The following is a 72,089-nucleotide window of genomic DNA, read 5'->3' as shown; positions in this document are numbered from 1 at the left end:
ACCAAATCCTGACAAGTACTGTCTAATCAAATAGTTTTAGGACTGTCATATGTTGTCTGTGAACATACACCAGAATGACTTTTTTAGGACAACAAATAAAAAAGCTTAAATTACAATCAAACAGATAACTGCACATTCAAAACTTAAAAAGATCATTAATAAAAACAATGTGACGCCAAGTCAAATATATTTCAGTTAAAATGTGTTTAATTAGGGCTGAATGGTGGAGAACTGGTAGCATTGTCACCTTTCAGCAAGAAGGTTGCGGGTTTGATTCCCAGCCTGGAGTCCTTCTGCATGGATTTTTCATGTTCTCCTCTTCTATTGTCCAAAAAACATGTCTGTTAGGTGAACTGGCATCTCTCTTTAGTGGAAATAAGAGTTTGCCAAAGGTTTCAGCGGTCCAAACTGATTGTGTAACTGGAACTGGGGGAATGCTAACGCTAGCTTTGTCAGGTTTCTGTTTCTTTTATGTTTTTCTTTTGAGCATCCAGTTTTGCTTTGCTCCTTGTTTTCTAGTTTTAGTTGGTTAATTCTTAGTTTATTGAGTTCTTTGTTGTTGTTTTTTTCATTTACTGTCTTAGTCTTGGTTCTGTTAGATTTTCTCTTTAGTGTTCAGTCTTGCTTTACTCCTTGTTTTCTAGTGTTAGTGGTTTTATTTTTATTTTGTTATTTCCAGTCTTCCAGGTTTTTATTTGTTGCTCTCTGCTGCCCCCTTATGTTCTCCTTCTTCCCTAGCTCTTTCCCTCTCTTGTTCTGTGCACACCTGCTCCCAGTTTCCTCATTAGCCCTCTCTTTGTCTCAGTCTCCTTTAAAAGCCCTCTCTCTCTTCAGTTCATCTTTGCTGGGTCCTCGTCAAACACCGTCTAACCTCTTCAATCTTCCTCCAACTCGTCTCTCTGAGCCTTCCTCGTGATTACAGCAGTTCCTCTGATGTCTCCATTGTTTCTGGTTCGTTTTTACTTATTTTCATATTTTGAATTTTTTTGGACTCCTGGTTTCTTGTTTGTTTTGGACTTTGATTACATTTCGATTTTTGGATAACCTGCCTCTGTTTACAGTAACTCATTATTTAATCTACTATAAATTCACCTCTGCCTTCCTGCCTCAGCTTTTGGGTCCTCAACCCCCAAACAAATCCTAACACTCTTGGCTGTCTACATAATACAAAAGGGTTTGTTGCATATTTGCAACAACGGGCATTAAGGGTTTAAGAGGTTGGACTGAGGTCAAACAAGCGTTTAGCTAATTAAGAGCTATTGGAATGTGTTGGAACCAATTAGCAATGTAAATCCAAGGTAATGGAGACACCTTGTGTAATGATCTCAGCACTGATGCTGGGCTGATCACTCATTCCATTCACCTGCTCAGCTCCACCCATTCCACAATCTGCTCTCACCGGCTTCACCTGTTTCCTTCACTATTTAATCACCATCAGACCAGTCATCAGGGCCAGATTATTTCGTGCAAACCTGGTAAAAATAATCCAGCATCTCCTTTGAATTATTTGCTGCCTGTCGGTTTACTGACCTGTTCTGTCTGCTGGTAGCAATCCTGACTGATTCTGTTCTGACTCTGGATCCCTGAATCAGTCTGGCCCAGACTGCCTACTTTCCTCTCTCTGGATCACGAACCGGTAAAGCTTCGCACATCTGCCCGCCTGTCCGTCTGCAGCCTGTCTGCTCCACTCAGACTAAGTCTCGCTCTCCAAAAACACTCCTGAAAAAACTGTGTTCAAACATCACTGATCTGTCTTAGTTGTATTTGGCTTCTGTTCTTCAAACTTTGTTGATACTTATTTTTTTTTTTTACTTGTAGGATTAGTAGTAGATTGTTCCTGGGGAAAAGTTAAGGGTTAGCTTCTTCAGGTTTGGCTTGTGAAAGCAATGGAGATAGTAGCTAGCAGAAACCAGAAGATTCATTTTAAAGGAAAAGTCGCTCATATTCAGAATCCAAACTTCTGAAAGTTCTTTAAATCTGAAATGATTCCATCCTGTTCAATAAATGATCAGTGTTTTTAATTCAGAGTAATTTTCATGTGAATGTGCTTTACTGGAGGCATCCATGTTTGTCAAAGAACACTACTGCCACCTACTGGTTAGTGACGTCACGGTGCGGTATCGGCTGTTGATCAAGTCCCAGTGCTGTATCTGGTGTTTGTCACAACGCGCTATTATCCAAGTCATCTTGAAAACATTCTTCTTCCAAATGTTGGCTACATATTACGGGTTTTTTCTCTGGCCAGAAGTTCGATGGCGAATCCTCCCTCTTCAAGTTGGCGATCCAACGACCAACCCGTCCGTGGAGGATCAGGAATCAGAAAGGTGGAATAACTATTTTTTTCACTTTTACCCGATGTATTCCAGCATCCAGCTGCCATGCACGTGGGCATTGTCAGTTACACTATAGCTGTGGTGAATTTCAATGGTGAAGTCCTCTGGAAATCTTCAATAATTGTTGTTGATTGCAGATGTGTCTAGTAGTTCCCATTTATTTAGCTTGTAAAGCGGGGAGAATGGCGCTAGGCTTACCGCACCGTGACGTCACTGCTGGAAGATGGCAGGAGGGAGGGGTTACTATATTTGGGCAAAAATGGCCGCTCCCAGACTCAGTGATTGCAACGAAAATTGTTTTTTATTTTTTTACTGATTAACGCTAAATTCATTAAATCACTACAAATGTATTAGTTTTAGGTATAAATAATGATCCAATGATTATTCCTGCTGACTGGACTTCTCCTTTAAAGGACTCTTTGGTCGTTTGTTAGCAATTAAATGCAATGAGAATACCCAGTAACACAAACTTTAATGTATTTGTTTTTAAGTGACTTCTGATTCATTCTCTAAACTCAGAAAGAATTTTTGCAGAAAGCCTGTTTTGCAGAATCCAGTTCAAAGATTAGTCAAAAACAAGAAAGTTCTGTTTCTCTTTCGGCAGTCGATCGCCTAAATCTGACTCTCCTGGGTGAAAGAGTCCAGGAAAAAAGGCTGATGCTCCATGGACATTGCATGTTTCTCACTTCTGTTTCTGGGGGTATTTTACAAAAGGGGTTGTTGCTGTATAGTTACACTCATTAGTTAGCAAAGGAAACCAATATGACCATTGGTCCCCAATGTCTAAATAAATTTAAAGGCTTATGGCATAACACTTGGCTGCAGATTAAGGCTGGCTCTAATACTCGTTCCACAAGCTCAGCCTAAATCTGCATTGAAATTCCAGTGAAAGGCTCAAAAATGTCAAAAGGCGAAGACAGATTCAGGTCAGAATAGTTAACACTGCTCACTTTGTTTACCAGCTGAGCAGAAGCTCCTTATTGCCAGACGTGCAGAGGCCGAGGCTAAAGAAAAGTTCAACTTCTCAGTAATCCTGCGGAATAAAAGCCAGCTATAGTGGACATCAGAGTGCCACAAGCTGCACCTACAAGCTGCTAAGATGATCCCTGCTGTCCGCAGTAACTTTTGCAGAGGAGAAATGATCAAAACATCACACAGGGGTCGCCTCATTGATGCACCACTTTCATCCATTTCTGAGAATTTCCACAAATCTGATTCTGATCCAAAAACACTGATCTGTTTACAGCCTACACCATATTATTTTCATTCAAACAAAGTTTTATTTTTCTATACTTTAAAAAACACCATAAAAAACAGATGATTGTAAAACCAAACCAGCATGATGTAATTTTTACCATCGTTGTAATGCAATGCTGTTTAGGTTTGCTTATATTTGTGGAGATGCTTTCATTCTAGCTAAACAAACCAAGATGGATTAAGGCGTAGGTCTTCAACAGTGTCATGATTTTACTAAAGTTCAGACCCAAATGCAGAAGACCAAACAGGGAGACCAGGGGAAAGGTTTAACAGATTTTGCTCTGAACACTGCTCAACCGGAACTGAAAAGCAAGGGGAAGGCACAGTGGTTAGTTCAGGCTCAGTGGGAAATTTGATGAAGAGGATTTGGTTGCTGACTCACGTTTCCAGAGAAGTTTCAGAATCTTTGACTCCAGTCTGTATGCTGTTGTTCCAGTGTTTGTCTGATTCAGTGGAGGGTGGAACAGGGTTTATCCAAAAAGCGGTTAGGAGGTGAACGGAGAAAACTGACTGCCACTCAGATTTCCTGCGGTACTTAAACGGGTCGTAATGGAGATGAATCCCTTTCTCAGTGTGAAGTTCAAACGATCTCTTTGGGGAAAGTTGATCCAAACCTCCTGTTTGAACCCCAGCTCAGTTTGAAGCTCAGTTGATCCTGCCAGGGAGAGAAGGTCAGAAAAATCCAGTTAGCATGAAGCCTTCTTGCCGAGAGGCGAAAGACCAACAATGTTAAAACTCAGGTTTACAAGAACTCAGTTTGACTCAGCAAAATTCAGCTTGGCTAGAGTACCCAAAAACTGGCAAACACTCTGGCGTCAAGGTAGAGGCAATCAGCAGCTTAAGAACACTCCGTTAACGAGGAAATCATCAGCAGGTGTGTGAGGAGGCGGACCAGAACCAGGCGCCTCCTGGTGGAGGAAGGGAGACAAACACAGAACACAAACACACAGACAGGAGTCCTGACAAACAGGGGGTCCGTGACCCCTAGGGGGTCAACGGAGGTACTGCATGGGAGTCGCGAACGTTTTGGTTGATGAGACTTTTTTTTATTCCCCCTGCAATTTTATCCACTAATTGAAATGTCTTTAAATCCACATTAACATGAAATCAACACGCCGTTTCTAAATTCAAAGAACGTGAGTACGGACTCGTGTTCTCGCCAAGTAGGTTCTTGAGAAAAACACATGAAAGTCTGGACTTTTCTGTCATTTTGCTTTATTTAAAACTGAAAAAAATCTTTCTGTTACTATTTATACGTCTTCATCTCATTGAATGGACTAACATTTGGAGCTGCTTCCACAGAAGAGGCACTCTATTTCATTACTACTCTATAATAATATAGTACAGAGGGTGTTTGATTTATTTCTGAGGCCTGTGCAGAAAAATGGCCTTTAGAAATGAAAGGAAACAAATTATTGGAAAAGGCATGAGGAGCATTAAATATATCTTTTTTAGGACTAAATAACTATTCTGAATGTTATTAAAATACCTTTATAGAAGGAAAGTTTTTCATAAAAATCAACATATATCTTATGAACATGGCTAAATGGCTAAATTTATATACACATATATATATATATATATATATATATATATATATATATATATATATATATATATATATATATATATATATATATAATTAACTTGAGCAGATGTTTGACCAAGTAACTTCCAATTGAAGTTGTGTAAAATTTGACTATGAGTGTCAATGCTTTTATGTTAGTACTACTGTTGAGATAAGATAAGATTAACTTTATTGTCCAAAAAGAAATTAGATTACTTCTGATTAATTTGATTACTTTGTCCACTACTGGCCGTAGCCCTGCTGGTCTGTCCTGTGTCGTCACTGATCCTAATCTAGTCATGATGTCGACACCTCCACCATAGAAAAAGTCAGTTAATTTATCACATTTTGCTACAAGCTGCACCAAACTTTTCTCTTCCTACCAGAAAAGAAGAGCTGACATTTGAAGAGAAATGTAAAGTAACACAGAACCCTATTGCCATTAATTAACTCTTGAAAGCTGTTTGGCTTGAAGCCCAACAACCATAACTGTGTACTGAAAGCTCATAAATGATTCATGAGGTATAATGAGAGGGATAGTTGCTATGTAGGGGACGTTTCAATGAACACCGGACGTGGGGAAAACGGAGCCCAGAACAAGTCACCGAGTTGCAGAGCGAGCAGGTTTTAGTGAGTTGGATGTCAAAGAGAGCGTTCTTCCACTTTACACGGTTCACACGTTTCTCTAGAAACAGCCATGACCTCAGCTTTGGCTCACTTTAGTGAACCCGTGTCTAGTTCAGTGCTATCTGGGCTCCGGGATACATCGAGTTCTACCGTGACAAAAGGAGACGGGTTTGACTTTCAAACAATAGATTAAATGTCTTCCTTAGGTGCTTCAGGTTTGTCTCACCACCTCAGGCCTCTTTACTAACTAAGCTTCCTGTTTTCTCTAATCACCCAGTCTTTCTCCTCAATCAGTGTACTTGTGCGTCCTCGTGTCCTCGTGAAACGTCATCATCCTCAGCTCTAGTACTGTTCCAATTCATAAGAACAGCAGACCGCAAATGAATCCCAGGATGTTGTTCTGGCCCCTCCCTCTTTACCCAGCATGCATCAGAGCAGACCTGTCCGTTCTCCAGACTGACAGCTGTCCCAGCATGCACTGCGGCAACAGAGCTCAGAGTAAAGGTAAAAGTTCTCTTTTCTGTTGCTGTTGTTCAATAAAAGTACGTTTTAAGATCATTTGGGGCGAGAATATTATATTTTACGCTTCGCTATATGGAACATTTACCGATATAGTACTTAATTTTAAAAATGTTGGGAGGACCGTCTGCAGCAGTCAGGCTTAACGTTAGCCCATCTGCAGCAGCTAACGTTAGCCCGTCTGCAGCAGCAAGGCTTAACGTTAGCCCATCTGCAGCAGCCGTGGCTAACGTTAGCCCGTCTGCAGCAGCCAGGCTTAATGTTAGCCCATCTGCAGCAGCCGGGGCTAACGTTAGCCCGTCTGCAGCAGCCAAGCTTAACGTTAGCCTGTCTGCAGCAGCCTAGGCTAACGTTAGCCCGTCTGCAGCAGCCAGGCTTAACGTTAGCCCATCTGCAGCAGCCGGGGCTAACGTTAGTCTGTCTGCAGCAGCCAGGCTTAACGTTAGCCTGTCTGCAGCAGCCGGGGCTAATGTTAGCCCGTCTGCAGCAGCCACGGGCTAACGTTAGCCCGTCTGCAGCAGCCAGGCTTAACGTTAGCCCATCTGCAGCAGCCGGGGCTAACGTTAGTCTGTCTGCAGCAGCCAGGCTTAACGTTAGCCTGTCTGCAGCAGCCGGGGCTAATGTTAGCCCGTCTGCAGCAGCCACGGGCTAACGTTAGCCCGTCTGCAGCAGACAGGCTTAACGTTAGCCTGTCTGCAGCAGCCAGGCTTAACATTAGCCTGTCTGCAGCAGCCGGGGCTAATGTTAGTCCGTCTGCAGCAGCCAGCAGCTAACGTTAGCCCGTCTGCCATAGCCGGGGCTAACGTTAGCCCGTCTGCCATAGCCGGGGCTAACGTTAGCCCGTCTGCAGCAGCCCTCTCTCTGCATAGCCATAGGCAAGGTACTGCTTTCATCAATGTTTACATATTTATTAATATTTAAACAACAAATATCAAGTGTAAAATCCAGGAATGTGCTTCTCCTAGTTCCTAAAAATATAAACTTAATCAATCAGTAGTGTTTATTAGTGTCATCTGGTCATTCAGTTTTCACGGCCTTCTTTTCTTTCTAGCTCTATTGTGACTTTTGCCTGCTCTCTGTTTTACTCTTCTAAGCAGATCTTTCTATCAGTGTTCCTATTTTCCTTCACTCTCATTCTATATTCTATCAGTCTTCTTCCTCTCCTCTTATATCAATCTTACACTGATCAAAAACAGCGACATAAAACAATCAAAATCCCTTCCAAACACATATAATTTCACAATACACATTATGATTATTATGATTCTTCTTATTATTTTTGTTGTTATCTCACCTGCTTAAATACTAAAAAGGTTAATCACCACAATATTTGGAGCTACAAGCAGAAACAATCTAATAAATGCAGATTAAACAGGCGGTTATCTCTCCCTCCGTCATTCTCAGATCATGCAGATCTTGTCTCATTCAGTTTTCCTTTTACTGCCTCTTATTTTCTATAATGAGGAACTTTCATAAATCCAAACTGAGTGGTAGAAAAGTAGATCTAAGCCTGGAAATCTATGCTCAGAGATCGCAAAAATAAAACAACTTCTAACTCTGTTTACAATAACTAATTATCTGATGATATAAACTAAAGGTCACCGATCAGTTCTAAAAACATCTTTAGATGAACCCTTGTTGATCCTGGAGAACCACTGAACCAGATTAGCTCCTTATAAGGAGATTTCAATCGTTCTGGTTCATTTGATCTGAGTCTACTTCCTCCTTCAGCTGCAGCCAATGGTCTGACTGACTGTTTTAACCTAAGGAGTAAAAGTTATTGATGCCGTCTGATTTCGTAAAGCAGAGCAGGACTGAGGGTCTCATCAGGCAAAAGGTCAGTGAGCTGGACGGGACTTGGACAAAAGAAAGAGAAAGAAATGTCATTCAGTAGCAAATTAAATAATAAATACAATAATACATTATAATAATTAGATAATATGTCATTATCATCAGATACTGGCTGCTGATAATGACATAGCTAAGAATAAATAATATTATATCTCATAATAATGATATAGTATCTCATACTATTTCATCATGATGAGGCAGTTAATCCAAAATAATGAGAAACATTTCTTTAATATGAGATATGAACTGATAATACTGAGATATCTAATTTAGAATAATTGGATATTTAGAGAACCTAATACTATATATTAGTATAATTAGCATCTCATTATTTTGAAATATCTTCTCCTTATATTAACCTAACAATGTTGTTATTATCAGTTGGTAAATCATTGATGATGGTGAGATAGTATTTCTATAAAATAAAATAAATTAGTTTGGTTTGGTGTAAATGGGCTTCCATACAATTTTCCATTTTCAAGACAAAAACATTAAAATAAACAATTTGTAAAAATTTACAAAATATCAAATCCTGATCAGTTATAGCTCGATCAATTTTAATAATGTCCTTTTTGTTGTTATTCTGTTTAGGAGGAAGTAAGAAAAAAAAACAACCTTTTCCACAAGCGAAGGAAAAGAAAATAGAAATAAAAGCAGACCGAGGTGAGGGCTGCAAAGGCTGAATATACATCGTGAGTTAAGACATGAAAGTTGGAAAGGAAGATCAATATGTCTTAAAAAGTCTGGGAGCAGCAGCGGGCGGCGGGAGCATATCTAAATGGATGGCTGGGAGTCATCTGAGCCAGCTCTAAATATACTCTTTGTCAAAAAGAAAAGTTATAAGCTGAGTCCCAAAGGTGCAGAGAGCTCCTGCCTACCTCACCCGCCACACAGTCAGTCAATATTAATGTCCGACCTGAGCCGCTACTGATACGCTACAATGCTAAAATACCGCTGCCCTCCTGAATTCATCACATTATCTCACAAACACTGGTACATTTCACACTGCAAAATAATAAAATCTAAATCTTTTTCTTGAAATAAGTGTATTTTTCTTGAATTGAGGAGGTAAGTGAGACACTTTGCAAAAGAAACAAGACAATTTACATTTAAAATAAGAAAAAAACTATTGCTTTTTCTGCATATTATCTAATTATCTTATTTTAAGAGAAATCATTAACCTACTCTAATTAAGGTTAAATACACTTAATTTAAGAAGTTTTTACTTATTTCTGGATCCTTTTTCCAGTTTACAAAATACACTGCAAAAATGATCTAGAAATTAGTAAAAATTTCTTAAATTAAGTGTATTTACCCTTAATTTGAGTAGGTAAATGAGATAGTTTGCCAATTTTACTATTAAAATAAGATAATTAAAATGCACTTGAAATAAGACAATGCGATTGTGTTTTCTTATTTGAAGTGTAAATTATCTTGTTCCATTGGCAAAATGTCTCTTTTACCTCCTCAATCCAAGGACAAATGCACTTATTTAAAAAAAAATTTACTTATCTAGATTTCGATTTTTTCCAGTGTAGACCTGCACCAACTGATGAAATAAAATTACACAAGCCTGCTGATATAGGCTTTTTGTGTTCAACCCCTTTCAGGTTGTTACCCACAAATAAAACTCCTGCTTCTGGAAGTCACTGTATCTGTGACCTCATCAATGCAGCTGTCATGTTAGGAGCCTTCGTCAGAGGCGGGTTAGGGAAAGAGTTTTGCAGTGTGATGTTTGTTTCCCTGCAGGATGATTAAAGCTGGTTAGAGAAAACAGAAGGATGAATGGAGCCAAATTCAGAGCCTGCTGGAACAGACTTGTGACGGGGCGGAGCTTAAACGATGGACCTAAACCGGCAGAAGTTTATTTAAATTTTTTAGGTAAAAGCATCCTATTTATTCTTTAGAATGGCCTATTCAAAGTCTGGATTATGGAGAGAATTTCCCTCCATTATTGCTCAGAGCAAAGAATTTTCCATTTGTAAATGGAAATCTAAAAAAAAGAGCAATTCAGAAAGAAAACAGAAGAATTTTTCAGATTTGTTTCAGTTTTTAAATTCAGTTTTATCAAAATATATTTTTTCAAGCTTTATTTTTTCATTTTTTTTTGTATAGATTTCATATTTTTAAGTTTGTTTTTTTTTCAAGTTTTTTGAAAAAGTTGATCTTTGCATTATTTTTAAGTTGAATTTTAAATATCAAATTAAAATATTTGATATGAAATTTTAAAAGAAATGCGCTTTTTCTCCTCACTGCAGAGGAAAGCCCCGCCCCCAGGAGTGAAGAGAATGGGATTTTGAAACATAATTTGAAAAGAATTCAATCTATGAAACTTAACATGGAAACCTGCAACTTGACCAAAAAATAACAAATAATATGTGAAAAAAAATCACACGCTTAAAAGATAAAAAATGAGAAAATTACTAATAATTTTTTTTATTAAGAATTTTTCAAATTTTCATTTACAAAATTGGGTGTTTACTTGCCGCAATAATGGAACAAAATTCACTCCATACACCATGAAAACTTGCTTAGATTGTTATTTTTTCATGAATCTCAGATTTTTTTATTATTAATGAAGAAGGAGCTGGAATGGACGGACGGACGGACAGATGAACGGATGAATCAGAGAGAGAAAAAAATTCAGAATAAAGATTGAAAAAAAAATACAGTTTTAAAAAATGTTGTATATAAGAGAAAAAATAAAAACAGGAAAATAAAAAAGAAATACAATAGAAACAAAAATCCATTGAAAATCAAATTATTAATATATGAATCTATATTATGGCGAAAGAAATACAATAAATTTAACATATTAAATATTAAAAGTTTTTAAAAAGGTCAAATCTACGGAGCCCCTCTGATGACATGGACAAAAAAATTTTTTAATTGTGGCCACGAAGTAGTATTTTGCGGCCATGCAATAAGTATAACGTGCGCACGAAATACTTATTAATAATATCAATAAATCCGCCCCTGTTTTCAGGCTTATGTTAACTGTAATGACTTATCTTGGACAGGCTGCTATGTAAACGGGCGTTTAGTCCTTCGTTTAGCTATGCTGTGGTTGTTTACACTACGCCTTTTCCACCTCAAATGGCGTCTTAGCAACAAATGTCACGTGACTGGCGGAGACCGACTGGGTAAGCAAATCGAGCGTGCCTTAGACCTTAGAGAAGGCGCGCTCGATTTGCTTACCCAGTTGTCCAGGAATGATATTATTATTATTAATAAGTATTTCGTGCGCACGTTCTACTTATTGCGTGACCACGAAATACTACTTCGTGGCCACAATAACGTTTTTTTTTTGACCATGTCATCAGAGGGGCTCCGTACAAATCTGAGAAAATATCAAATTTATTTTAAAGCCCATTTTTGTTACAAATCTTTATTCAAGATTCCTTTTTTTTTTTCAATTTCTATTTTCAAAACATGCTCTTAGCCTGCAACAATAATAAAACCAAAAATAAAATACTGCGGATAAATTTATGACATGAAGTCCAGATAATAATCCACCTCTGGACGTGTAGAAACCTGCAGCCATTATAACACCAAGTTTTACCTCAGTGAGACTGAATCTAAAGGCACAGGGGATTATTCTCTGCTTTCAGTTCATTAATGCATTTCCTTTAATCTACTGTATCAAATAAACTCCTGATTATTATGAGAGAAAAAAACACCTAAGTTAATTTCTGTAACATTGCAGCAAAACATGAAGCATTTTAGGAGGTGTGAATATTTAGCCAGTCTCTGCATGCAGGAATAACCTGGAAAAGAAATCAGATTTATTTGATATACAGAGCAACTGGTTTACCTTTCAGACAGGTGACCTTTTTACCTGGGGTCCTGGCATGAAGGATGCAGCCTGCTGCTGCATGAATCCTGGCTAACCTTGCTGCACAGACAGGAACTGCCTCAGTAAGGCAGCTCGCTGTGCAATCCTTCAAAACATGGCCTGCTTTCAGGAAGAGAGATAAAAATCCTTCTAATCGAGGTAAACTCCACTTTCTATTGCAGAATGACTTTAGGAGGCTTTTGGCAAAAAGGTAAAACTGGTGGGGGGCGGACGATGATTTGATGTGACGTGAATTTACTTGACTTTTAGCAGAAAGGCGTATAATGAGGAGGGCGTCACATGTGCTGCCTGACCTGATCTCCTCCTGCAGGTTTCAGCTTCCAGTTATGCTGCTTCTGCACAGAATAACGACAGCATGACCAGAAAATTACCTCCGGAGCTTCATGTGCTTCTATTTCTTTTCTTTTCTAAAGTAAGCACACGTAAATGCAAGATTTGCAAGAAATTTTAAGATTTGCTTGTGGATGTATGGAGAGAATTCTGCTCCATTATTGCGGCAAGCAAAGAAATCTGAACAAAAAAATTTTATGGACACATGGGATAAGCGTGACAGAAAATGGATGGATGGATGGATGGATGGATGGATGGATGGATGGATGGATGGATGGATGGATGGATGGATGGATGGATGATGGATGGATGTATGATGGATGGATGATGGATGGATGGATGGATGGATGGATGGATGGATGGATGGATGGATGATGGATGGATGGATGATGGATGGATGGAGGATGGATGTATGATGGATGGATGGATGGATGGATGGATGGATGGATGATGGATGGATGGATGGATGGATGGATGGATGATGGATGGATGGATGGATGGATGGATGTATGATGGATGGATGTATGATGGATGGATGGATGGATGGATGGATGGATGGATGGATGGATGGATGATGGATGGATGGATGGATGGATGATGGATGGATGGATGTATGATGGATGGATGGATGGATAATGGATGGATGGATGGATAGATGGATGTATGATGGATGGATGGAGGATGGATGGATGGATAATGGATGGATGGATGTATGATGGATGGATGGATAGATGGATGTATGATGGATGGATGGATGGATGGATAATGGATGGATGGATGGATAATGGATGGATGGATGGATGGATAATGGATGGATGGATGGATGGATGGATGGATGGATGGATGGATGGATGGATAATGGATGGATGGATGGATGGATGGATGGATGATAATGGATGGATGGATGGATGGATGGATGGATGGATGGATGGATGGATAATGGATGGATGGATAGATAATGGATGGATGGATGGATGGATGGATGGATGTATGATGGATGGATGGATGGATGGATGGATGGATGGATGGATGGATGGATGGATGGATGGATAGATGGATGGATGGATGGCCCCTATGTCCTCCAGCAGCCTAAGCCTATAGCAGCATAACTCCAAATCTGGACAAAAAAATGTAATGAAAAATGTTTTTAATATTAACTTTGCTGTTTTCTATGTTTGATTATCTGATTTTATATATGTTTCTATATTTCATTGTTCAGTTATTTTCCTCTGTTTTTAAGATTGAGTTTTACAAATAGCATTCATTTTTAATTGCATTTTCTATCTCATAACATTCTCTTTACTTCTGGAGGTGAGCCCATTCCTGTTGGTCTGATGGTTGTTAGCAACAAAGTCTTTATTGGTTTTGAAGTGAAGTGATTGGAATCTGTAAAAAAAAAAAATGCAATTTGTAAAACTTATTCTGAAAATAAATATATTTGAAAATAACAAATCTACAAAACTATTTTTAAAAAATTTGGAAAAAAATTACTCAGCCTTTTCCTGTACTAACTAGGGATGTAAATAATAATCGTTTTGTATCGATGCATCGATCCAACAGCCGACGATCCGATGCATCGACGCGTCCGCAAGAGAATCGATTCATGTTTTTTTTTCCTCCCCGTCTATTTTTATCCATTTGCTCCTGGACGTAATTCTCCCTCCCGTGCTGCGGTGGCGCTAAACCTATTTCGCCCTCCTACCTCGCTTCCTGGTTATACTCTTACAGCAGTGTGTTGCAGTGAGCTTGATGCAGACTTTTTGATTTATGCTCAATATTGAAGCGTGGTCTGTGCTACACGCTGTGGGTCTAGATACGGCCGAGGCGGCGAGGAAGTGGGGGCGAGTTTAGTCCGACGACGGAGGGACATGAGGGCCAAAAAGGGCTGAGATCCAGGTGGAAAAAGTGTCCCAGCGTTCTCACGCACCTCGCTCTTCTAGCGGGTCAAACTTCACCTGTTGTTTTCCGCAATTTCGGTCATAAAAACCAAACAAGCCGACCTCCTTTCTGCGGCACTGTCTGCGGTCAGCTACAATCTGGGAGAGGAGAAGCGGAGCGTCTGTGGAGGGGGCGGGGCGTCTGGAGCCGAGGTATTGCTTTGCACTCATTGCACTGATTTTGTGCAGTATTTTTTGATGCAACTTTTCTACTTCTGTTATTTGCTGTTGTTTAAAAAAAAATGCATAACGATATTACAGCTTTCATTGATTTATTTCAAACTTGAAACTTTGTTTAGCCTGTAAGGTGTAAAAAAAATTTTTTTTACCGATCAATCGAATCTAATCATATCGTGGTGTATTCTTGAGTATCGAAAATAATCGAATTGTTGGGTCAGGAAATCGATACTGAATCGAATCGCCATGATGGATGTGATTTACACCCCTAGTACTAACTAAATTAAATAATAAGATAACCCTTAATAATCATCATAAAAACTGGAAGTGAAGACTTGAATATATAAAGTAGATTTCAAACAATAAAAAAGGTTAGTGGTGGTTAGGATAGATGAGTGCAGCTTTATAAAGGAAATGGTTCCATCCGTCCGTCCGTCTGAAAATCCACAAAAATCCTACAATGATTCTAGGGGTGCCCAGGGCCCCAAGTTCATATTATTAGTAAAAACTATACATCTCTGCTACACTGTGTTCTTTTTTGTTAGCATGAATTAAAACCGATCTTAATCCAAGGCTAAAGGCCGTGCTGCAGAAGTAAAAACTCATTTTTGGAAAATAATTTTTATGTCTATTTGAAGATCTCCTTAAACTCCCCTTAATGCTTCCAGGCTAATGGTGATTTATAGTGCAATAATAGTGTTAAAAACCTGCAAACGCATCATAAAATACTTTAGTGATGCTTCTTTTTTGAGCTTTTACATAATATATGGATTTCCTAGTTAGATAGGTTAAAAAAAAAAGATTGCCGGTTTTACTTTGAGCCAAACTGACTGTCTGTGAATGAAAAATTAAAGCGTCCAGCTTCAACTCAATATAGACCTCAATGTTCTGCGTTGTTTTTTTTAACCTTCTGAGATTCATCGGTTTTCAATGAGACATTGATGAATGTTCTCAGGGTTTTTTTTTCTCTCTGGAAGACAGAACAGACATTAAGATGTTTCTCCTGTCTGCTTCAAAAGCTGAAATCACCACAATAAAACTCTTCTCCTTTGAAGCCTGGCTCTATAAATATCTTCCTTATAATGTTACATGAAAGAGTGCAGGTTAAAAACCAGGCTTAGAGCGCCCTCTATGTGCTGTGAGGAAGGTTGCAGGAGATGATCTTTGCACACATTGTGGATCCTCCTGCAGCTTTCTTTGAGTGGGTTTATTTCAGATGGGTGCAGCCGGGGCCCCTAACCTAAACCAAATGGGCTCCAAGAGTCCGAGTGACAGCATCATGTTCAGGGGCCTCTAAGTGCAGCGTCATCAGGAGGTAAATGGGAAGACGGAGCAGATCAAAGCAGCTCAGCAGATCTTCACTGTCTGACTTTATCTGCTCTGCAGCCCAGGGAACCCTGTCACATCCTCAGATGCTCAGAAACGATTTTCCTTCTGGACTCATTATTCCCCTCCAGCGCCGGATAATGCTGCACAGACCGGTCGTGCCTCCGGTACCCAAATCAAAGCGCACCCTTTGAAGGCTCCTTTGCTTGATAAATCTATTACGGAGCCATGAAATCTGCAGTTAGATGGAAAATCAAGGTGATAGCATTAAAATCCCTGCTTATTTTCTCCGGTTACACTACGCTGGGACAGAGCCTGTCGCCCGCAGAGACACACTGAAGCAATTAAACATCCAAGAAGGAACTGATCATACTTGTTTAGTTGTCTTTTGTGTGAAATTCAATTAATCCGATTAGCTACTGGAGCTCTAAATAGGAAAATCAGAAAGCTAAGGGGCGGGAAATGTATCAAAATATAAAAATAAATAAGTGAAGACAAGGAAGGTCAAGCTTTCTCAAAGCCAAACAAAACAAGAATGATCTTGTTAAAATACTTGGAGAGCCTTTGAAAATAAATCTGTAATGTCCTTACCAATGTTTCTTCGGACTGACGCAGTCAGACAGAGAAAATAAAAATCACACATGTATTTAGGGATAAGCTTAGATATGATTGTGTCACGTTACTTTATACGTTTCTTTTTTTATTGAAGTTCTGTCAAGGTTCTGAGCAGTTAATAAAATACCTCAGTTAAGGATTTTCCAAGTAGGACTCATAAAAATTAACTTCTATTTATCTTCTATTTATATTTTAAAGAACTTTATGTTAAACTTTTAAAGAAATCTTTAAATGTATTTCATTTTGTCATGTTTCTGCCCTTTGTGGATTTTTTGGTTCTATTTAAATTTCTTTCTGACTTTTCTTGATAATTGTTTTCTTTTCCATTTTGTGTCCTCCAAGTTGTTTTCTAGTAATATTTAAGCAGTGTTGTGTTTTTTGTGTTTCCCTCTAGCTCCCTTCTAGTTGCTTCTATCCACACCTGCTTCCACTCAGCTAATTAGCCCATTCTTTGTTCTGTCTCCTATATAATCACCTCCTGCTGCTCCTCAGTGCTTGTTTCTCTTCACTGCTTTGATCCTCATGTGTTTTTCTCTCCGGCATCTCCTGGTTTTGATTTATTATTTCTGGATTTGGGTCCTCAACTAACTTCCACCAACCCTGACAGTTTTATTAAAAATAGAATTAGAATGAATACAGTGATAATTCACATGAATTTACCAGAAACGATCCCAGTTAGCAATGATTTGAACTGCTGTCATGCTTAATGCTTCCTATTTTGAAGTTAAAAATGTCAAGTTTTAAAATCAAAGGTCTCAATGAACAAATGAATCAAACCACAAACAGAAATGATGGAAATATCAGTGGTTCGTTTAACCAAATCTTCTAATTAAAACACTTTTGTGACTTAATTACTCCGTAAGACTAAAGCTAACATTCGCTGCAAGCAAGACTTGATGTTAACAATCATGAAATTATGACAAATAGCAGTTTTTTCAATCATCTCTAAACCCTTACACATTTCACTCTGTAGCTTTAGATAACATGGTTGAATTTTCTTACTTATATATACACCCACCGGCCACTTTATTAGGTACACCTGTCCAACTGCTCGTTAACACTTAATTTCTAAGCAGCCAATCACGTGGCGGCAACTCAGTGCATTTAGGCATGTAGACATGGTCAAGACAATCTCCTGCAGTTCAAAGCGAGCATCAGTATGGGGAAGAAAGGTGATTTGAGTGACTTTGAACGTGGCATGATTGTTGGTGCCAGAAGGGCTGGTCTGAGTATTTCAGAAACTGCTGATCTACTGGGATTTTCACGCACAACCATCTCTAGGGTTTACAGAGAATGGTCCGAAAAAGAAAAAACATCCAGTGAGCGGCAGTTCTGTGGGCGGAAATGCCTTGTTGATGCCAGAGGTCAGAGGAGAATGGCCAGACTGGTTGGAGCTGATAGAAGGGCAACAGTGACTCAAATAACCACCCGTTACAACCAAGGTGGGCAGAAGAGCATCTCTGAATGCACAGTACGTGGAACTTTGAGGCAGATGGGCTACAGCAGCAGAAGACCACACCGGGTGCCACTCCTTTCAGCTAAGAACAGGAAACTGAGGCTACAATTTGCACAAGCTCATCGAAATTGGACAATAGAAGATTGGAAAAACATTGCCTGGTCTGATGAGTCTCGATTTCTGCTGCGACATTCGGATGGTAGGGTCAGAATTTGGCGTCTACAACATGAAAGCATGGATCCATCCTGCCTTGTATCAACGGTTAAGGCTGGTGGTGTCATGGTGTGGGGAATATTTTCTTGGCACTCTTTGGGCCCCTTGGTACCAATTGAGCATCGTTGCAACGCCACAGCCTACCTGAGTATTGTTGCTGACCATGTCCATCCCTTTATGACCACAATGTACCCAACTTCTGATGGCTACTTTCAGCAGGATAATGCGCCATGTCATAAAGCTGGAATCATCTCAGACTGGTTTCTTGAACATGACAATGAGTTCACTGTACTCAAATGGCCTCCACAGTCACCAGATCTCAATCCAATAGAGCATCTTTGGGATGTGGTGGAACGGGAGATTCGCATCATGGATGTGCAGCCGACAAATCTGCGGCAACTGTGTGATGCCATCATGTCAATATGGACCAAACTCCCTGAGGAATGCTTCCAGCACCTTGTTGAATCTATGCCACGAAGAATTGAGGCAGTTCTGAAGGCAAAAGGGGGTCTAACCCGTTACTAGCATGGGGTACCTAAAGTGGCCGGTGAGTGTATATACTTGTATATCAGTTTAGATTACATTCTATAAACACTGGCCATCTCAATCTACTTTTAAGCCTAGACTAAAAACATTCCTTTCTGATAAAGCTTATAGTTAGTCACTCAGGTTATCCTCAGCTATCTCTATAGTTATGCTGCTATTGGCTAAGACTGCTGGAGGACATGAAGAACATTTCTCTTCATAGAAGCAATGTCCTGCCTGATGTTCAGCTGGAATGTCACTCTGTCCTGGAGGAGAGCATTGGCTGGGCTTATTCTGTCCTGAACTTTAAGCTCTCCTTCTGTCTTAAGTTAATTAAACACTTGAGCTTGTTTACTTTTTTAGAAGCTATTGTGTCATTTTTGTCCCCCCTGTTTTAAGAAAATAAAAACGATTATCTTTTATTAGTTTAAAAACAAAAAACAGATAGTTATAGGAAGGCTAAATCCCACCGGTTTTATACTGCTGCCTGAAAAATCCTCCTCCTCTCCCCTGTAAGACCAGGATTATGCATTTTTAAACAGAGTTTCTGACACGTCGGTAGTCTTCTGCCTTTAAATGGCAGTAGACTTGCAAAGGGAGAGAAAAGCTAGTTTTTCACTCCCCATACTGATGCTGGAGCAGACAGATGTGTTGATATGCCATTTATAGCCGCAGGCCCTTTTCTGACTTCTAAAGGCATCCACTGACAAAATGGAGCGCAGGGGAGGACATGACACAAAAGTTAAATGAAGGTTAAATGGAAGCACTTCAAAGTGGGAGATCTCTGCAGAAAAAATATAACGGCAGGAAGGTTAATGTTTGTCTTGTTGAGACATCGGAGCAGCTTGTAGCTTTTGGCCGTATCGGTTTGAGGTAATGTTTGGGTCAGAATGCCTCCGGGCCGCAGTTTATTGGTTTGGTACGCACAGCAGCTGTATGCTGCATGATAACAGGGACTTCAGCTGCTGCAGGAAGAGCGGCTCTTTTCTGGGTAGATTGTACTCTGTTATTGCTTCAGAGCATGTACTGTGTAACTAGGGGCAGGCAGTATTGACTTTGTATGCGCTGGATATCAGCCAGCTGGCAGCACCCAGAGCCGAGATGAAGTCTGACCCTCAGAGATTGTTGATGCAATAAACCAGAGTGGAAATGCACCAGCAAAGCTTATCTTCTACCTATTTTCAGAGACACTTCTTCTGTTGCACTTCTCATAGTTTTACCTAAAAGGCGTCAAGTGATTAACACATAGTTGATATTCTTATTATTTGTATAAATAGCAAAAGGTTGTTGAAGTAAGAAATAGTTTCATTAAGTGTTTTTCTTTACTTAATAAGATGGTCCCTATGTCCTCCAGCAGCCTAAGCCTAAAGCAGCATAACTACCAATTTTTTATCCATTTGAAAAGGCCCATAATTTCTAGACAGATGTTCCTGTTCTTGCAGGAGAGGTTTAGGAGTTTTGATGTTGCCTCTCTACACATATTTCAGGCAGAACTGATAAATAATGTGTGATTAATCATAAATCGGGGGTTAAAATCTAGGAAGACAGGCAAACATAATGCTCCTCTGAACATCCACTTCCTTATTGTCAATGTCCCTGAGTGTGGTGTCCCTCAACATGCCATCACTCTCTGAGACGACTCACCAGAACCTCTGTTACCTTAGTAAATTAAGAAGAGCTGCCTTCCAGCATCTCCCCAAGCATGGTTGCATTCTTGAAGCACATCATTGAGGGCAAACTGACCAGCTGCATCACGATCTGGTACAGATGCAAGTCCTGAAAGCAGCTGAGAAGGTCTTCTGTGTCCTGTTTTGAAAAGCTGACTTCTCCCCGGTCCCTCTCTGTTCTTCTCAGCAGATAATTTTTTTTCATGCTCCGGGGAACACCTCCTTTCAGAAGCAGGTCTATTAAGTCTATCTCACGTCACGTTGCAAATTTGTGCCTGAAGGCTAATAGGCTACATGACATATTTTCTAAGCTTTTGCTCCAACTGCTCTAAATATTTTATTCAAAACCCTGCATTTGTCCTGTTAAAACAAGACATACTTCTGCATGGAATATTATTTATAATATATTTTTTTTTTACATCAACAAACCTTATCACCTTCAGCGTCCTGAACAAAATAAAACTCTAACAGGTAACTTAACCCACACCATCAATATTTTAGGTAGGAGCCCTGATTTTTTACTGCAGTAAATGTAGATTGACCTCCCTGGGAAAGTGTTGCACTGTTCATTTTTATAACAGCAGGGGAAAGAGATGGAGATTGGGATGAGCATGCTGGCCACTCAAGGCAGCAAAAAGCCACCATATCAGGTCATTTACACCTTGGACCAGGCAGAAAATGTCAGCCAGTCCCTTTGTGGAACTTTTTAAGTGACTGACAGAAAAAGGCAACAAATCAGGGCAAAGAGGTTATGACAGGAAACAGATGATTAACAGAGTCTGGTCGGGTTTGAGTGGTTGGTGTTGGGATCCTTAGGCTTGCCCACCAGAGGGCGCCGAGGATCCTCTTCTGTTTTATGTTGTTTTCTGTTAGGACTGGGGTTACTGTTGGGATCTGGAGAATTACCATCTGTCTCCAGCAGAGTGCGCTGTGGGTCTCCTGGGCTGGAGCCTCCAGCACACCTGAAGCTCATCAGCCCATCAGGAGACCTTCCTTCATAAGCAGCAGTCAGACCTTCCTTTGACGCCGCAGTGTTGACCAAGTTTGGTTAGCAAACCCTAGCCTCTGTTTATCTAGTGGATTTCAGTAGACTCTTGAGAGAAACTTAATTCTAACCTGCCTCTATCTTCTCTACTCACAGAAAGCCTGACCAAGGTCTGAAGCTCTGGATGAGCTTTACCTGGAAACCTGCCTGCCTGCCCAAGGAAGCCAAACCAGAAGGTCTCAGTCTGGATTCCTCCTTCTGCTCTCAGGGAAGAGCTGGGAAGCTAAATCTGAAGATCTCAGTCTGGATTCCTCCCTCAGCTCTCAGGGAAGACCTAGGAACAAAACCCACGACTAAGACTCACTAGCCAGAAGCTAGACGCTGCTGAGCTCTCTGCAACTCCCACAATCTCTGGACCCAACCGGTTCCCCATTCCAAGGATCTGTCTGAACCTCTTCAAGGTACTTTCAGAATTCACTCTCTCGTCAAACCATCTAACTTCCTGGCTAACTAAACTCTCCTCTCTCCAGAAATAAGTGAAACCAGTCCCGGACCTGCACCAGAACCAGTCCTGAGTTACTCTGTACATTTCCTTAAATCTCCTGTTGGTGTTCTGCATATGGGTTTAGCTCATTAAACCGATCATGACAGTTGGATGACAAGAATCAGCTCCTCTGTGTCCAGGGCCATGGGTCTCAACAGAAAAAGGGTGGCTTTCCTCCTTTAGGTAGGAGGAGAGTTCCTGCTTCAAGTGAAGAAGTTCAAATAACTTCAGGGCCTGTTTCCAAGACAACGAGACAGTGATATAGCCCATATTATCACTGGATATGTCTCTCTTGCCAACAATAACTGCCAACAAGTGTTTGCTGTAACTCCTAATGTGTCTTTTTCTTAGTAGTTAATCATTCTTTGTTGTAGGATTGTTTTACTGCACCTCAGTTTAAGAGTTTTTAGGCACAAATGGGCCGTTCAAGGTTATGCAACAAAATCTCAACTAGATGAAAATTTGTACTTAGACTAGGTGTCATGGTTTTATCTAAAGCTCGGACCCATATGCAAAGAAACCAATTCAGAGAGACACAGATGAAAAGTTTAACAGGTTTATTGAAGAGTTTAGGCTCGGTGCGGAGTTGCTAAGAACCCAGCTCGACCGGAACTGGAAGGTGAAGGGAAAACAAACGATTAGTTCAGGCTCAGTGGGAATTTCCATCATGGGTATGGAGAAGAGGATCTGGTAGTTGATCTTTGACTCCAATCTGTGTGCTGTTTTCCAGTGTTATTCTGATTCGGTGGAGGGCGGAACAGGGTTTACCCAGAACTCGGATGGTTGTTGGTGAATGGAGAAACTGGCTGCCACTCAGATTTCCTGCTGTACTTGAACGGGTCGTAATGAAGACGATTCCCTTGCTCAGAGAGTTAACTCAACGTCCTCTTCAAGGAAGAAGGATCCAAACCTCCTGTTTGAATCCCCAGCTCGGTTCGAGGCTCAGTTGATTCCTTCAGGGAGAGAAGGTCCGGAAAGATCCAGCTTGCAGGAAGACTTCCTGCCGAGAGGTTAAGACAAAAACGAAGTTTAAACTCAGGTAGACAAGAACTCAGTCTTACTCAGCAAAAAACTCAGCTTGGCTAGAGTACCCAAAACTGGCAAACACTCTGGCGTCGAGGTAGTGGCAATCAGCTTAAGAACACTCCCCAAACGAGGCAACCATCATCAGGTGTGTGAGGAGGCGGACCAGAACCAGGCACCTCCTGCTGGAGGAAGGGAGAACAACACAAAAAGACAAACACACAGACTGGAGTCCTGACACTAGGTCCTTCCAAAAACATCCTTTTTTGCCTCTATGGGTCATCCAAATGCGTGCTTCTACGAACTACAACTCCCAGAATATTTTAGTCCCCTCAATGAAATTTCCCAAAAACTTGGGGATCATGAAAAATTTAGTTACTTCTATAGAGCAAACTCAGAACCCACGTCATCACAAAGCACTTTACGTGTCTACTTTTCCCCTTGGGTGCCATGCCATCAAACACTGACTCTTAAAATCTGCACATACCTCCTTTTGCAGTCATTGAGGATTCTGAACTGACACGGTTTTGACAAGTTTGAAAAGAAACTGGCGTTTCACAACTGAAAGCCTAAGGATTGTGTACTTTCAGCTGTGCCTGTTTAAGGATTTAGGACTTTACAAGGGTTGACAACTGAAGCAATCAAGCCAAATTGAGCTGATTCAAGTCCATGTGAAAAGCTTTAACGCTATTTTGCTTTACCTGAAAACCTTGTCCAATGGGATGACCCATTAGCAAGGCAAAATGATTTGTGCTTTTGTCATTAATTCTTTCTGTTCATTTGGGACTGGGTCCTTCAGGAACTCCTCTGAGCTTGAGATGTCCAGAGCCGGCCGACAGACATAGTCCCTCCAGTATGTCCTATGCTGTCCCTTAAGGCCTGGTTATCCTTCCACAGCAGCATGATGCAGTGAGCTTGTCTCAGATAGTTTTGATTTATGCCCAATATTGAAGCGTGGTCTGTGCTAAGTTATTCTATGCCACAACGTCAGAGGGCCAATCAGGAACTAGCTGTGCGGGTCTAGATACGGCCTAGATGGTGAGGAAGTGGGGGCAAGTTTGTGCGACAACGGAGGGACATGAGGGCCAAAAAGAGCGGGGATCCAGGTGGAAAAAGGGTCCCAGCGTTCTCGCGCACCTCGCTCTTCTAGCTGCTCCATCTTCACCAGTCGTTTTCCACAACGGCAGTCATACAAACAAAACAAGCCGGTAAGGAACCAAACAGGAAATACGCATAGTGTAGAGCGCATGTAGATTTGACCAATCAGATGCCTCCTGTGCGTGCGCTGTACCGCTCTGTTGTGGAGAAGAGAGAGCTGAGCCAAAAAGCAAAGCTCTGGATTTACCGGTCGATCTATGTTCCTACCCTCATCTATGGTCATGAGCATTGGGCAAGTGGTTGAAATTAGTTTTCTCCGTAGTGGGTCTGGGCTTTCCCTTAGAGATAGGAGGAGGAGCTCAGTCATCTGGGGAGGACTCAAAGTAGAGCCACTGCTCCTCCTCATCGAGAGGAGCCAGTTGAGGTGGCTCGGGCATCTGGTTAGGATGCCTCCTGGCATCTCCCTGGTGAGGTGTTCCAGGGACGTCCCACCGGAGGAGGCCCAGGGGGAGACCCAGGACACGCTGGAGGGACTATGTTACTCTGCTGGCCTGGGAGCAACTTGGGATTGCCCTGGAGAAGCTGGACCAAGTGGCCGGTACTGTGACACACTGCGAAATTCCTGAAATACCTCCCAAGGAAGGAATTCAGGATGCATCTGAAACCGATGTCCAGACCACCTCAGCTGCCCCCCCTAAATGTGAAGAAAAGGTCTGTGGATCAGGTCACTGAGGCCTCCGCTGCATACTGCCAGATAGTCGTAGCACTGCATGGTGTCCTCTACTGGTGCTGGGCGCACTGTGGGATGGACTCGCATCACTCCTAAAGGCTCAGCCAAGGCAGGACTTGCAAGGATGAGGTACCAGCTCCACCATATTGGGCAACATCACATGCCTCGATTATTATTATTTTTTTGTTATTATCAGTTTTTTTTTTATGCTTACCTAGAGCGTGTTTGTATTTTAAGTTTCTAAGCTAACAAAAATGCATTTAGATTCATGTTTGGGCTGTTTGTCTACCCATGTTCAGGTACTGCCGGTAGACCTAAAATACTGGTGGCTGCTAATCTAGAGTCCTTTACATCTGTGTTTGCATATGAGATTCACCAATAATGATGGACACAACTAGTGACTTGAACAGGCAAAGAAATTGTTAAATGAGTTGATTTACCAGCAAACTGATTCATGTTTTAATGACTTTATATTCGCTACAAATGGAAGCTAAATGTTGAAATGGCCGTTTGAGAAGCAGTACAATACCACTGCACCATATGAATAATATGACTTGTAAAGTGCCTTGAGGTGACAGCTGTTGTAAATTGGTCGCATATAAAAGATTTAAATTGAGTAATAGGCCTTTTGACACCACTGACATTGAGGTGTTCGGTGTTAAAAATGAAAGCAAGACTGAGAAATAAAAAGGGCCACCGAGGCCTAGTCCCGGGGAACAACTAGAGAACTCATAGTGTTTTAGATTCTACTAATACCAGATTGGTAGTCAGAGCCTAGGACAGGAAACCTATAACAAAATTATTTCACTCAGATAGACCAATTTAATGAAATGTTTTTCACTTCTGAACAAATCACAATAAATCGCAGTCAAGCTCAGGATAGTGTTAATGTTACACAGTTTAAATGAACTAAATACAAAATTAATTGCGCTGCAAATACAGTCTCTAATGACCGGTATTGATTTGGCAACAAAAATGATTTAATAATAACAGCATTTTGCATCAGCAAAGTAATGCAGCTGTGCATATGCAACATCCTTCAATGACTCCTGGGCGGGAGAGCGACTTAATCTGAGCTGGAGAGGAGGGGAAAGAAAGGGAAAGTACTAGGCGTGGTGATAGATGCAGGAACGTGTAAAATGGTGAATGATTGCTGCAGTCCTCAGATTGCCTCATAAATAAGTTTAGATTTTTCTCTTGTAGTAGTTTCAAGGACATTGTCTTTGCATTGTTAAATTCCCCTGAAACATGCTGGGAAAATAACGCTTATTAGTGGTCTAGAAACAAAAGCAGGTTCTGATTCCATCTCATCGCTGTTGTACCTCTTTCTTGATGTTGGAGGATGTAGGGGAACTTATTAGAAAGGTGTTTTGCTGTGAAAGGACGACTGGATCAAATTTAATGGACATTAACGGGAACTATGATGATAAGTCAGCATCTGGATCACTCCCTAAAGGCTCATTTTTATCCCATTGTTCCATTCGTGGGTCTGACTATATAGAAGAACACATTACTGTGTGTGAATCATGGTCACATTTTACAGGTGTGTAAACCCGGGATATAAACATGTCCAGAAACTTTGTTTCCTACATAAAAGATCACTTTCAATAGTCTCAGTCCAGTGAAGAACTAAAACCAAAGTTAGGTTTTCTTTAGTGTTTGGCTCGTCTCACCAGTTTGGCTCGTCGCACTAGTCCTACTTTATGGGTTTTGAATTTTGGAGTCAATTATACTGGATAGAAAAATGGTGCATTTCTCCTCTTGACCTTCAACCATGGTAAATTATTAGCAAATTTGTTGTCTTCAGTCTGTTAGAAATACATCACAGCTTTTTCTGTCTCAGCGTTATTCTCCTGCATTCACCCACACTCACACATAGGCACACATCTGGGGCTAATGCTAATGCTAACTATAGTACATCTGATTATATCTCATTATACTCAATCTGTGTGGGTTTTTTTTAGCTGCATGACATGAAATTTCTGTGTCTGAACAATATGACAGAATTTCTGAGCTCATGCATGCCTAAAGTCGGTCCTTGAGGTTCCTGCAGGTTTTAGAGGTTTCCCTGCTTTAGCACAGCTGATTCTGATCATTGCAACCAAAAGCCTGTTAATCAACTATCAATGAATATCAGCTGTGCTGGAGCAGGGAAACCTCTGGAAGCTGCAGAACAGCGGCCCTCGACGACCGACTTTGGGCATAGCTGGGTAGCTGGTTACCTTAAGATGGTGTATTTTTTATTTTTTTTATAGGCATGACATTTAACAAATATTTTTTCGTATTTTAAATGTTTAGACACTAAAGGGCTTCATGGCTGCTTCTTCTTTTTTGGACTTAAGTTAATTGCCTTCAAAAGCTTCCCTGGCATGCATGACGTGTTGTACCATTCAACTCTCCTCGGATCAAACAAGAGAATGCCAGTTATTTTAATCTTCTTCTACCTTTAAAGTAGTTCATTATTACAGTCAAACATTCCATAAGGCAAGTTAACTGGGCTAGCCCTGAACAATATTTGTGAAAGAAAATGCACAGGAACAACCCTGTACCTGGGAATGCTTATTTAATGCATGTTTCCTCGTAAAAAATCCTCGTTTTACTAGCAGTGATGTGGAATGAATTTCTCCAAATAGCCAAACTTTACCTGTTGAGTAGAAACTCTCTACTCCATCCCATGAAAGAGTCTCCCAAAAACACTCTGGTCTTCCAAAAAAAGTTTAAAAGGCAAAAATCAATCCACTGGACTGTTTTTCTAATTAGAAGACGTTTGGCTTCCCATCCAGGAAACTTTCTCAATTCAAAATAGCAATTCTATCAAAAGCTTCCTGGATGGGAAGCGAAACTTCTTCAAACTTGGAAACAAAGTCCAGTGGATTGATTTTTAACTTTTTTGGAATGACTCTGACCTGGATGACTGAGAATCTTCACCAGCACTCTGATTTGGTTTCCCTCTTCCGAAGCCTTTCTTTTCTTCTCATCCGCTCCGTAGACACTTTTTCTCTTCCGACCCTCGGCCATTTTCAAAGAACCACGGTGAGAAAGGTGAGCTCCAATGAGTGGCTGAAACCGTAGCTCACCACAGAGATACGCCTGAAAGTGCGGATGCACAGAAAAAGATGGCTAAAGAAAGTTCCTCATTATAAAGAATTAGAGACAATAAAAGGAAAACTGACTGAGACAAGATCTGCATGATCTGAGAATGATGGAGGAAGAGATAACCGACTGTTTAATCTGCATTTATTAGCTGGTTTTTACTTTTAGCTTCAAATATTGTGGTGATTAACCTTTTTAGCATTTAATCAGATGAGATAACCATAGTAATAATAATCACCATCACCATAATAATCACATGTATGATATATATGTTTTTGGGGGGGATTTTGATTGTATAATCTCTGTTTTAAATTATTGTATAATTAATGGACAAGGAGAGGAAGAAGATTAAGAGACTGTCAGGAAAAGATGGATTGAGAGCGAAGAAAAAAAATAAAACACTGATAGAAAGATCAGTTTAAGAGAAGGAAGAAAAATCTACTTAGAAGAGTAAAACTGAGAGCTGAAAGAAGTCGGCTAGAAAGAAAAGAAAATGGATAGGGAAGAAGACAGGAGACTGAATGACCAGATGGCACTAATAAACACTTTTGATTGATTAATTTAATTAATCTTAGGAAATAAGTGAGGCACATTCCTGGATTTTACACTTGATTTTTGTTGTTTAATTATTGATAAATATGTAAAAATGGATGAAAGCATCACTGTTTCCTATTTTAAGTATAAATATATGTATTAATTTTTACCAACAAGCTGGAAATGTCTCCAGATTGGATTTCAGAAACCTGGTCACCTTATTGTAACGTCTGCGTTCGCCGTGTTGAGGTGCCCTTGAAAATTAGCATATTCCATGACATAGTGGAGCATTTTTTGATGGTGAAGATTCTCAGTCATCCAGGTCATAGTCATTTCGTAAAAGTTTAAAAAAAAACAATCCACTGGACTTGGTTTAGAAGGTGTGAAGACATTTCGCTTCCCATCCAGGAAACATTCTCAATTCAAATGTCTGGATTCGCAGTGAGTTCGAGGCTTTATATAGCCTTGCCTATGCGAAACGTCTTCAAACCTTGGAAACCAAGTCAAGTGGATTGTTTTTTAAACTTTTACGCAGTGGAGCCTTTTGCGTGCTGAATGAATTGCTGTTTCTCACCAATCAAAAGCTCCTGAAAGTGGCCTTTTTTTCCGCTGGCTTTCTGTGAACATAACTTTAAACCTTTCTTCATTCATTCTTCATTATTTAAACCGGAAACAGAATCTCAGAGACAGCATTTGGTAGATTATTATTCTATATATACACTTTATTTGTTCAGAATGATAGGTGACATTTTTCTTATTAGAATAATAAAAGACAGAATCGTCTGTTTTACCCGTGTGGTTCTTTCAATTAGAAATGCTAATTCCAGAGGTAGTGGAGGAACTGACACATCTCGATAAAGTGACGCCATACGGTAGAGTTAGCCTTACAACAAAGCATACAACACACCTGCATCTGCAAGGACATAACTGGACTAAATACAGCGTACATACAACACCACTGCCATAAATGTGCTAAAACACAGAATATAGGTGCAGCCATGACTACAATAATGGCTGGAATACAGCTGTTGTTCATGTGGAGAACCAGTGATAAATACGGTTAGCACTAGCTTGAAATGAGCTTTTGATTTTAAGCTTTATAAACGGCACAGAATCTGAAAGACTGCAGAGATTTGTAAACAGACAGAAGAAGCTGGAGCAGATATTTGAACCCCATCAGGAAAACACTGACTGTTGGTGTTTGGTTCACATGGCGCAATAAGGCACAGTTAGCTTTACGGCTAAAGATGTCACAATACGTTAGCCTACAGGCAGCAAACCATCGTTTATTCGTGAGCCGTTTTCTCTCCTCAGGTGGATTCAGCAGAAAAGGATTTGATCAATTTACACAAAAACACATGAATAAGAAGCAGAAATAAACAGCTTTTATTTTTACTGGAGATTTGCTCTGTTTTTACGAGGTATTACGGCCAGGATAGAGATTTTTTATTTATTTTTTATTTCGAGAATTACATTGTAACATAACGCGAAAAAGTCTCATAATATCACGACTTTATTGTTGTAATTTTATGACTTTATTCTCATAGTTTTATGACTTTATTTTCATAACGTTGTGACTTTATTACATTTGATAACTGCTGCATTTTAAGGAAACAAAATGTTTATTTACTGTATGGAAAGCTGTACTAAACAAAATTTTGTTTTTTTACACTCTATAAAAAATGACAAAGTTGTCTAAATTATTGTCATAATATTACGACTTTATTCTCCAAATAAAAACTAAAAAACCTCAAGCCTGGCCCTAAAAGTCCGTCATACTGTTTTCGCTTTTTCCCACTATTAAGTTTTTGGGATTATTAAACACATTTTGATATCAGACAAAGATAACCAGATTATACAAAATCAACTTTCTGTTTATAACCTATTAATTTAACTCTGTGTGATTTAAATATAAAGTTAACAGGACGTCACAGGTGATCTAAAGCCAGAACCACAGAGGAAGAGATCTAAAGGCAAAGGAGGAGCTTAATCAAAGTTTGGACTTTAACCCGATTAAGATGCCTTAAACAGGCTGCTCGCGCTTTAATCTCTTTACTGAGGCTCAATTCTTATAGTTCTTTAGCAGAAACACCTGGAAAAAGTCTGTTTCATAAAAAAAAAAATAAATAAAAATATGTTTTTGTTCATTATCAAAAAATATTTATTTAAAATGTGTATTTCTTGTTATTAATATGTGTCATCCTTGTCTGATATTAAATCAAGATTACTGGATAGCTTGATTATTTCTGCCTCTTTACATTCTGAATGAATTCAACTCAAATTAGTCGCAGAGTTCAATAAAAAACAAAACGAAATACAGTTTTAATAAACCTTTATATGACACTAGATAGCATTTACTTGGTTTAGGTTTAAGTTTTAATTTATGTTTACAAAAATAATTCAAGCAAAAAGTAAAATTTTATCTCCATCTAATATGTTTTCCTTCCAAATATATAGAAATAAATAATATATCTTTCAAATTGATAAGGCTATCGGTGCTCTTCACTTATATATATAGAATGAAACATCCTATACAGAAAAAAAGTCCTTCAGCATAAAACCAAACTTTTGTAATGAAATACAGCATCAGTTCGGTTTCTGTGTTTCGTAATGGGCATAAATTATAATTAAGTCATTTTTTACATTATGACATTAAAAATAGCTCCAATTATAATTTTTTGCTCATATTTAACCCCTAAATGCCAGATATTCTTCTTCTTCTTCTTTTGTTCTTTTTTATGGAGTTAATTTTAATTCTTATATTTTTGCAATTCTTTCGATTTATATTTGGAAAATATATATATATATTTTTTTTAATTTTCAAAATGTATGTTTCAAATGTATTTTTTAAATATTTCATTTTTTTCAAGTAACATTATTTCCAAGTTTCTCCTTTTTAGACTTAGTTTCACAAATTGAAATCTTTTCCAATTATATTTTTCAATGTAAATACACTAGATTTGTTTATATTCCTTTTTTTTTATCACGTTTTTCAAATGTTAATTTCTAAGTTGCATTGTTTAAAAAAATCAATTTGCAAAACGTGCTCTTTTCTAACAACAATAGTGGGACAAAATTCATTCTATACTATTTTAAAAGACAAATATTCTATATCTAAAACTGGGCCCTGGAATTTAGACATGGAAATAAATTCTGGACAAAACAAACCAAATGGATTTAAAATCAGGCTAGTGTGGTTTAACACCAGCAGGGGGCAGTGTTTCTTTTGCTGAGCAGTTAGCACAGGAAGGTAGTACTTTTCAATTAGTTAAAAAGTTATTGAATAACTTAATTTATTTCAGGGATTCATCCAAGACAAAAAAATTATATATTCTATAGATTCACACACTGACACATAGGTGCGTATTTCTGTTAACTTAAAATCTGAAGCCAACAAGTAATAAAAACACAAATTTACTTTCTCATCATTTTAAAATATTAAATGAGAGTTATAAAACATCAGAACTGCTATGTTGAGGCCATTTAACAGCCTAAAAAATAATCGGATGATTCTTAAGGAGACCCAGAAAACCTTAATAAGCTTTTAGCTCATTTTAATTTTTACATTTGAACTTTCTAAGTTTTCCTTCTTCTGCAGCTTAAAGTTAGTGTGGCATGCTTGCAGTGATATATAGATCAAAGTTAAGAAGCTTAAGGTTTTTATAACATGTTAGAAACAAAATAAACATAAAAAAACACACTTGAAATGTATCAGTTTATATGCGATGGATGCATTTATGACCTTCACTGTTTCAACTAAACAAATGAATTATTTAAATCTCTAATCAATGTTTCTAGTTTTATATCATTTACAAATTAAAACCAAGTCATTATCTTTCAAAAAAGGCAATAAAGTGTCTGAAACATTAAATTTGATCAATCGCATCACTCTGTCTTATAAAGCAGCAGCTGATTAATCTGAGCCTAATCTGAGCAGGTCGGCTCAGATTAATCGGGACGTTTTCGCGACTTTTGGTTGATGACAGAATGTGGATCGAAGTTTAAAACACAGACGTAGATATATTTTCATTGCTTTCGGTCGACCTGTTCCTGCTGAAAGCAAACGGAAAACAGAAACAACCCCCCCCTTTGTTCATGCTTGCTTTAACCCTCGGGGTTCAGTTTCTAATTACGATGTGTTTGGTTTGTTATGCGACATCTTTGGTGGTTGTTGCATAAGTAGCTCGACAAACCATCGGAAAATCATAAAAATGTTTTTTTTATATATAGTAGGGATGTGAATTGGCAAAAATTTGGCGATACAACAAATATCATGATACACGATACAAATCATTGCGATATAATCTGATACGTTAATAAAAACGACATGCTGTGATTTTTAAAATAATGTAGCTATGCCGCCTAGCAGCTGGACGTTAAAACGTTATATAAAGATAGGAAAATGAAATGGGGGTTTTCCTATTTATTTTTTTAATTTAAGATCCAATCAGCGGAAATCTAAACCAATACCATTATCTATCTACAGAAATATCGCAATATTGGTATTTTAAATGATAAAAATATCGTCAAATGAAAAAATTGCAACATTTGACAAATTTTTTTTGTTTTTTTTTTTTACACATCTGGTAAGGATTGTTAATTAGCAAGAAATCGGTGATACGAAATTGATGATTAAAAAAAAAATTTGTCCCGATATATCCCGATACATTAGCAAAGTGAATTTTGCTAATTTTGTTACATTATAGTTGCTTTAGCGAGCAGTTGGAGGTTCAAGTTATGTAAAGATAAGACAATTACATTGATATTTTGACCATAGATTATTTTTTTATATTTAGGATCCATTTGGCCGTATTTTGAACCAATACCAATATCGGCAGATAAAATATCGGGATATTGGTATTAGCTAAAGCTAAGATGTTTCTGGTTTTAATGTCTAATGAAAGATTGTAAATATTATTTAGTTGTATTTTCTTAACTGTATATAATTAACTTTGTGTTTTATTAAAATTAGTAAAACATAAATAGGGGGGAAGTTAACGTGTGTGGCCTCAACTGACAGTGATTTTTTTTTCTCTCGATAAATTAGGCTGCCCCCAGTCAGTGGAGCGCCCGCGGCAGTGAGCCTTATCGGCACCATCAGAAAATCAAACTGAAACATGACGCATATCTGAGCTGACTTTATACAGTTCACATGGATGGATGAGTTCAAGCTAGCAGAAGAATCCTTCACATATTTAACATCCAGGTCTGGATGCTGTTAGTCGGTGACTTCATGGAAAACAACACGACAAAAAAAACACGTAGTAAAGCTTTCGCTTTCCGACACAGATACGTCAGGAGACAAATGGAAGAGAATATATGTCATGTGAAATATTTACTTAATCACAGCAGAAAAAAAAGTGTTTCACATTTAACACAGAGTTGATCTTTTTTTCTTTTTTTTTACATAAAATTAAATTAACTGTACAACTACATACCCTGCAATCATGACACTGCATTTCGATTTAAGGCAATGCATCCCACACTGGACTGCCACTAGGAACACACTTCCCTGTATAATTGCATTAATATGTGAGAGAGTGTATTGCTCATGGGCCCTGTCGGTGGACGGCCCCATTTAAGCAGATGGGTTTTGGTCATTAATACCTTATTAAGGCCCACAGAGGAAATTACATTCAACCGTAATTAAATTCAGTGAATTGAAGCCATTTTTAAACAATGTCAGGGGCAGAAGCGCGGCGATTTGACATTCAGTGCAGCATACTTGATATGAGTGCAGATCTATTGTACTCAAGACATTTTAGTGCAGCATTTACTTTTATGACTTGATCAAAAGTTTGCACAGGTTTTTACAGCACAGCTTAACTGTGCTCCGGTGGGTTAGTATAGCATATGGATACCGGCGTCGCCAGCTGTGACCACATCTGCTCTGTATTTATAGAAGCTGGGCGTAATAAAAGTAGCTTTCTAACTCTTTCAATAAAACTTCACCTTAATAATTGAGAAGCTAGTTTTTTATTACATCAGGTCTCCATTAAATGGATTATTTCTCATTTCTATTGTTTGATAATAAATAAAAAATATCCACCTTCAACAAAATTCTGAAATATCCAAGTCAGACCACTAGGTGGCGATACTGTCAACAATTATTACATCAGAACACAAACAAGGAAAGTGGTAATTTTTATCTCCGATAACACCTTTGTTCGCATTTCTCTTTCTTAATGGTTTTTTTGGCTCATTTAAAGTTGTTGCTGTGGAGAAGAAAAAAATGGCTGCTTTAGTTGCTAGAACAAAAAAACTGTTAGTATTCTGAAAATGTTGTTCTTAAGTCTTTGTTTTGTCACTTTTTAATCACAAAAATCATCCTTTACTCAAATAATCTACACTTAGCATTTTATTTTTAACCCCGATGCCTAAATAAAGCTTAAGGAGACCTTTATCCCTCTTTCCCAGTAGCTTAAAAACCATTTAAACCCAGTAACAGTGGACTTTTAGTGGCAGTGGGAACAGCTCACTGACCGGCATCAAACAACTTAGCAGCGACCCACGTTAAAACCTCCACAGCTCTGATTGGCGTGCTGTGGGAAAACCAAAGCCAGGTCGACCCACTAATTTACGTGATACCATTGAACGCAACCTACGAACGTCAACAAATGCGCCAGTCGCTTCTGATCTAACAAGCAGAACCAACTCTGTTTCCATTGGATAAACATGGAGCAGCTCTGATGAGAAAGAGGCAGACAGATAATAGAGAGAAACAATAAAGCACCCTGACTACGTCCTGGCTGCCTTTTTATGATGCTCTCCATTGTTTACTTTCCTGATATCTGTCACACTGGTGACATCATCAATGCTAACCTAGCGTAATGGTGTCACCAGACTCTTATAGGGTGGGGGGGTGGGGCAAAGGACTCACAGCTGGCCATAAGGGATTAGACAAGCTTTTAGCCAGTTGGAAGGGAGCTAAATCCCGATAGTTAGCGGGTCAAAACACGCGTTAACCCGATATTTTCAAGGGGAAAATGGTTCAAGACTTACTGCCAGGATGCAATGTGCGGTTTTGAAATGTCGCAGAAGAAAATCGTACAAATGTAGACAAATTGAAATAAATATTTGGTGCAGGTTACAGGATGAATGTTGCTAGAAAAACTAGCGCTAACAGTAGCTTGGAGCTACATCTATGCTACAGACGCGTTTTACGGAGCCCTGACCACTTTTCCTGCGTTCTTCTTTTCAGATTTAGGCTAATTTGTGTTGATCTAACACTGTTTTTTTAACTGTTTGTTGTGTTTGTCTGTGGATAACATTGGATCACAGGCTCAGCGCTTTAGCATAGATCAGTTATGGCGTACGGATATAAGCAAGACATATGCTAATGCACCACATTACACACATCAGTGCATTAGTACGGGCCTACAGATTACAGCATTGGGATGTTTAACTCCACGTTTTCATTGTTTTTATTGTCAAGAGTCTGTTGTTACAAGACTTTAGCTTTTCTTTTGTGTAGAAAAATTATTCTACCTGCATGTTTTTCTTTTCTTTCTGTTTAGCGAAAAACCTGTTTTAAGTATTCTACCGCCACCTAAATCTCTTACTGGCAAGGGCAATTCGTAAATGTGAATCAAATCCAAACTTTTTCGAATGCGTACGACTCATCATCATTTCACCTAAATCAGATACATACCCGATTGTAATCTGGACAGTCACGTCGCATTTATCCAACTCCATGCCGTTGCCCTGGCAACCATACAGGCTTCTCTACAGCAGCAGTTGCTGCTCGGCTAAAGGCCATTGCTAATTGTTGTGCGCTATTTTGTTTTACCATCTGTCCTCTTATTTTATGACGTGGTCATGATACTGTTGGCTGCTTTTGCTCAAAGCTAATAATCAAAGGATACCAGCAGCTGCTATTAAGTTTTATTGTCGTTTTGTTTATTTAACGAAAACTTCTAGGACACTCAAATTCAATATAACTTTCATAAACATGGTGATCCTGTGTGACGTCTACATGCTCCTAATTCATAAAAGTGATGCAAGAAACTCCAGTGAATTAGTTCCTTGTTGTGTTTTTTAGACATTCATTGGCCTGAAGGTGTGTGATGTTAGTCTGAGCTCTAATCTAGTTTAGCGATTTAATTTTGTTCCATTATTGTCGTAACCAAAGGACATGTAAATTAAAATTACAAGAATAAATTTAAACTAAATCTGAGAAAAACAGCAAGTTTTTCTTTCAAAATCTTTTTTTAAACCTCCATTTTCGGATATTAATTGTTTTTTATTCCAATTTATAAAACAGGCTTTTTTCAAATCCCCATTTTCAAAACGTGTTCTTTGCTCGTAACAATAATGGAACAAAACTTACTCCATAATAATTAAAGAAAAGAGAAATATTGCGAATAAAGAAAACATCCCTGACTCTGTTTCAATATAATCAATTATTTTCTAAACAAACAGAATTCATAATCCTGTTTCACTTAATGTTTCACTTATTAGGGTTAAAATTGCTGAAGTGTTTTAAAACAGCACCTATTTCTCCTTATTAGAAAGTAGGTAAAACCTACATGATGGATTAACATACGTAAGTAAAATTCTGAACAATCTGCTGCAAACCGTGTTATTTTTTTCTTTTAATTTAAAGCAAACTGAAGTTGTTCAAGTGCAAACTTAGATATGATTGTTTAGGTGAATTAAAGCAGCAGCAGCGCCCCCTGGTGGAGCGTTTTTATGTGTACCGTTCTTGTGATCAGTTGTAGTCACAGCTAATGTACCTTTAAAAACAGATGCTATACCTCACATTTGCATTTCGCAGTTATTTTCAAAGTGCCTTGAACAGTGGGACGCTCGGAGCCCAGTTTGATGCGACTTTAGGGTGAAATGTGAGTTGTCGGCAGTGCGGGGACATTTTAAATATTGGTCTCTCTCTGCATTGCCCCCTCCCCTTTTTCGGTTTCGTCAGCCAGGTCCTGGGAGGCCTGAGCGACGCCGTCGGCCTCCTTCTCGTCCGGAACTCGGTCGGGATCTTCGGTCTCTGCCTGCTTGTACATCGCCGCCTTCTTCTTCTCACGATCTATGAGCCTGTAGTTGATGAAGTTCCCAATGAAAAGCCAAATACTGGCGAGGATGACGACTCCGCCGCAGCAGAAATACATGGACTTATAGTTCCCAGTGATGTCGACCAGTTTCCCTGAAAGAGAGAGCAGAAGGCGGGGAAGTAAATAAGCATCACGCAAAATAGAAGAGAAAATAAAGTGATCCGAGGCAGGAAGTCTACCTGCTAATGGTGGACCAATGAGGACGGGGCAGCACTCTACAATGGTGGTGAGTCCAACAGCACTGGAGAACCTTTGAGCTCCAACCAGATCCATCAACGTCTCGAAGAGTACGGAGCTCACCATTCCAAAAGCGAAGCCAAAGAATATGGCATAGACTACCAACCCAGTGTAGCTCTCCACTAATGGACAAAGGATATGACACACGCCGTTGTAGAGGACGGCGAAGCTGAAGAAGTACTGGATCTTAGGACGGACCCAGCGAGAGTTGGCCAGGAGCCCCATGGAGGGCCTGGCAAACATATCCACAAAAGCCAGGATCGAGAGCAGGAAGGCAGCCGAGTATTCATCCACGCCCATGTCTTTGGCATAGGCTGCGAGGAAGACTATGGGCGCGAAGAAGCCCAGGAACATGATGACATTGCCTGACAGGTAAATAAGGAAGCCTCGATGTTTAAACAGTGTGAGGTCCAGGTACTTGTTGACGATCTGCCAGAGGCTGCGCTTTTCCGTCGTAGTGGTGACGGCGGCCAACGCCTCTTCCTTCTCGGCTTTGCTCGGCGGAGGTCCGAGCGGCCGCATGAGGGAGCCGGCCACGCAGCAGTTCAGCAGCAGCCCCCCCAGGATCAGGAAGCTGCCTCTCCATCCGAACTGGTTAAAGAGGTATTGGTTGAGAGGTGCCAGGGAGCTGAGGAAGACGGGACTGCCTGCCATTGCTAACCCGTTAGCAATGGGACGCTTCTTGAAGAAATATTTGCCAATCATCGTCAAAGCTGGCTGCAGGTTGAAGGCCAGTCCAAGTCCTGTGATGACGACAAAACTGTTAGCATTACATAAACGCAAAGAAACAGGTTAGCTTATATTCATGGTGTGAATTTTACAACAAAAAACAAATTCATTTTTTTTATTTCTATTAATTTGAGAGAAATTAATGAGAGAAATAAGTCATTGTAGTCTGTCACTGAGATGGCACAGCTCCGCTGTTTAGAGGCCTAAAGTCTTCTGATGTCAGAAAGTTATAAATATATGAACTCTACGAATTAGCCTGGAGAACGAGAATCTGAGCTGAATCCCTGTCTTTTGAACTGACGAACGGAGTCGACTGCGTTAAATAGAGAAAAACTAAACTGTATAACATTTTTATGTCGGCCAATTATAAGGGCATGTATGGCAAATTAAAAACAAACTTTAAACTTCATCAATGCTCCTTTAAAGTCGTAGGGAAGCGGCTGTTCCAACCGTTGCATTTCCAAATTCTCCCGAGTGGTGCACGACTTTACACGAGTGAATAAAGTGAATGTGATTGGTCGGTTATCAAGGGGGCGGGATTGTTGTGGCGAAAGGTTCCCAAGCAAGTTTGATTGCAGCCGGTTTGTCGGAAGCATCTTGCTAACCAGTTAGCAACTTAGTGCTAGCAGGTTCCCAATGGGAAATTCCATTGGGACCAAGTAGCACTAAATTGGTGACTTAGAAACGACACTGTCAAGGAACGCTATGGACAGCGGAAACATGCAAGAGGAGGAGAGTTTAGTGTCGGAGGTCGTGGATGAGTCTCCTCCGTCATCCATTTTTTATTTAGAGGAGGAAAGCGGGGACGAAGATGTTGTGGAAGAGGACACCAGGGCGGCAGAAGCTTGGTTTGGTGTAGAAGGCTTCCAGCCGTACATGTTTGAGCCCTTGCCTCGCAACGCTGCCAGTTCTGTTAGCTCTACGCCTGCCGAAGACACAGACGTCCATCCCCGTGAACACTGGGACGGGACTCAATGGGAAAGGAAACGATTCTGATTACTGATTTCAACCGTTGCGTATATTATATGAATCAAGATGCTATGACGGAAAACATTTGATTGGTAGATGACCGTTGATAAATGATTGGCCGAATTTAGGTGTTCAGGCTGACGTAGAACTAACTGGCCTGCAGAAGATAACAAAAAAAACAGAAACTTGTGGGAAAATATGGTCTGATAAAGAGAACATTTATATACATGTTTAAGCCAGAATGATTTGACATTTAAATTTGATTTCCCTACAAATGTTTCCAAACATTTAGAGTGTGACCTGAATAGTTACCCCGCAGACTGACGAACCCCTATAACCCATAGATTTACTGAATTGGAATAATAATAATAATACTTTTTAAATCAATGATATATTCTTAAATATTTCATTAAGTTAGAATGTATCTTTAATCGTTTATGGGGACATTTAACTGTACATTTTATGTTGTACATTTAGTCTTTGGCTTGTATTAGAATAAATAAATATTACATCAACCTTTTTCATGGTGCATTTATACATATATATATATATATATATATATATGTGTGTGTATTTGTATGTATAAAGAAAGTTAGCGCGCTCACGTTTGATGTGAAAAGTTAATAATCTATTTTCTGATTTTCTTCATTTCTTGGTGCTCTTATATATTTTATAACTTTGCTAAAGGAAGCTAATAACATTTTGGTTGAATGTCCGCCCACAGTGAGCTGAAAGATGAGTCTATAAAGAATAAACTTACCTCCGATGACTCCGATGCATAAGTAAAGCTGCATCACGTTGGTGCAGAAGGAGGCTGAGATCATGCCTATGGCGCAAAGGCAGCCGCCCATCATCACGATGGGTCTGCAGCCATGTGTGTTGACCAGTATGCTGCTGATGGGACCTGCAGAGAATAAAAAAAAAAAACCACACATGAATGATGTATGTTTAAAGTGTGGAGAACTGAAAATGCTGGACATCTGTGATTATCCGTTTAAAGTTGAGTTACAGACTGTTAATTAGATTTACATCCAGACTTTCAGACATTCTAACTAAATAAGATTTCTTCCAAACTGTTTATGTTGAAAGGTTTTCTCTAAATTTGTTAATTTATGATGTGAGATGAACATATCGATCCTGTGGACAAGTTCTTAGAGATTATTTCCCCATTTACACTACCCCTAGAAAAACCGATCCATGCCGAGACCGGTCTGAGTTCGGTTCTGACGACCGTTTACACATCACGCTATCTCGGTTCCTCGACTCCTCGCCTCCTAGTGACGAGCTGCGGTATTACTGCCAGTATTGAAGTATGAAATCAAGCAGTTGGTGGTGGTAATGCACCAAAAGTTGTTTGCCAACCGCCATAAAACACAAGAAGAAGAAGACGAAGAAGGAGGGAATCAAGCAAATCAAAATGGCGGCGCCCATCCGATTATTATTGCTGTACTTCGGTGTTTGCGGAGGGTCAGGCGAAGATGGCAACCTTTCGTGGATTGACTTGAGAAAGTCGGCTTAACTTAGTTGTTCTTCTTCTTCTGTTTTGTGTTGGTCGGCTAGCAACTTCCGGAGGGGCATTACCGCCACCTACTGGAATGGTGGGTGAATCGCGATGTGCAGCCAGACGGAGATGATGCGTTCTGCTCATGCGCTCTTGTTATCAGAGAACCTATCCAGGGAAAAACGGAACCGAGCCCACCTCTGGAACTGGTCTGCAGTTAGCTCGGCTCGGTCCGGTTGTGTCTAGCTCGGTCCGGTTCAGTTTGCTTTACATTTAAACACGATAAGTTATCTCAGTTACTGAGCTCGGACCGGTCTCTGCACGGTTTTTCAAGGGTAGTATAAATGGGGTATACTTCTCTCTTTCTCTGGTCTACAGCCTGGTTTATGCTCAGAAACCAGGTCATCTGTGCAGCTAACGCAGATATGCGTTAACTGGAGGTGTACCTCCCCAAAATTGTAGGGTTGTAAAATGGCGAACAAGCTCGTCAAACTGACACAACGACACCCACAATCTTAGCTAGTTCCTGATTGGCCCTCTGGCGTTGTAGCGTGGAATAACATAGCGCAGACCACGCTTCAATATTGGGCATAAATTGAGAATATCTGCATTAAGCTAACTGCAACACACTGCTGCGGGAGGATAACCAGCCCTTTAGTTTAGCTGCCTTGGACTGGTTTTCGTTATGTCATACTGGTTCAATTTCCTGCCAACGGACTCTGTTCTTACAGGTGTAAAGTTCTTGGTATATTGTTTTATGACCTAAGTCTCCTTCAGGTATTTTTCTCACCCAGATCCGTGACTTCCTGCTGGATTCCTTGTTCTTCATGACGCCCTTTGATCATCGCTATCCTGTGACCTGAGTTTCCGCACCGCGGGGAAGCAAAGGTGCTTCTTATCTTATCTTAACCAACCTGATTCATGCTAAGATTACATCACACATTAGAAGGTGGAGTCACACACTGATCGGCCTCTGAAAGCAAGCGGCTGCACTTTAACCGTCAAATAAAGGTGATGAATTGAATGCATTAAACTAAGAGGTATCATCTGTTTATTACCCACTCTGTTTGGTTTCATTACACAGCTCAGTTATGTCCCTTTTTAACATTTTTACTAATTTACATCCGTTTCCCTGCAGCGGTCCAACATCTGCTACCAGCGAGCCTCTCGCACCATCGTCATGTAAATCCGTCAGGCGTGAGCGGCCATGTGCAGCTAGTCTATAAACATTAACAGAAAATGCAAACCCCTTTAACGATCCAACGAGAGCATCAACCCGTCACAGATGAGCGCCACTACTTTCAAAACTGTAACAGATACCACAGAAACAACGAATCACATCCATTTCTGTTTTTTTTTTTCTGCAGCACAGAGGAAAATCTAGAGCCTGCAGAAGTTTTAACATCAGTGGGCAGGTGAGAGAGGAGGGTGTGGGGATGTTTAAAACAGAGCTGGGTAATAAAACAATATCTTAAGCTTTGAAGGTCATAGAGCTTTAGATTGGTAGAGCATGGAGCCTCTAAACCAAACAAGACATGGCCGTCCATTGACACAGACCGACAACTTTAATCATTACATTTTGATTGTTTTATTATTAAGAAAACATGTTAATGTTGGCAGTGGGCTTTAGGCTGCCCTGCAAGGCTTTAAACCTGGGTTTAACCAGAGACTAAGCCTTTCTCAAGCACATATCAAGGTGCTCATTTTGAGCCTGGATCCAGATTTATTGTTGATTCTGTTCATGGTGGAGAATCCTGCTTCACAGCAGCAGGTTGAGCCAAACATCCTCTAAATGTGCAAGGTCATCTTTGAGCACGCCATTTCACTTTTCTTTCACCAGTTCACCGCAGTTCTTCCAGCAGTCCACACTTTCTCTGCTCTCTTTTTCTCATGGTCTTCTCCTTCTTTCCCATCGTCCAGCTTGCCACAGGTTTGCCTGCTGTGCCTAAAAGTAGCAGCAGCAGCAACCCAGACTGACAGCTCATTGGCTCATTTGGATCACGTGCAGCCTGGAGCCGGACGCTCCCCAGGGCTTTACCGTATTAACAGGAGAAGAGGAGCAAGTGAAATTAGACACTGTTGTCAGACAGCATGCGGTAATTTATAAATGTTTTAAATAAGGTCTGCTAATCCGAGCCTAGTGGTTAGAGCTTGTGACCTTACTCCGCCAGATGGATTTGCTCCGCATATCCATCTGGAAACCTTCCGTTGAAGTAATTTTGGGAATGGGCGAAAATACTGGTTAGCTGATTGGCCTATGTTGGTGATAGACGGGCCAAATAAACCAATCAGATCAACGAAGCATATGACGTACTAACAGAGCGACGACGAAGAGGAGCCAATTGATAGATGAAACTCTTGCTGAAACCAGTCGGGAGAAGAGCAAAAACATCTTTTCCTCTGAGAAAAGCCTCCAGAGCAGTGTTTTGCTCTTCTTTCAGTGAAGAAATACTCTGTAATTCCGATAAAACTTGCTCGATAGCCACGCTAACGCTAGTTTCATCGGCTGAAGCCGCCATGTTCTTTAGACTGAACTGTCGCGCTTCTCGTTGCGTCACACCTCAACCCGCCTCAAAGCCAACGCTGATTGGACGTTCGTTTGGTGAACGGCTCCAAATTTTCTTTAACGGAGAGTCTCCAGACTGATCTGCGAGTGAAACCTTGAAAGCTCGCGAGATCAGGATGGTCTCACCAGGCTATAGAGCTTGTGCTCTGAGAAGGTTGCAGGTAATCAGTTTGATCCCCACAGCCTCCACTCTTGGTTCCTGAGCAAGACCCCAAAACCCCACACTTCTCCCCGGGCACCGCACAAATGGCAGCCCACTACTCCCCAAGGGGATGGGTTAAATGCAGGGAGTTTATTTCTCCATTGTGGGGCAATAAAGGGCCATTTTCATCTGGAGCTTCTCTGGAAAAAAACAATTTAGAGATAATTATATTTCTAGATGTTCTAAGCTGATGGAGACAAGAGCTTAGCCATTTTTTGTCAAAAATCTAAATAGCAATTCATCCCCAACAATACTGCGATTTAAATTTTCCTTTGCATTAATAAAAAATGGATCACTCAAAAGTTGCTATTTTTTTCATTATCTTGAAAGTTTGCTTGTCCAGGGTTTGCTTTTCGCAGGACTTCAGTAGCTGCGTTTCCATCCAAATGTTAAGCAAATTTTTAACTCTTTTAAAATAATGAAACAAAGAAAATGTGAATTAGCAGGTTTGAACCAATTTTTTTAATGTTAAGAGAAAAGAAAGTGAAGTTAGTCGTCTTTTCCAGAATTTCTAATACAAAATTTTAAGCAAACTTTTAAAAATTTGAAAAAACGAAAATGTTAATTTGATGTGTTTTCATCCTATTTTCAAAATGTTGCATAAAATAAAATAAAAAATTAGAGGTGTTTCCATCCAGTTTTCAATATCATATAAAATTTTTAAATTTATCTATTAAAAGGTCAAAATAAAAATGTGAATTAGACGTGTTTACATCCTTCCTGCTAATTTTATGCAAACTTTTAAAAAGGTTTAAAAAAAGAAAATGCTAATTAACTAATTATATTTGTTTCAATTCTTACATGAATTTTAAGTAAAATGTTAAAATTTCATAAAACTAATAAATGTGAAATACATGTGTTAACATCCAATTCTCATGTAAATTTTCAGGAAACTTTTAAAATGTTGCATAAAAAAATGTTAAAATAATTATAAATTATTTTATCCAAGTCGATTTGCGAATTTTAGGCAAACTTTTAAATGGTCAAAAAAAAAAGAAAATCAGAATTAGACGTGACTTCCACTGGCGAGACAAGCGATGCAAAGCGTAGTACGTCGTCCTACGTTCATGTTACGCTAGCAGACTAGCGCAGAACGCAGATCAGTAAAGGACCAATGTTTTAATGATTATGTTGCAGACAGTCAAGTTGCGCTAACTTCATTATGCTAGCTGGTATTAGCGATCAAACATGGCATCCAGAAACGTCAAGAGAGAACTTCTAATAGGACGTCGTTAGCAGTAGCAGCAGATCAGTCATTTGCGGTAAACATTTGCTTCAAATGTGTTTCTGTTTTCTCTTATGCAGATTTTCTTTTTTTTTCTTCAAAAAAGTAAAAAAAAACACACAAAAAAACATCTCCAGCAAGGGTAACACTTTTTTCGTAAACTTTTGCAAGTTGATTTGAATTTTGATTCTATCGCGTTCCTCTTTTGCGATACTTAAAAGTGTGAAGAAATAAAAAACATAAAGACAAGCTGATGGAGCCAACTCTAATTTTTGGTTAGAAAAAAACTTCCTCTGCCCTCCATATTTTGAGCACATTACCGCCACCTACAGGGCTGGAGTGAGAGAGTCAACGTCGTAATGTGACCAGCGTTGCGTTTGTTTAATTGCGATTAAATTGAAAATGCACTTTTGCCATCCCTAGAGTCACATAATAAATATTAATAATAAAATTATTGCTAAACTCAACTTAAAGAACTTCTGTCTTAGATTATTATGTGCACATTTTTTTTAAATACACAATTTCCTTTTAGTATATAATTCTGAACTTTTTCATGTTAGTCTGTGACATAGAAATAACCAAATAGCTCCATTTGTCTGCTGCTTTTATAAATGTACTAAATTAATAAGCTGACTTAGTCTTTCTAATCACTGTTGGTCCAGTTATTAATAAATATCCATATTGTTTCAAATAACAGCTTACATGTGTGAATTTAACAGGGGGGAAAAAAGGTGTTTTTGGATCTTTTTTAATCTAATATTCTCATTACCGTCCAGAGACGACATGCAGTCATCACTTAGCTTGCTCTTTGTGAATTCGGTCCCGACCTTGAGGAAAGCTAGCCTTATTACCATCCCCAGCAGCGATCGGTATTCTCTGAGGGTTGGTCTGCACAGTCGGCCATGATGAGGACCCGGCTCATTATGCTGGGTCTGGCTGGGTGGCGAGGAGCTTTATGCAAGCGGAGGTAGACTCCATTAAAAGGTGGAGAAAACACAGCAGAGACCTGCAGGCACCTCCTTTCCATCAGGGAATGAAAGCTCAGGGCAGCAGGTCCTGATGGAGACCATTGACCAACCAATCACTGAACAGAGTAGCTGCAAGGCTGCATGGGGATAAAGTCTGCTTTGAAGAAACTTAACTAACCTTAACTGACCAAACAATGGGGGAAAAAAAGGTTCTGATTTCAACCGTTGCGTATATTATATGAATCAAGATGCTATGACCTAAAACATTTGATTGACAGATGATCGTTGATATATGATTGGCCGAATTTAGGTGTTCAGGCTGACGTAGAACTAACTTGCCTGCAGAAGATAACAGGAAAAAAAACAACAGATTTTAAAACAGAAATTTTCTAAATTTTGGGACAATATGGTCTGATAAAGAACACATTTCTATACATGTTTGAGCCAGAATGATTTGACCTTTAAATATGACTTCCCTACAACTTTAAAGAGAGAGCGTTGAGATTGATGATAATGTAGAAATAAATCGAAATAGAATAAGTAGAATGCAGAAAATAGAAATAAGAGGAAATTAAGATGAGGAGGAAAAGGAGAGAATTGGCTGGAGAAAATGGTGCTAGGAGATGCTAACCGCTCAACGGAGCTGAACTGAAGCCTGTTGGTAGATTTTCAAAATGCACCAAAGTCCTTGTGGAAACAGTTTGCTGCCACCTAGTGGTCAAGCTTAGACCCATTTTCTTATTTCTTATTTATTCTTTTATATTTTGTTTTACAAAATTCTACCAGGTAGAACTAAAACTTTTCCACTTTAGGAGTTCTGGATAGAGCAGATTGACGGACATAAAATATTTTTGTTTTTTTTTATCTTATATGCAAATGTTTTGATATTTTATTTACAATTTTGATTGTATTACTGTATTACTGCTCTAAGGCTACGTCCACACTGCAGGCCTTGATGCTCAATTCTGATATTTTTTTAGGTCGTTGACATTTCCAAATTTGTGCAACTTGTATATGATCTCCTGTGTGAACTCCATTCAAAATGTAAATGTCCCGCATGCGCAGTAGAGGACGCAATGACATCACAACAAAGCATGCTCAGTATTTACAGAAGGAAACATGGATGTAAGCGCTGGAGAACTTCTAGCGATCTTTCCAAACCTCAGCCATTGATTCAACAACACAATATTTTAAAGAAGGTTCGTTATCATCCGCCATGTTTGTTGTTTTTCTTCCTGCTTCTGCGTACTAAGACGAATAATAGTGACCTTTGTTTAGAATCAATGGTGGTCAGGTCAGATCAGACACAGGTGGCATTTGAGAAGATCGGATTCAGGACCACAGAGCCAGGTGGCCTGGGTCGCTTTGGAAAACATTGGGCCTGTGTCGTTCAGACTGACATGAAAAGATCAGATCCAGGTCGCTTATGGACAAAATAAATTGGCATTTGGGTCCCTGCAGGCTGCTGTGTGAACGTAGCCTAAGTGTGTTCCTCTGTCAGCTAAAGGCATATTTTACAGTCTATACTCCAGTTAACAATTTATCAATTATTCAATAATCAATTATTCCAATTAATGGTTTCAATTAGGGATGCACGATATTGGGATTTTGGCTGATATCCGATATTTTAAAGCTCATGTAGCCGATAACCGATATCGATACCGATGTTAAAGCTGGACAAAAATAAGTAGTCATTGAAAATAGCAGTTTTGTTATCCATTTCTGACACTTTGAAAAATAATAAACTCAAATATATTTTCATATGCTGATATCAAATTGATTTTTAAAAACGCGGTATCGATCTATTTTACTTTCAAAATCTGGTGAAATTTCATCGTTCTGTTACAAACTCTCCTGATATTTTGCAAATTCTTGTGAGATTTTGTTAGTAAAATAGTTCGATACCGCGTAAATATATCAACATATAAAATATGGCAAAATTTTGTGAATTTTCGGGGGATTTCGTAGCATAACGATGACATATAGCAATATTTCATTAGTAAAAGAGATTGATATGGTGTTTTTAAATGGCAATATATCAGCATATGAAGATATTGGGATATTTTAATGTATCAATATTTTTCCCTCGTCTTTAGAAGTTTTTAAGTCTGTAAAAAAGAAGTTTTTGAGGAAGAAGAAGAAGTAGTATTTTTTTATTTATTTTTTTTTAAGACTTCAGAAACTCAGAAGCTGATCAAATATCGGGTTAAATATCGGTGGGGGGGCCGATGTCCGATATTCAGTTTTAAGGCCGATACCGATAAGGGGCCGATTACAGGTGCTGGTCATAAAATTAGAATATCATGAAAAAGTAGATTGATTTCAGTAATTCCATTTAAAAAGTGAAACTTGTATATTATATTCATACATTACATACAAACTCATATATTTCAGATGTTTATTTTGTTTAATTTTGATGATTACAAATGACAACAAATGAAAATCTCAAATTCATCATATCAGAAAATTAGAATATTGTGAAAAGGTTCAAAATTGATGGCCCCTGGTGCCACACTCTAATCAGCTAATTAACTCAAACCACCTGCAAAAGCCTTTAAATGGTCTTTCAGTCTAGTTCTATAGGCTACACAATCATGGGGAAGACTGCTGACTTGACAGTTGTCCAAAAGACGACCATCGACACCTTGCACAAGGAGGGCAAGACACAAAAGGTCATCGCTAAAGAGGCTGGCTGTTCACAGAGCTCAGTGTCCAAGCACATTAATAGAGAGGCGAAGGGAAGGAAAAGATGTGGTCGAAAAAAGTGTACAAGCAAGAGAGATAACCGCACCCTGGAGAGGATTGTGAAACAAAACCCCTTCAAAAATGTGGGGGAGATTCACAAAGAGTGGACTGCAGCTGGAGTGAGTGCTTCAAGAACCACCACACACAGACGTATGAAAGACATGGGTTTCTGCTGTCGCATTCCTTGTGTCAAGCCACTCTTGAACCACAGACAGCGTCAGAAGCGTCTTGCCTGGGCTAAAGAGAAACAGGACTGGACTGCTGGTGAGTGGTCCAAAGTCATGTTCTCTGATGAAAGTAAATTTTGCATTTCCTTTGGAAATCAAGGTCCCAGAGTCTGGAGGAAAAGAAGAGAGGCACTTCATCCACGTTGCTTGAAGTCCAGTGTAAAGTTTCCACAGTCAGTGATGGTTTGGGGTGCCATGTCATCTGCTGGTGTTGGTCCATTGTGTTTTCTGAGGTCCAGGGTCAACGCAGCCACATACCAGGAAGTTTTAGAGCACTTCATGCTTCCTGCAGCTGACCAACTTTTTGGAGATGCAGATTTCATTTTCCAACAGGACTTGGCACCTGCACACAGTGCCAAAGCTACCAGTACCTGGTTGAAGGACCATGGTATCCCTGTTCTTAATTGGCCAGCAAACTCTCCTGACCTTAACCCCATAGAAAATCTATGGGGTATTGTGAAGAAGAAGATGCAATACACCAGACCCAACAATTCAGAAGAGCTAAAAGCCACTATTAGAGCAACCTGGGCTATCATAACACCTGAGCAGTGCCACAGACTGATCGACTCCATGCCACGCCGCATTGCTGCAGTAATACAGGCCAAAGGAGGCCCAACTAAATACTGAGTGCTGTACATGCTCATACTTTTCATGTTCATACTTTTCAGTTGGCCAACATTTCTATAAATCCTTTGTTTTTATTGGTCTTCAGTAATATTCTAATTTTCTGATATGATGAATTTGAGATTTTCATTTGTTGTCATTTGTAATCATCAAAATTAAACAAAATAAACATCTGAAATATATGAGTTTGTATGTAATGTATGAATATAATATACAAGTTTCACTTTTTAAATGGAATTACTGAAATCAATCTACTTTTTCATGATATTCTAATTTTATGACCAGCACCTGTATATCGTGCATCCCTCGATTCAATCCTAGATAACACCACCTCATTTTCCAATAAATAATAATAACCACTACCTGTCTGATGTCTGACATCGAAAAAACTGTTTCATTACTTTACTATGTATAAAAAATGTAAATAAGTTAAACAGGAAGCGGCTAAATTCCCTTTATTTCTAATTCTGATGCCTTATTTGAATTATAGGGGGGCATCTTTAACAATTATAGATTTCTGAATATGTTAACCTAAAAGTAATAAAAAAAAACAGATTTAGATTTATTCTCTTCTGGATGTTTTGTTTCATATTTCTTATGATTAAAAGCGAGTGCAGTAGGTTTTCCAAGTGATCAAACAAAGGCTCCGTATTTTCCTGGTCTCTAGTTTTATCTTCTGGGGTTACTGTAACCACACCTGCTTTCACTGAACCTTTCTGTTCAGATCTTACTCTGTGCCTCATCATTTGCATTAGTCAGTTGGAATGGGGTGAGGTTTTTTTCTCTGTATGCGTAACTGAGGGCTTAGAAGACGATAATCAGATTTTCACATCTTATTAAGGGCGTACCGAATGACTGGAGTGAAACAATAAGTCATTCTAGATATAAGGAAGTAGATCCACGGACCAGAAGCTTCAAATTGTCGTCTGATTTGAAAATTTCCCAACTTTGGTTACATTTGTTCATTTGTTGCCTTCTTTTTTATGGAGGGAATTTTGTTCCATTATTGTTGCAGCACATTTTGTCAATGAAAATAAAACTGTAAATACCTTATTAATCAAACATCTTTACAGAAGAACTTTACTTTCTAATCAGATTTCTCATTCTTTTTTTTCCTTTTTACATTGTTTCAACGTTTCTATAGATTTTATCTTTTTATAATATGTATTTTTTTGATCACTCTTTTTTGGAGAAGTTTTTCTGAAGTGCGATAATCTCTCTTCACTTCGCGTCCAATCCGAACGCTCGCTTTGGACCAATAAAAACTGCAGCAGACCAATAGAAATGCATCTATGCTTTTTACTCCAGAGGAAATCCCGCCCTCTGCAGTGAAGTGAATGTGATCTAGAAAACTACTTTGAAAAGAATGAAATTGTTAAAATATAATCTGAAAATGGGAAATTTGAAAATAAATTAAATAATTAGAAAAACCTTTTTTTGATCGAGAAAATGTTCAAACTTTTCTTTTGCAAAAAAAATACTTTAACTTTCTATTTGCCTTGATGGAAGCAAATGAAGAATTATGAAAAATCAATTCTATAAGGCAGATATGAAGGTCAGCAGCAGTCGGTGGGGAAAAGAGAAAAGGTCTTTCAAGCCATTTGGAAGGAGGCGGTTATTAGTTGTGGGCGTCTGCTGCTGTCGGCTCATTAACAGCTAGCCTCCCAGTAATGATGGAGCTGTGTAAACAGCGCACTGAAGCAGCTGCGGGGAATTAGAAAGGTGTTAAACATTCAAAGACTGATGGAATCATGGGTGTAATAGGCAGAACAAGCGAGCAGGTGTTTAATGAATAGCTGATGAGCGCAATCAATATGAATGAGTGAGTAAGAAGAGCCTCTCAGTGAGTACCTGCACATATTGACGGAGTCAACACCTGATAATGACATTCAGTCTGTGGAGGGCTAAAAAAAAAGATCTGTGAGAGGTTGGATCTAGCTACTAATTATCTACCCCCCCCCCCCACACACACACCAGCAAACGCACTACAATCTGTTAGAAGTAAACCCATAATAAGCAATAACCAGTGAACCTTCTGAGCATTTGAGCACTTTTTAAAAGCCTGAAGCTCATCAGGCTTTAATCTAACGGATACCCCCCAAGACGACCGATCAGGTTGATTTTGATCCACTGTTGGCGGTTCCCCAAATGGAGTTCTGTCAATAACTGGATTAAGATTCACTTAATGTTTCTTTGTTCTACTCTGTCCAACCGAGCAGCGTCATCAGGCCTGTTTCTAAGCGGCACAGATGGCGCCAGCAGAGCGGCTGCTGATTGGAGGATTACAGGGCGGACAGATGGCCGCCACGGCAGGGCCTGGCTGAGGGCTGGACTTCTGACTGCAGCAGGTCAGCGGAGCAATATGCTGGTGTCCACAACAGGCTGGGGAGCCATTCTGATCAGTCAAAGGCTTTTGATACTCTGGTAACATTTGTCTGATTGGCTGCAGAATCCTACGTTCACACCTACGTTCACACCTACGTTCACACCTAATGCTACGTTCACACCTACGTTCACACCTAATGCTACGTTCACACCTACGTTCACACCTAATGCTACGTTCACACCTACGTTCACACCTACGTTCACACCTACTTTCACACCTAATGCTATGCTCACACCTAATGCTACGTTCACACCTAATGCTACGTTCACACCTAATGCTACGTTCACAACGAATGCTACGTTCCCACCTAATGCTACGTTCACACCTAATGCTATGCTCACACCTAATGCTACGTTCACACCTAATGCTATGCTCACACCTAATGCTATGCTCACACCTAATGCTACGTTCACACCTAATGCTACGTTCACAACGAATGCTACGTTCACACCTAATGCTACGTTCAAACCTAATGCTACGTTCACACCTAATGCTATGCTCACACCTAATGCTACGTTCACACCTAATGCTATGCTCACACCTAATGCTACGTTCACACCTAATCCTACGTTCACAACGAATGCTACGTTCACACCTAATGCTATGCTCACACCTAATGCTACGTTCACACCTAATCCTACGTTCACAACGAATGCTACGTTCACACCTAATGCTACGTTCACACCTAATGCTACGTTCACAACGAATGCTACGTTCACACCTAATGCTACGTTCACACCTAATGCTATGTTCACACCTAATGCTACGTTCACACCTAATGCTACGTTCACACCTAATGCTACGTTCACACCTAATGCTACGTTCACACCTAATGCTACGTTCACAACGAATACTACGTTCACACCTAATGCTATGCTCACACCTAATGCTACGTTCACACCTAATGCTATGCTCACACCTAATGCTACGTTCACACCTAATCCTACGTTCACAACGAATGCTACGTTCACACCTAATGCTACGTTCACACCTAATGCTACGTTCACAACGAATGCTACGTTCACACCTAATGCTACGTTCACACCTAATGCTATGTTCACACCTAATGCTACGTTCACACCTAATGCTACGTTCACACCTAATGCTACGTTCACACCTAATGCTACGTTCACACCTAATGCTACGTTCACAACGAATGCTACGTTCACACCTAATGCTACGTTCACACCTAATGCTACGTTCACAACGAATACTACGTTCACACCTAATGCTACGTTCACACCTAATGCTATCTTCACACCTAATGCTACGTTCACACCTAATGCTACGTTCACACCTAATGCTATGTTCACACCTAATGCTACGTTCACACCTAATGCTATGTTCACACCTAATGCTACGTTCACACCTAATGCTATGTTCACACCTAATGCTACGTTCACACCTAATGCTACGTTCACACCTAATGCTATGTTCACACCTAACGCTACGTTCACACTTAATGCTACGTTCATACCTAATGCTACGTTCACACCTAATGCTACGTTCATACCTAATGCTACGTTCACACCTAACGCTACGTTCACACCTAATTCTACGTTCACACTTAATGCTACTTTCACACCTAACGCTACGTTCACACCTAATGCTACTTTCACACCTAACGCTACGTTCACACCGACTGCTACGTTCACACCGAATGCTTCGTTCACATCTAATGCTACGTAGTCGATAACACGGATTTTGTTTTGCTTTCACTTATGGAACGACTCACCTGCTGCATACATGACGGCGAGCATGATGGAGGAGATCCATGCGACCTGACTGTAGGAGGCATCGAAGATGATCTGGATGTCTTTGAAGAAGACCGTGATGGCTTTGGGAAAGGCATAGGAGAAGCCGATGGAGATGAAGGATCCAAGAACCACAACCCACCCCCACCCACCGTCCGGTGGGGGCACGGCAGCACCTGTGGTGGGGGGTGGCATCACTGGCCCACCTTAACACGAGGTTTTATACTGTAACGACAAACAAGGAAGGTAAATATGGAGGGAATTTAGTTCCATTATTGTTTCAAAGCAAAGTACATGATTTGTAAATTGAGATTTGAAAAAAACAAACAAACATACAAACTTTTTGATCTAAAAGATGTTTGCTTTGATATTTTTTCTTTTCAATTTTATTTTTTATTAAATTAATTAAAATGAAATTTAAGATATTTAATGATAATTAAATTATTAAATGTATTACATTACGGAGCCCCGAAGGGGACATGGGGAATTTTTTTTTCTTTTGCATTCCCTCGCAAAAGTATTTCGTTACCCCGCAAAATTTTGCGTTACCTTGCAAAACCTTTTGCGAAAGTTTTGCGTTCCCACGCAAGATCCAGCTCGGAGAACGGCTCGTTTTTTTCGAAAATAACGCTTTTTGATTCTTGTAATACGTAGTCTGTGCTATCAGGACATGAAAGAGGCGCCATTTGTGTTTCAACAACGAGCGTTATTGATCCCGGAAGTCCGAATCTGTGAATATCTTTCTAACTTTACCGACGTAAGGTTTTGTGTGGGAACGCAAAACTTTCGCAAAAGGTTTTGCGAGGTAACGCAAAAGGTTTTGCGAGGTAACGCAATACTTTTGCGAGGGAACGCAAAAGAAAAAAAAATTCCCCATGTCCCCTAGGGGGCTTCATACATTCCATATTTTTTTAGATTTTTTTTTTTTTTTTAGGATTTGTCTCTAACACCCATGTAGACCAATAGCAATGCGTCTTTGCTTCTCTCTCCACAGTAAAGCCCACCCCCACTAGAGAATGTGAGCAATGAAACGCTATTTGAAAAAGACAAAAAAAATAATAATAAATGAAAAAACATTTTTGGAAAATTATAAATCTGTGCAAAAGTTATCCTTTTTTAGTTAGGAGGTTTTTCAAATTTCTATTTACAAAACTTCTTCTTTGCTCGCAACAATAATGAAATAAATTTCACTCCATATATAGAAAACATGAGTAGAAAACTTGCTTCAAAGATTGTTTAATATGAAACCTCTGAGTTTTTGGATTCATACACACGCAGAGGCAGACGTTACAAAGATCAGACCAAGACTGCTAAAAAAGGTTTTATCAGTATTTTAGACCTAAAGCTGCGTCTGATTCCATCATGATGATCCTGGGAATGTAAAAAACAATTTCTTTAGAAATGAAGGAAAAGCTGGAATGGATGGCTGAAGAGACGCTTTATAGAGAATAAAAACAATTCTTTACAGAAAACACAGAACCAAGTAGAGATCCAAATCACATGATTTAAGTAAGGATGCACGATATTGGGATTTTGGCCGATATCCGATATGCCGATATTTTAAAACTCATGTAGCCGATAACCGATATCGATACCGATGTTAAAGCTGGACAAAAATAAGTAGTCATTGAAAATAGCAGTTTTGTTATCCATTTCTGACACTTTGAAAAATGATAAACTCAAATATATTTTCATATGCTGATATCAAATTGATTTTTAAAAACGCGGTATCGATCTATTTTACTTTCAAAATCTTGTGAAATTTCATCGTTCTGTTACAAACTCTCGTGATATTTTGCAAATTCTTGTGAGATTTTGTTAGTAAAATAGATCGATACCGCGTCAATATATCAATATATAAAAATATGGCAACATTTGGTGAATTTTCGGGGGATTTCGTAGCATAACGATGACATATAGCAATATTTCATTAGTAAAAGAGATTGATATGGTGTTTTTAAATGGCAATATATCAGCATATGAAGATATTGGGATATTTTAATGTATCAATATTTTTCCCTCGTCTTTAGAAGTTTTTAAGTCTGTAAAAAAGAAGTTTTTGAGGAAGAAGAAAAAGTATTATTACTATTTTTTTTTAGACTTTAGAAACTCAGAAGCTGATCAAATATCGGGTTAAATATCGGTGGGGTGGCAGATGTCCGATATTCAGTTTTAAGGCCGATACCGATAAGGGGCCGATTATATCGTGCATCCCTCGATTCAATCCTAGATAACACCACCTCATTTTCCAATAAATAATAATAACCACTACCTCTCTGATGTCTGACATCGAAAAAACTGTTTCATTACTTTACTATGTATAAAAAATGTAAATAAGTTAAACAGGAAGCGGCTAAATTCCCTTTATTTCTAATTCTGATGCCTTATTTGAATTATAGGGGGGCATCTTTAACAATTATAGATTTCTGAATATGTTAACCTAAAAGTAATAAAAAAAAACAGATTTAGATTTATTCTCTTCTGGATGTTTTGTTTCATATTTCTTATGATTAAAAGCGAGTGCAGTAGGTTTTCCAACTGATCAAACAAAGGCTCCGTATTTTCCTGGTCTAGAGTTTTATCTTCTGGGGTTACTGTAACCACACCTGCTTTCACTGAACCTTGATGTCCGATATTCAGTTTAAAGGCCGATACCGATAGGGGGCCGATTATATTGTGCATCCCTAGATTTAAGTGTAACTATTAATGGATTGTTAGCAAAATGAGATGTTTCTGGTCACTGTACTGTTTGATTATCTATAGCATCCTTCCTGACATCATTGATGATGTCACCAGTTTGACATAAATCAGGAACGTAAAAAATGGAGAGCAGCATGGAAGGCAGCCAGTGCGTAGTCAGTGTGCTTTATTGTTTCTCTCTATTATCTGCCTGAATCCCTCTCACCAGAGCTTCTCCATGTTTATCCAATAGAAACAGAGTTGATTCTGCTGGTTAGATCAGAAGCGACTAGTACGCTGGGTTCAATGGTATCACGTAATTTAGGAGGTTGACAGCTCTGGTGTTTCCACAGCATGTTAATCAGAGCCGAGTAGATTTTAACTGTCAGCTGTCAGGGTTGGTGGATGTAGTTGTCGTCCCAAATGCAAAGTAGAAGTAGGCAGGGAAGATTGCTGGCAAAATTTAATGAAAAAGTAAAAATACAAAATCGAGAACTGATCAACCCAGAAACTAGGAGACACAAGGGTCCTGCGACAAGTAATCCTGGTCACATAATGTTGTTTTGGTAAATATACACAAAAAGGCACTTACTAACAAATGAGCAAAAACAAAAGCTTAAAAGACAAAAATGAAAAATAGTTCGCCGACAGGATGCCGTCATTTGTCTAAAGTATGCAACGACGGCTGCAACTAACGATTATTTTGCTCATTGATTAATCTGCCAAGTTTATTTTCAATAAATTAATTAATAATTGGATATCCAAATGTTCCTTAAAAAAGACTTTTACAAAATTAAACCGGATCAAACTAAAACTTTTCCACTTGAGGAGTTCTGGATAGAGCAGACTGACATTTTTTTTTATCTTAAATGCAAAATATTTATATATTTTTTTTAACCATCTTGGTATAATTCCTGCTCTAAGTGTGTCGCTCTGTCAGCTAAAGTCATGTTTTACAGTCTCTACACTTCAATAAACGATCAATAGATTACTGAATTAGTTGACGAATATTTCAAAATCCGATTAATCATGATTAAGTTGATTGTTTCAGCCCTACATGCAGCCAAAATGAGTCTCTGGCGTGTAAAAAATGTCAAATAACTTGACTTTGAGTTTAATGTAAAGAAGTTTGAAATGAGCTCAAACAGCTTAAAGTTTTATTTCCAGAGAACGAAACACTAAAATCATCATCAGAAGAAAACTTTCTGTTAATGTAATGATCAACAAAGTTTGATCTTTCATCTTTTCATCTTTCATTAACTTTTTTTTAACCTAATTATTATTAAATATATACATACTGGTTACTGCTGATTATTGATTTTAGAACAAAATATTTCAAATCCGATCCTTAACGATGGAAACTCAAATAAAGTTCAAATAAACTGGCAGTAAAGCTTTATCTTTTCATGTTCTCCAGCTGTCAGCAGTAAAAGCAGATTCCTGAGCTTCATGTCCTGGATTAGACAGACTCTCAGTGTTTGCTTCCAAGGTATGAACTCACTTTACCTGAGAGACCAGGCCTGCTAGGCCCCGCCCACAGTTCACCTTGAGCAACACCTCCAGCCTCAGGAAACAACAGAAACGCCACTACGGGCGGGGATCAGGTGACAGGAGCGTAAAATCAGGTCAGGCAGCGAGTTCAGAGGGAAAAACGCCTTTATTAGCAAGACGTTTAGAGATGTGTAATTAACTGGAAGCCGGCTTTGCTTTTCAAGATAATCAGCAAGTTTGACAGTGTTTGCATAGCAGCATGACATGCAAACCAGGAGGAAGACAGTCTGACATGACTGTGAAATAATTACATGTCTGCTGGTCGTTAGAAAAGGACGGCTCTTTTAGGACCAGACTGTAATTACATGACAGCAGCTTCTTTTCTTCTTGGAGATTTTAAATCCCTTAAAGTCTTTGGATGAAAATGTCAAAGATTCTCCCTGAAAAGTGATTTTATTTGAATGATCCGCTTTTAAACTCATAAATCAGACAAATTCTTTCCACACAGAGCGACATTTCAATTTAAAAAAGGATTTCTAATCTGGAACTAGAGCCTATTCTATAGCACATCTGTTTGCTGTACATCATGGTTCCCAATGCGGGGGGCAGGGAACCCGGGAGGATCGCGAGACACCCAAGTGGGGGTCATAAATGGTTAGGTTTAAGCTTATTTTATTCATCTATAGAATTCTAATAAATAAACCATTGAACTATAAAATGAACAATAATCGACATTTATTTAAAAAAATTAGTTTGTAAATGGATTAATTAGGGCAGAAAGATTAATCAATTATTGAAATAATCATCAACTAATTTAGAGTAGGAGTATAGAGACTGTAAAACAAGCCTTTAGACAGAAAAAACAACTCAGAGCAGGAAATATACCAAAACTGTAAAATAAATATATAAACATTTTGAATATAAGATAAAAAAAAAAAACTTTTTCATATGTTAATCTGCTCTATCCATGACTCTTCAAGTGGAAAAGTTTTAGTTTCACTTAGTTTAATTTCATAAAAAAAAAATCTTCTTTAAGGAACCTTTAGCTAAAAGAAATGTCTAAAGTTAAAAATTGTCTAAGTCTATCTGATTATTAATTGATTATAAAAATAATCGTTAGTTGCAGCTCTAGTATTAATATAATAATCTGCATACATTTCAAATATTCACATGTATTTCAGGGGGTTGCCCGTCTTTTTGTTATCTTTTTAAGGACCTCTGCTGTAGAAAAAGTGCATCCAGTCCTCGGTTTGGGCATCAGATCAGCTTTGCATGAAGGACCCTTTCTCCTTCGCTCTGTAACGTGCTTCTGTCTTCTCTGGCTTAAACATACGGCAGCGTTAGCCATAGCATGCTAGCTTATTACCACAGCCTTCACTTTATGAATCTCCTTCCCATTTCCCCCCAAATATGAAACTTTGATTACTCTGCCTCTGATGCTTGAACACATTTTTCATCCCCACTTTTTCCTTCCACTTAACTTTCCATTAAAACACCTGGGTGCAGACTGTGACTTGTTTAGTGATGACCTTTTGAAGGTTGCCCTCTTTTTGAAAGGAGTCAGTGATTAGAAGCTGCCAGCTCAGCATTCTTCTCTCTGATTGGCTATTTATGGATCTGCAAACTTCTTAAGAAAAGAAAAAACCTGAAATAGTCAAATGAATTTTGACTCTATATAAAAAATCCACACAGGTAAATGTAAATGAAGATTAATGTGATTTTAATTCACTAGGATGATTCCTTTTTAGTTAAGTAGAACATTATGAGCATAAAGCATATTAAACTTTAGCTCTCTAATTGGCTCTAATTGCTTAAATTAGTTTCTACGGAAACCCGTCAAAAATAGAGAATACAAACATCTGAGCCTAAGGCAGAAAAACTACAGATCCTTCCTAAAACGTACCTTTAAAAACGCTTTGTGTCCCGCTCTGCTGTCGGCCATGAAGTAAAAGCTTTCCCTATAGGGTCGACCATCCAGCCAACTTTCTCTTCCAGAACTGGTTAAACATGTCCAAACTGCACTTTTTAAACAAACACTTCTCCCTTCTGTCTCCGGCGAAGAAAAGAGACCTTTAAAGACGTGTCACCTGGTGTGAGCTGGAGTTCAGCTCCAAGTTAAACTGAAAGCATGAAAGCTGCGAGGAAAACGCTCCAGTCCGTAACGTTTGTCAATGACTCATCAAAATAATCATGCAGAAATGAAGCTTCGCTCCCTCCGCGCCTCAGATCTAATCTGGTTAGGTTGCAATAAAGAGGAAGACACAAGCAAACCAGGTCAGACTATATTAAGCAGCAGGACACGGTTACCTGCACAAACCCTTTCCTCTGCCAGGGATGACTTCGCCAACTGGAATTTTCTTTGGAAATAGAAATGTGTATTTAAACTAAAAAAGATCAAGGCATTTAAAATATGTGTATTTAAAATGACTGATAAAATCACATGGATCTTCTGACAGTACGGTAATTTGTAAATTCTTTCTGGCAGTCATTTCTTACCTCATGACCCAGTTTTAGGACCAGTTTTTCCTGTATTTCATTCATTCAAACCAAACATTTGAACCACAGCAGTTAACATGTCAGATATGTCTTACAGAATGGATCATTTACTTTCAGCTATTAGAGAATGGTTTGTTTTAGAATTGGTCAGGAATCTCCTGCAGATAGTATTTCACATATTTTAAGTATCTCATAGCGACCTATCCAGGGTGTATCCCGCCTCACGCCCAATAACCTGCATCTGGTTCTAATATTGCAGGCATTTGTGATACAGTAAGAAATTCCTTACCGTGTGCAGCTGGAATTAAATATGAGGAGGTAAAGGAAATTATGAGGAATATAAAGCCAATCAATCTGTCATGCTAATTCCTGCATACAGGCCCCAGCTAATCAGGGCTAAACCAACAGTGCAGCAGGTCAGAGTGTGGTCTGAGGGGGCCATGGAGAAACTCCAGGACTGTTTTGAATGCTCTGACTGGAACATGCTCAAAGCTGCAGCTACATATAAAAACAAGATCAATATAGATGAGTATGGCATGACTGTGTCAGCCTACATCACCAAAAGCAGTGAGAAAGTCAGCATTACAAAGAACATCAACACCCAGGCCAACCTACCACCCTAGATGATTGGAGATTCAGAAATCGCTAAAAGAACTCAGGAGACAGAGAGGCTCTGAGGACACCAAGAGCCAACTTAAACCGTGCCATCAGATCAGCGAAGCAGAACCACAGCTAGAAGATCCAGGATCTCTTCCCTGATGCCACCAGGAGGATGTGGCAAAGCATACGGGCAATTATAGACTATAACACACCCTACCTCCTGCTGGGTGTAGCTGATGCTGACTTCCTAAATGGGCTACGCAACTTCTTTGGAAGGTTTGAGGCACTAAACATCCTCCAGCAGTGAAAGCTGTTCCACAGCAGGGGGAGGAGGCACTAAACCTGGACGTAGCTGAAGTGAGGAAAACTCTGAGGAGAGTCAACCCAAGGAAGGCCCTGATAACATACCTGGGCAAGTGTATAAGGAGTGTGCAGATCAGCTGGCTGGTGTCCTCACAGACATCTTTAACACCTGGCTGGACCAATCCATAGTGCCAGCATGCTTCAAGTCTGCCTCCATTACTCCAGTCCCAAAGAAGTCTCAGGTCGCCTCCCTCAATGATTAGCGGCCTGTCGCTCTGACTCCCATCATGATGAAGTGCTTCCAAAGGCTGGTTAAAGAACACATCGTCTCCAGTCTGCTGCCAACATTCCACCCGTTCCAGTTCGCCTACCGACGGAATCGTTCCACTGAGGACGCCATCTCTGCTGCTCTCCACCTGAGCCTGGCACACCTGGAGGAGAAGAACACCCACGTGCGGATTCTGTTCCTGGACTTCAGTTCAGCTTTCAGCACCATCATCCCACAGCATCTAATGGGCAAACTGGAACAGCTGGGATTCAATACACCCCTCTGCTATTGGCTGCTAGACTTCACCAACAGACCTCAGTCAGTCCGGGTCGGACAAAACGCCTCTGATGTCATCAGTCTAGGCTTAGACTGCGTCCGACTGCGTCCCCAGGTTCACCACCGATCACATGGTGAAGTTTGCAGACGACACCAGAGTGGTGGGTCTCATCAGAGACGGCAACGACCTGGACTACTGAGAGGAGGTGGAGCAGCTGGTGGTGCAGAGATAACAGCCTGATCCTGAAGGTGGACAAGACCAAGGAGATCATGGTGGACTTCAGGAAGAACCGGCCTAACCACGCTCCACTGCTCATCAACAGCTCAGCTGTAGAGGTGGTCAGCAGCACCACATTCATCACAGACACCCTCACCTGGACTGGAAACACCACCTCACTGGTCCAAAGGGCCCAGTAGCGCTTGGACCCACCCCCCACCATCTTTCCCACCTTCTACAGAAGCACCATGCAGCCTCCACACCACGTTCAAAATGCAAGTCAAGAGTAGTTTACATGTTAAATAGTTAAAAATGTCTTTTTGTGCAATTTTTGCAGAATATTAGAATAAAATAGAAAATCCCGTTTTGTCCCACAATGGGAAATTCTGGTTTTTACAGCAGCAAACAGATAATAAATACTAATAAAAAATATTGACCTTATATCAGTGAGTCTAAGCCAAGCATTTAACATGCAGATGTCAGTGAATCTTCATTATTGCTGACAGAGCAGCTGCATAGTGTGGCAAGAGGTCTGATAGCATCAATTTAAGTACAAATGACAATGAAACTTCCTCAGTTTCCAATTTGCTTGATTTAGCAGGAAAATAAACCACGTAATTCAGAGTAAAATTTCATTGAACAGGATACTAAGCCACTAGAATCAATACTGTAATGGAAATAAAAGGGAATATTGCTCTTCTTTGAACCTTTTAGTTTCTAGTAGCTTCTATTTTGTCCAATAAAACTAGTTCTTCCAACCACAATATTTTATACCCAATGAGTCATGTTTGTTATTGCGACAGGCTAATCTAGTGGTCATAAGTGAGATGTGGACAAATCCGTACAGATCAACCAAGAAAGTTACCAAGAAAGTTCTTAAACTGCAGAAGAATTTCAGTTTTTTTATGGCTGAAATTCATAGGAAAGAAAACAGGTTCTTCTTCAACTGAGTTTGTGTATTTCTATGTAATTCAGAGTATCAGACTCTTATATTTCTCTTTCAATCAAAGTAAGAGATTAAGCCTTTTTTCCACGGCTCCACGCAGAGGATCTAATCCATGCTAATCAGATTACCGACAGCAGCTCTGAGCAGAGATGTTGGTTTGGATTGAACGACACGACAATGTATGCTGCTTTCTTGTAATCCATAAGCAGCTTAAGTTGATGGTTTGAATATGAAGCTCTAAATAGAATGAGTATAAAGCAGAAGTGGGCCGAATTTAAAAAAAGGAACATTCTGTCTTCTAATGAGCCGGTACAGTACAGAGGAAGTCAACCAAAGCAAAGTCACTCTTCGGACATTACAATGTCAACACTTTCTAATTCCTGCTTTCAATCACTGAAGTCAACAGAGGCGATCTTTGTCGTGTCCTTTACTAATTTCATAGTGATTTGAAGAAATTTATTAACTCATCCTAGTGAAACTAACGCAAACTGACCTGAACATTTATGATAGAAACAATTCCTCAAAGTTCAGACTACCTGCCTGATGCTCCTACGTTCTTCACATCCTTCACCCCAATAATAAAATGTACAGTAAGGATGAAATTCTATCTATCTTTGAGAATTAAAGAACTGGAAACTATGAAAATTGGTCCTATGTTGAAGCAAACTTATCTTTGGTTGGTTTTAGGAAACTAGAGACTATAAAAAAAAGCTTTTAGAATGAAGAAGGTAAACAATTTTAACTTAAAGTCGTAGGGAAATCATATTTAAATGTCAAATCATTATGGCTTAAACATGTATATAAATGTACTCTTTATCAGACCATATTGTCCCAAAAGTTAGAAAATTTCTATTTAAAAAAAAATCCTGTCTTAAAATCTGTGTTGTTGTTTTTTCGTTATCTTACGGAGGCCAGTTAGCCTGAACACCTAAATTCGGCCAATATGTCGCAGCTAATATACGCAACGGTTGAAATCAGAATCCTTTCCTTTCCCATTGAGTTCCGTCCCAGTGTTCACGGGGATGGACGTCTGTGTCTTCGGCAGGCGTAGAGCTAACAGAACTGGCAGCGTTGCGAAGCAAGGGCTCAAACATGTACGACTGGAAGCCTTCTACACCAAACCAAGCTTCTGCCGCCCTGGCGTCCTCTTCCACAACATCTTCGTCCCCGCTTTCCTCCTCTAAATAAAAAATGGATGATGGAGGAGACTCATTCACGACCTCCGACACTAAACTCTCCTCCTCTTGCATGTTTCCGCTGTCCATAGTGTTCCTTGACAGCGTCGTTTCTAAGTCACCAGTTTAGTGCTACTTGGTCCCAATGGAATTTCCTATTGGGAACCTGCTAGCACTAAGATGCTAACTGGTTAGCAAGATGCTTCGACAAACCGGCCACAACCAAACTTGCTTGCGAACCTTCCGCCACAGCAATCCCGCCCCCTTGATAATCGACCAATCATATTCACTTTATTCACTCGTGTAAATTCGGGCACCACTCCGGAGAATTCGGAAATGCAACGGTTGGAACAGCCGCTTCCCTACGACTTTAAAACTCCCCAACAAGCAATGGCAGTGGATATATTACCTAGGCCATCAGTGGGCACCCCTTCACTTATTCTAATTCTAATCCCTTGAAGTCCAAATATAGATATAACTCTTCCTCACCCATCACAGGTGGTCTTCCCCCCTTTTTCCTCCAAGCTGGGCTCCTTTACCAGAGCCCTGGGAGCTTGAGCGTTCTGCAAGTATCTTTGCTGTTCCTAGAAATGCACTCTTCTGGACCAAGATGTCTGATGTATTTCCAGGGATCTGCTGTAACCACTCCTCCAGTTTGGGGGCCACTGCCCTGAGGGCATCAATGACCACGGGTTCCACTGATGACTTGACCTTCCAGGTTTTCTCCAGCTCTTCACTGAGTCCCTTGTATTTCTCTAGTTTCTCATCTTCTTTTTTCCTGATGTTGCAGTCACTTGGTATCTCTATGGCAACCACAACATCCTTCCTCTCTGCTTTTTGTCTACCAACATAATGTCCGGTTGGTTTTCCATTACCTTTCGGTCCGTCTGTATCTGGAAGTCCAACAGGATCTTGGCTCGGTCACTCTCTACCACCTTTGGAGGTGTTTCCCACTTTGACCTTGGGGTTTCCAGGCCATACTCTGCACAGATGTTCCTGTATTCTATACCAGCCACTTGGTTATGGCGCTCCATGTTAGCTTTCCCTGCCAGCATCTTCCACCCTGCTGTAATGTGCTGGATTGTGTCTGGTGCTTAGGGCCTGCTCCTGTGCAGCCATGATGAGTGCCTCTGTGCTGTCCTTTAGTCCGGCCTGTCTAGCCATTGGCATGATTTCCTGATATCCGCCACTTTGGTTATGTTTCCGTGGTACATCCTGTGTAGGGGCTTATCCTGCCATCATGGAACCTCAAGCACCTCATCTTCTGTCCCCCATTGTCTGAGACATGTACTTCTTAAAACAGGCAGGAACTGTTATTTACATTTTCCAACTTGTGTTAGTCTTTGGTCTGCAACATAATTTATATACAATAGAGCAAAGTTTGAGGGTCAAATCTGGGCAGACGTATGCCTGCTTTGGTAATGCGCTGTACATCGCCATTACGATACCTTTAAATCTCATTTGCAATCCAATATGGAGTCTCAGTTTTCACAAATATACATGTCATTCACACACACACAGCACATGAGTATTTCTGGTCCATAAACAATTATAAAATAAATTACAAAGTACCAGCGGTCTTTCAATTTTACTGCATTTGTGTGGGTTTTTTGAGATTCTCCTGATGTACCCGTACTCGTACTCGTTGTCTCCCGCTTGATCCGGAACCGGGTCGCGGGGGCAGCAGACTAAGCAGAGACTCCCAGACTTCCCTCTCCGCAGACACCTCCTCCAGCTCTGCTGGGGGAAGCCCTAGGCGCTCCCAGGTCAGCCGAGAGACGTAGTCTCTCCAGCGTGTCCTGGGTCGTCCCCTGGGCCTCCTCCCAGTGGGACGTGCCTGGAACACCTCCCGAGGGAGGCGTCCAGGGGGCATCCGAAGAAGATGTCCGAGCCACCTCAACTAACTCCTCTCGATGTGGAGGAGAACCGGCTCTACACTGAGCCTCTCCCGAATGTACCTTCATACACAAATGCATTTTCTTTAAAGCAAGGATGGATGTATGAATCACATTAGTGTATTTGTGAAAACTGAGACATATTTAGCTCCATAGACCAACTCACTAACTCCTACAGCTGCTTGTTTTTCTGTTGCTATTGTTTTTTATAGCGCTTTTCAGGTGGAACATCAGTCTAAAGGACGTGAGCTGTGCTAATCTTTCACTCTTATGTGACAGAGCAAAAATCTCATCAAACAAATGTGATTAAATGTAATATGATTACCTCACTATCTGATAGACAAAACAGAAGACAGTCGTGAGTCATCAGTGAGCTGCATTTAGAAACAAGACGTGTAAAAAGACCTAAGCATCACTTTTAGGGGACAAAAACCGAGACAAGTTTGAGTCCTCTTTAAAGAAAACAAGCCAAATAATTTTTTAAATAATAAATAAGGAGCTGAAAATATCAGACTGGAAGCTTTTTCCATCTTCCAACAGGGCTTAGCATTTGAATCAGCTCCAGTTAAACAATAAACTAATAAAAAATGGCCTCACAAAGAGGTAACCTGACCTCTACAGTCAGCAGGTACCAGCATGACCATAACACCCCCCCCCTCGCTGACCGAGGCTCATGCTGGGACTGTGAGTTATGGCAACGCAGGATTAGCTCTAAGGTTACCTCAGTATAATAGCTCTCATTTTGTTTGACAAACAGTTCATGATTAACATAATGATGGACTCTTAAAGGTTTGGACTGAAGCACGACTCGTTTACAGTAAACATGGCGGCGGGTTCGACACTCGTGATCAGATAAACACGCTCGACCTTGATTGGACAGCGCAGGAGAACAGAGACATTGAGAGCCTCCAGTCAGGTGGTCTTCCTGCCAACTATTCAACCCGTTGACTTTGAAGCCCTTCAGCTAATTCCTGAACATGAGCCTGGAGAAAAAAAACCTCCTGGTGTTTCCATGAGGGCTTCCAACACCTACATTCAGCAGCCAATCAGAGGCGTTCTTACTGCCACACCCCTCAGTCCACATGGAGAAGGTCAGAGGCTTGGGTTTTACCTCATCGCTGTAATTTAGTAGGTTAATCTACAAAATAAAGTAAACCTTGAGATGACATGATGTGAACTGGTGCTATAGAAATAAAATGAATTGAATTAAATTACAAAGTATTTCTAGAGATTTATTCATGATATAAAAACCTTAAAGTTAGGTTAACTCTTTTTATAGCAGCGAAAAGAAGGACATTAATCGATAAAAATCTGTTATATTCTCATTTACAGTTCAATTTGAAGGGTTTAAGGAGGATTTTTGAGCAGCTAAATAGGAAAAAATATTAATGAAAAGTCAAAAAGTATTTATTCAAAACATTGTTTTGTTTAAAAAGTGATGAAATAAATCTTTTGAAGTGCAGAATGCCACAAAGCATAACGTCTGTGAAAAAATAAAATATTTTAACAGGTAACATACATAATAAAAAAAGACTATATTTTATGTAAACAAAAAAAGACATTATAAAAAAACACATTTAACTGTTTATAAAGTTTTCTTCAGTCTTTTGGGAAATGTCTTCAGCGTCTGTGTGCAGCAGATCTATTTTTACGGTCGTCCCGTTAGCTGAGGGCGATTCACTGAAAATCTTCGGGTTCATTTTCACGCCATACACATCTGCAGGAATGCTGATATTTATTTATTTCTACTTTTATCTTTATTGTTTTTGACAATAAAATAAACAATGAGCTGATTTCATCCCTCTGAGCATCAGCAAGGTACAAAACGAAACAAAACCGGAGACGGCTACCGGTCGCCGCGATACAAAAGTCAGACAGTTTCCGAGGCTAATTTATATCTTATCTATTTTTCCAATTTTTCTTTAAATTGAGCTTTTTCTGTCTTAAAACGAAAGTAATTCTTTCTATAGTGAAGATTTCCTCCACAATGTCAGGACTGCTGCTGTTTTACACTTTAGTCCACCTTGCAGCTCTGCAGACGTTATTTTAGCATCCAGGGGCGACAGATTTTATGAGAAAAAGCCCCTTTTTGAAGAGTTCCCTGCCACATGTTAATTACTTTTATGTTTTATATATATCGCAGTTTTCCCTCGACTGCTTACTTTGTATAAATTCACGCTCTTTTGTCGGTTCAGTTTTAACTAAACGAGGTGGTACGTTTTGGCATTATGCTAACTTTCTGATCCTTGTTTACTTTTTTAACCAACGACAAGCAGATATTTACAGTTTTATAGTTTAAAGTTATTAAAACCATTTTCGATAAGAAGTTTTTCAATGTTTCAATAATTAATTTCTTCTTTTTTTTATTTCCGTTTACAAAACATATTCGCTTGCAACAATAATGGAACAAAGCTGCCTCCATACATTAAGGCCGTAACAACTTCAAGCAATATTTACTCTTTAGGGAATGTTTTCCTTAGAAACAGGTCATTAAATGTCACTATTCCCAGTATCCCCCCCCCCAACCACTATCACTACAGTTAGTATTGTCAATAAACTCTAATGAGTCGGGCCAGATGTTTACGTACGGCACTGTGTTATAAAAGAAAGAAAACATTTTTACTTTACCTATGATTATTCTTCAGACACCTGATGTCTGTATTTAGTAAAACAGGTTCAGATCATAGAAGGCTGTCGATGCTGTTGTTGTAAATATGAGCTCGGCTACAGGAAGCAGCATCTGGCCATGCTGGTATCGAGCCGACCCACAATAAACCCCCCAGTATTGTTTTAGCACTTGACTTTTGTGTGCAGATTCAACAGAGCGGATAATGATGTAAACATCGGGATACGGGACGCAGCTTGTTTTTATCCCACAGAGGCTCAGCAGGATGGAGGTCTGTAGCGTTGTCTCTCTGTTCCTCCAGGAAGGAGTCTGGCTTTAAGTTGCTGTGCATCATCCTGCACAGCCCACAGCATAACTCTGCCTCTGCCGGTTCTCCTCGGAATATTAAGGCATCCTGATCCCATATATTTTATTAAACTCACTTTAGTGAGGGAAGAAAAGTTTGATTTTATACTTTGAAACCACACTAGAAACTTTTTTCATCATACAGATATTGCAGCTTTGAATATTGATACCGATATCAACAGGAATTATACGTAGTTTTATGAATGATTCATGTTTATTCCTCCAGTATAAATCCTGCTGTTTAAAACCACTTTTATAGAAGTTAGAGGATCAACTTCAGCTTTTTACTGCAGTAAAAGTGTAAAATAACATTTTAAAAACTACTTAAAGTATAAAAGTAATGCAGGAAAAACTGTTAATGCCAGAAGTTTTCCCGCTCTACCTTATTAAAGAAACATTTTTCTATAGTTCTGGATGAAAACTTCCTTAGACTTTATTTTCTTCGTTTTATAACTAATGGTACCAACGTCACATTTAACTTTGCATTATCTTGAAAAACTATTTATTTTGGTTTGTGGTGAGCAACAGGTTGTGGCAGCACCGAGTCCAACCACAAAGAGATTAATTGATGAAAATAATGATTTTGATTTGATTAAATTAATGAAATAATCATCAAATTAGTTGATGATTATTTTAATTATCTGATTAATCGCTTTAATCCTACTTCAGATGCACGCTGATAAAATCTGATATGAATTATTTGGCTGATATTGAGATAATTTCTGATATCAATATCAGATCGTGACACGACTGGGAACTTATAGACGTTAAATAGTCAAAAAGGAGCATCTGGAAATATGTCAGCCATCTAAGGAAATGGTTTTCTTTTTCAAACTGTTTAAATCCCTAAAATTAAAGTTTAAATATGACTGCATTAGATTATTGAAAAAAATGAATGATTGAATCATTTGGTGAGGCTTCAAACTGTCAAATTTTCTTTGCTTTGCTCTGTTTTGTTCTCTAGATTTACATCATTCTTGTATTTTTAGTTTTGCTGTCCCCTAGTGTCCTTTCCTTTCCCCTTAGCTCCTTGTAGTTACTCCTGTCTACACCTGCTCCCTGTTAGCCGATCATTCCTCTCCTCCTGTTCAGTTACTTGTTGCTGGATCCTTGTCATTCTTTTGGTTTATTCCTCCCTCGTGTCTCACAGTGTTTTGTAGTGATGCTGAGATGAAGCCTCGTTGAACCATTTGGCCAAATTGCTTCAACGATCCCCACAGTTCATAAAGCTTCATGTGAACATGTCACCGCCTACTGGTGGAGTGCAGAACTACAGTTATACAACAACAATCCCAGATTATATTACTACATTAATATAATCTGGGATTTTTTTACAAATTTTTTTCTTGTTGTTTTCCCATTTATGTTCCTTTGAAATTGTTCATGATTGGTGTGTATAATAAAATCGTTTGTAAGTTGTTTTGTGTGTAAAAGGAAAGAAATTTTTTAAGATTCACAGATTTTCGGCCATTTTAGTGAAATAAGCTCAAGCAGACAGTGAAAGTTTTTGTGCAAATTGGGCAATGATGAGCAGAATGAAAGATGTTAGTCACTTGTATTCAAAAATAATAGTTTTTTTTTTCACAGTTTTTGGTTTTAATCTGGAAGGAACCAATAATTTGGTTAAACCAGCCAATCTAATTTGGCAGTGTTTTTACCCAATCTATATTTGTACTCGGGCAAAGCAATACAAATTAGTCACAGTATTATAATCCTGCTGTTTTAAAAATAAAGCTGTCATATGTGGACGAACTGTAAATATCCATGCAACTTTTTCTTCCTTTGGCACCTTCTTCTTCTTCTCTTTTTGAGAATCAATAAAGTCAGTAAATCATTCAATCAATCAATCAATCAATCAATCAATCAGTTTCAAGTTTCTATCTGAAGGTTTAAACGTCCTGTATTTACACCTTGTGGCCAGAGTGGCCGCTGTTGAGTAACATTACAGCAGTGATGTCATGATGCTCTGTCTCCACTTTAAAACAGGTAAATAAAAAACAAAGTGAAGCTTTTTTACTGACATTCTGCTTCATTTAATGACCTTTGACCTTCCATCTAAATGTTAGCTTCACATTCTTCACTGAAACGTGACATCTGGGCTGTTCTGACGCCTCAGAAATACCACATCCTCCACCTGTAGCACCCCGCTGCTCCTCGTGGTATCCTGTCACCGTGGGACAAGAAAAACCCTCCACGTGCTCCCACGAGCCCCTTCAGAAGCATTGAGCCGCGAGGCAGTGAGTCCTCGGTCCGCTGCGGCTTCATCATGTGATGCTGCTGATGTCAGTTTGAGCTGAGAGGCTTTAAAATGGGAACAACACAGATGTCCGCGCTCTCTGCGGGCACCTGAACGCAACATAGAATGTCTTTAAAGGCATCCGACAAGGGCACGCGCCGCCAGTTTCCGTTTGTCTTTAAGTATCAACAAGCTCAACCTAAATAAATAAATAAACACCAATAAAGCTCTTACTGACCCCCCCCCCCCTCCAGTGTTACCTCCTTCCGGATGAAATGCTGAGTGCCGGCTTCGTGACCTTGCCGTAGAAAGATGCGTGTGTCCGTGGGAACGGCTGGAGGAGAGGTTTCCTGAGTGGGGCTGGAGCTGCGGAGGGCGGCGCTGCGCTGCGCGGCGCTGCGCGGCGCTGCGCGGCGCTGCGCACACCCGGCAGACAGGGCGGCTAAGACCGGCTCCATCATCGTCATCATCATCATCATCAATTATTCCTCCATGCTGCAGACAGAGCTGCTGGGAAACTGTTACAAAAGCAGAAAGAAAGGGAAATAATGTCTGCTTAGATTTCTGTGCATCTTCCATCCATCCTCCTTTACTGCAGCTGGAGCTGTGAGGAAAGTCTGTGTGTGTGGGGGGGGGGGGGGGTTACTCTGAAGGTGGAGGCTGATGGAGTCCTTATTAGGGTTCAATATGTTCCAAAAATGAGCTTATTGGATGTTTTCCTATAATTAGGAATGGATGGATGGATGGATGATGGATGATATGGATGGATGGATGGATGGATGGATGGATGGATGGATGGATGGATGGATGGATGGATGGATGGATGGATGGATGGATGGATGGATGGATGGATGGATGGATGATGGATGGATGGATGGATGGATGGATGGATGGACGATATGGATGGATGGATGGATGGATGATGGATGGATGGATGGATGGATGGATGGATGGATGGATGGATGGATGGATGGACGATATGGATGGATGGACGATATGGATGGATGGATGATGGATGGATGGACGATATGGATGGATGGATGATGGATGGATGATGGAAGGATGATATGGATGATGGATG

The 72,089-nt window shown here is 39.6% G+C and overlaps 1 protein-coding gene across 2 annotated transcripts; it reads right to left on the bottom strand.

Annotated features, from left to right (window-relative positions):
- Positions 1–36,847: 36,847 nt before the first annotated feature.
- On the bottom strand, positions 36,848–71,408 carry LOC119776782 (monocarboxylate transporter 2-like). Of its 2 annotated transcripts, none has more exons than XM_038275381.1 (5): positions 71,269–71,408; positions 53,437–53,680; positions 40,018–40,161; positions 37,502–38,302; positions 36,848–37,414 (listed from the first exon to the last, which is right to left on the bottom strand). In XM_038275381.1, exons 2-5 carry the CDS (start codon positions 53,648–53,650, stop codon positions 37,134–37,136), a joined length of 1,440 nt encoding a protein of 479 aa, XP_038131309.1. In that variant the 5' UTR covers positions 53,651–53,680; positions 71,269–71,408; the 3' UTR covers positions 36,848–37,133. The 2 variants fall into 2 exon arrangements, with proteins under 2 accessions (XP_038131309.1, XP_038131308.1); XM_038275380.1 differs by lacking the exon at positions 71,269–71,408 and adding an exon at positions 59,529–59,915 and having other exon boundaries at positions 37,134–37,414.
- Between the last annotated feature and the right edge of the window lie 681 nt (positions 71,409–72,089).

The sequence above is a fragment of the Cyprinodon tularosa genome, unplaced genomic scaffold (assembly GCF_016077235.1).
Source record: "Cyprinodon tularosa strain WSP-4 unplaced genomic scaffold, ASM1607723v1 ctg956, whole genome shotgun sequence".
NCBI lineage: Eukaryota > Metazoa > Chordata > Actinopteri > Cyprinodontiformes > Cyprinodontidae > Cyprinodon > Cyprinodon tularosa.
This window is presented reverse-complemented; position numbering and strand designations above follow the sequence as displayed.

Coding starts and splice junctions, on each gene's coding strand:
- LOC119776782 (XM_038275381.1), bottom strand. CDS start 53,650: ATGCCACCCCCCACCACAGGTGCTGCCGTGCCCCCACCGGACGGTGGG. Junction 40,162..53,436: donor CGCCGTCATGTATGCAGCAG/GTGAGTCGTTCC, acceptor TATTCTCTGCAG/GTCCCATCAGCAGCATACTG. Junction 37,415..37,501: donor CATTGGTCCACCATTAGCAG/GTAGACTTCCTG, acceptor TCTCTCTTTCAG/GGAAACTGGTCGACATCACT.